Genomic DNA, 70,131 nt, shown 5'->3' on the forward strand with positions numbered 1-70,131 from the left:
ATATATATGCTTCCACTCGAAGGAAAAACAATATTGGCAAATGATGAAATGTGGGAGAAAATGAACATTCTAAATTACATACTTAATCGGAATCAGTAACATGGGCCTTGGCATGTCTGCAGGGCAAAAAATGTAATGATGGTTAACAGAACAACAGGGGTGGTTGGCTTGTAGCTGATTTGAAACCATTATGAAGATCCTCTACCAAAATCAGGCACACAGAAGATCCAGTGGCTTTGTTGGATAATGTAGAAGAGCTGTCTGATTGTTCCCCCCTGCTTGCACACAATACTCATGTTTAATTCCTTCAACATACTGGTCCATCTTTAACGGGGCCCAGCGCAAGACCACAAATCTTCAGTAGTCTTACCAAGTTCTTTATGTACCCCATGACAGCATCCCTTCATATTCTCTGACACTACCTCAATCACCATTGAGATCTTAAGGCTTTAGGGAGACGAGGAAGGTGCCACTTATTACACATTTAAAGGAACTTTAAAATGTCTTTGTTTAAGTAATGTAATTTGTCATTGGAAACGTCCCACTTCAGGCAATCAATGTCTTCACTCATGCCTTATGTCCATGTTTGTTTCTGTAGTTAAGATCAAGACAATAATAAAACATGTTTCCTCCTTACCAAAAGTGAATGTAAGCCCAAAACCCATGAGCATTTATCACATACTGTCTACCATTAATGCTGAAAAAAAAGTACTGAATTATTGTGCCAAAAATGACAATTATGAGAGAGTCATTACATGGTGGAATCTGCATTGTGCTGTACATAGAACCTTCATCTGCCCCCTGATATTTTACTTAGACTCTTGGGATTGTGTTTCTTGATCCTTCTCTTCTTTATGTTCCTCTAGAAAGAAGAAAATCATTGGGAACAAAAATTTATAATAATGTAATGCCATAGTAAAAAAAAGAGTAGGGGAATTAAAGCCCCCCCTCCCACATATGCCCCCTTCAACTTTTTTGTTGTTGTTCATGCCCTGCCCATTTTATGTCCCTCCGCAAGGCCTTATTTATATATTACATATGTATTCTATATGATGAGAGGAGTCTTTTTAATTCTGTAATGATTACTTTTGATTACTTGATTTGACTACATTATGAAACCATTACCATGCTTTTCATTGTCCAGCGGTGATTCTATTACTCTGCAAAATGAAAACAATAAATGTGTGTTAGATTTCAATTACGCCCAACATTTCAATCGTATTACTTCATAACTGCATAGCATCTGAATGATTTAAAGTCACATTTGATACGAACATTTGATTAATACATCTTTTTACTTACTGGATGTCATTTCCATCTAACAGTTGTTGGTAGGTGGCAATTTCCAGCTCCAAGTGAGTTTTTTGGTCCATAAGGCGGTGATATTCTTGGTTCTGGCTCTCCAAGTCTGATCGGATCTGGGCTAGGATCCCTTCGACATTATTTATAGATTTTTGTAACTTAGATAGGTGAAAAGCATAGCTGCTCTTTGTCTCCTCAAGGATGCCCTCCAGTGCAGATGTCTAAAACCCCAAAAGCATAAATACATAAAAAAGAAAATTACACTTTATATAGAGGACTACAGGTCCTATGATGCTTTGCTCAGCTTTGTCTACAAGTGGTAAGGAATCATGGGATGTGTAGCGCCACATCTGCAGGAAAGATACCTGCTTGCTACATCTACATTCTATGGAGTCTTGTCTGTGCGATTTATTAACATTGTTTATGCCTGCATTTTAGGCTTTTCTGGTAAAAACTGAGCAGCTAGTCTGGAAATATGTATTTTTCTAAGGATAGTTATCTGAATCAGGCACGGATTGGCCATGTGGAACACCAGGCCAAAAGGACCACATGCCTTACGATCCTGACGCTCCAACAGTAGCTTGTGTACTGCAGTGTGCGACCATTGGCAGGATACACACTGCTACACACACTGCTACACGAGAGTATAAAAATGTAACTTGAGGCCGTGTGTATCCAGCTGGTGGCTGCATGCATCATTTGGTGGCCTGGTGGTCTCAGCATACAGTATCTCTCCTTCTTCCACACTGAAATAATCCCCATTCTTCTCAATCCCCACTCCATACAGCTATGGGACAAAAATGCCGCACAGATGCATTATGGCATATGACATAAAACAAATGCAATAAATGTAAGTTAAATATACCATGTTCTGCTCACTTTGAAGCTCGATCTCCAGGGTTTGCAAAGAATGTCTCAAATCAATGATGTTTGTTTGGGCCGATTGCATCTGTTCAGAGCCAGAAGACACCTGTTGAGTAAGCTCTTGGCTCTAGAAAAGAAAATATTTGAAATGTTTTGGGGTTTCATTACTTTATTATTATTATTATTATTATCCTTTATTTATATAGCGCCAACAGTTTACGCAGCGCTTAATACAATACATAAATTCAAGGGATATGACAAGACAAGAATTGACAGACTAAGACAAACCGATACATTTGGTGGAGAGAGCCCTGCTCGCAAGCTTACAATCTAGAGGGAAATGGGGTGACAAACATAAGGCATAGAGAAAGGGTGAGAGGTATTGTGGGGGTTGTATCGATGACAAGGAAGTTCTAGCAGCTAAGATGGTATGCTTCTCTGAAGAAGTGGGTTTTTAGATGTTTCTTGAATGTTGGGAGGGAGGGAGAATGCTGAAGGTTCCTTGGGAGAAGATTCCAGAGATATGGGGCAGCTCGAGTGAAATCTTGTAGACGGGAAAAGGAAGAGGTGATGAGTGAGGAGGAGAGCCTTAGCCCATGGGAGGAACGTAGGGATCGAGTAGGAGAGTATTTGCTAATGAGGTCAGAAATGTACGGAGGAGCAGTATTATGGATGGCCTTATATGTCAGTACCAGGATCTTAAATTTAATTCTAAAGGTAATTGGGAGCCAGTGGAGGGTTTCACAGAGGGGGGAAGCAGAAGAGGAGCGACGTGCAAGGAAGATGAGCCTAGCAGCCGCATTAAGGATAGACTGTAGAGGAGAGAGTCGAGACAGTGGAGTGCCAACCAGAAGAGTGTTGCAGTAGTCAAGACGGGAAATGATAAGGGAATGAACCAGGGTTTTTGTGGATTCTTGGGTGAGGAATGGGCGGATACGAGAGATGTTTTTTAGGTGCAAGCGGCAGGATCTGGCGAGGGACTGAATGTGAGGGATGAAGGAGAGGTTTGAGTCAAGGATGACCCCAAGGCATCGGGCCTGGTTAGTAGGAGAGATAGTCGTGTTGTTAATGGTGATAGAGAATTCAGGTAGTGGAGTGGAGATGGAGGGAGGGAAGATAATGAGTTCAGTTTTAGAAAGATTAAGTTTCAGGTAGTGTTGTGACATCCATGAAGAAATAACAGACAAGCAATTGGTAATACGGGACAGGAGAGATGGAGAGAGATCAGGAGAAGACAGGTAGATTTGGGTATCATCTGCATATAGGTGATACTGGAGGCCAAATGAGTTGATTAGTTTGCCAAGAGATGAAGTATAAAGAGAGAACTTAATAATAACGTTAAGCTGAAATTAATAAAACACAAAGTTGATACCATCGGTGGAATCAATATGTAATAAGTCTAATAATTTACGACTAGCAAGGATGTGCAATAGATTTACCCTTTCCAGAAACATATTTTCTGCCTCCTTGAGGTTCCTCGCCATAAGGTTTTCATACTCTTCTCGAATGTTCATCAAGATTTGGCTCAGGTCAGTGGATGGAGCAGCTTCCACTTCCACACTTACCCGGGCACCCAGGTCAGCAGTCAGCTTGTTTATCTCCTGCAATGGTAGATGACATGTCTACATTAACCAGATACACCATTTATGGGTGAGACTAAGGTATTCTCTGTATCATGGAACTCTAACATCAACACATCCTACTAAAACCTACAACATTATAGCAAATTTAGCATTTCTTAGTCACAGTCTAAATTACCACTTCGTTATCCCTTCTCATCTGCAGAATCTCTTGCTGGAAGGTTTGAACCTGGATCTCCAGCTCACCAGCCTCTTGAACAAAGTTTTCTAAAATTCTGCCAAGTTCCTTCATGTCTGCTTCAGTATTGCGTCTCTGTTCAAGCTTCTCTTCATACCTGGGGGGAACAAACACTATTTTAATCCCTGAATATAAAAATGTATCTATCTATCTATCTATCTATCTATCTATCTATCGATTGGAGAATAGACCCTACTGTCATAAATCTTAGATTTTAATACCATCCCATGGTATTTTCCCATAGGAAATAAAACAAACTATTGAGGTAAAGAGGTTTTCCTATGAGTTGACCAGGAGAAACTTGAAAGTGGTGGCCCTTTGTATTGTAGACATTTTAGTTAAGTGAATAAAAAAGTTCTAGAATGAGCTCATTGTAACTACAGAAAAAAGCTTATCATTCAACGTGAAACGCTAAATAATTAGTAATAATAAAAAGCAAAGATTTTATGAGGATCTAATTCCATCAAAAATTAGAAATATATTCCAGACCAGAAATACAGATGAGAGGATGAGAACATGAATAATTTATTTGAGGTTTTGATATTCGTGGCTCATAAATATTTTCTGTATAATATGCTTCAGATGTAAAAGCCTTTGGAACTTTTATCCACCCTGTGATATTTAAGGGATATATTTGAAGATTTTCTCTTAGCATTTGAGAATTTTAATTCTGTTTGTTGTTAATTATTTACTGAAGACTTACTTGTTCTCAAGGTCACCAGTCTCCAGTCTCGCACTGTCCATCTGCAGTATAATCCTATATTTTTCGACAGTCACTTCAGAGATCTGTAAGAAGTATCTCCCGATAAGATATAGTCATTCCTCACCAAAACGATGTTCATTTTCTCTACTCTTATACAGTAATATTGACATATGGTTACTATAAAAGATTGACAAACACAAGTGTGGTGTATGCAGGAAAGCACAAGAGCTTTTAATACTCTTTGAGGCAAAAGAAAGAGAATTAAATAATTAATTACTATGTATGTTTGCAAGCTGGGGTAAAATGCCCTTCAAAAATGTGCTAATTAATTTAAATTCACTTTCTTTAAAAAATGTATTTATTGAAAAATATTTTATATACAGTATCCCTTTCTGTAACAAAATAATCATGGATTATTCTAGCACAATAAATAATTAACACAATTCTTTACAGTTACATTAACCTTTAGTACATTGTTACAATGCAGGTTCTAGAACAAAGATTTTCCCAGGAGCTTGATTAATACGTTGGGCTTTTCGTGCTGAGTGGTATATGTAATTAAATATTACTTTACCTGACTCTGAATCTCCTCTATCTGCTTAAAGTATTGGCTGTAGTCAGGGATGGTTTTGGGGACATTATTTTCATACCACTCACAGATCATCTTCTCCAGATGTGTGTTCTTCTGCTCCAGTACATGAACATCGTCTAAGTATGATGAAAGCCTTTCATTGAGTAGCTGTAGTGTTTCCTTCTCATTAAAAGTAAGCAAGCCATCTATTTTCTGGTCCCCACTTCCTCCATGTTTTTTTTTATGTGCTCCTTGACGAGGATTATTAGGTGTATGGCTTGAAGGAAATGGCTTGGCAAAGGATACTACTTTATATCCTAATACTCTATGATGGGCTACATCATGATGAGCCTGATGGAGCCCTCCATGTGGAGCGTTATGAGTAATGCTGTGATGAGCTTGATGTAATCCACCATGATGGGAATGTTGAACATCCCCGTGATGACCTTTTTGGAATCTTCTTTGTTCAGAGCCGCAGTGAGCTTTATGGAATGTCCCATGATATGAATATTCAGAGCATCCGTTATGTGTTTTTTGGAGTGCTCTATTATAGGAATGGTGGGTGATGCCATGCTGAGCATTGCGGACTCTTCTGAGATTTAAATACTGTTGTGAACCACCATGGTGGGATTGGCTGTAGGTCCATGTGGAATGGCCACCACTGGATTGGCTGTTCTTCTGCTTGATGTTGAGGCTCATGGTGGTAACTTCTAAAGACTAAACCCAATAGATACGCAAGTATCTGGAGCCTACTGAACTACTGAAATACAAGCATTTAGAATTTGTGGTTTTCCTTTTATACTAGGCTTAGCAAGAGTAGGTGTGGTTGGCTGCTACTTCTTATAAACATTTTAAAAGCTTTCTTAATCTCCATTTGTAAGAGTTCATGTTCTGGAACAATAACAACATTGTCTCATAATGTCTGGGTGGGGAAGATGGCTTGACCATTGCAGTATACAAAACATCCCATGTGAAAGTTCTTAATTTCATGTAAAATATATGAACTCCAAAATGCACAACAATTGGATTATTGTTCAAAAAGACATGTCTGCCTATTATTGACAATGTGAATTCACAATACCCTACATTGTCGTGCATCATCCAACAAAAATAAATGCATTGTCTGTAGTTTCTAGTAATGGGGATGATGGGGAGGCCCTGGGACTTTCTGCAGCTGAAGTGGCAGATTGGGTGAGTTTAGGGCACTATTAGCCATCAGCCAACCAGGCATTTGCCCGGTGTGGCAGATGGCCTGTCCGGGACTGGTAATGGGGTCCATTGTCATATGTTGAAATCAATATAGTGTTACCAGATATCTAGTTTAGATACCCAGTCACAAAGCAGAAATGACTTTAGTTTAACTTGTATGTTTGAGGCCTGCTAACTATTGATTTAGTTTGTCAGACCCTTTAACCCCTTAATGACAAAGCCTGTAAATGTACGGGCTCAAAATGCATTGTTTTCAATGGGTTTAGGGACCGCCCATTGTCCTTAAGGGGTTAAACTTGTCAATGTCAGTGTAGGCTGACTACCACTATAATCCTGTAAACTTTTTATTGGTAAATCAATCCCCGACTGTCATAAAAACAATTATATGCTGTATATTTTGTTGGTAAAATAGTAAAAATTATTTGTTGTGCTTAGTGTATGTTTTACACAAGTATACAACAGTGGGTGTTCCTTAATTGTGCAGTAATCTTTTAAACAGTTTAAAATAATAGAAATTTCTTCTTAAAGCTAATAAACATAGCTTAATTATACTGTTAAATCAGTAATCATATCTAATATTTATAAATCTAGGGTACTGTGTTTGCTCATTGATCTTCTACACTAAGTGTTCTACGTGGAAACCATAAAGATGTTAAGTCCTGCAGAATGTAGTTAAAGTTCCATCTTAAGGATGAAAGATACTTTATATATTGCCCGAGGGAGTTGTTTCCTCACAAGATTTAGGAACAAAAGGGGTCAAATTAGGACTATCCAACAGGTGGCATTGGTCTACCACCGGCCAACCATCATTAGATTGTGCTTCCCCAAAAGCAGAAGAGCTACTTGCTTGTCCAGTGTCTACATTGTCTATCTCTGGTAGTCAAGAGCTGTGTATGAGAAGGATTTTAGGTGTGATACATTAAAACATTATTTTGTATATGTGTGATAACACACAGTGAAACCATAGAAATGCAGCTGAGCCCAGCAAAGAGGTCTGATTTGCATGTCAATTAAGTAGACCATAAGCTTAATGTATTTAAATGGTTTTTTTATCACATCTTCATCACCCTCTCCTTTCCTCCTAGCCATACATATTGATATCCCTTTAGTCTTTTCTGAGTTTTTATCCTGCAAACCATTCACCTTCCTCTGAATGCTTTCCAATCGGTCACTCTACTCTAGGTGAAGGTGGACCAAAGATCTGGAAAGTGACAGAACCACCCAGCTTGCTTTTCTGATGGTTTATTGCATCGTCTGCTTACCCTGAAGCCCTTAGAAATAATTACTACTTAGTTGCCACTGACAAAACAGAATGGTATATTCTGCCTTTGAAATTCTACGTCCCAAGTGCATTAGTTTATATTTATCAGCATAAAACTGCATCTGCCACATTCTTCTAACTAATTTACATCACTGGCCATTTAGCTTTTTCCAACAGGAGATGTGGTCTCTTGCAGACTCCAAAAAAGACGTACCATACTATTAAGTTGTTTTGAAATATCACTAATAAAAACATTAAAAAGTATAGGTCAAAATACTGACCCCGTCACTAGTAACAAGACTCTCCCTTGAATTTACACCCTTAACTACAACCTTTTCTCCCCTGTCACTCAACCATTGCCTTATCTATTTAACTATTTTAACGTCCAAAGCCAAACACTGCATCTTCTATGATGGACAATGTCAAATGTCTTACTGCATTTGTAAACTTACACCCCTATATATTGTAAGACATTATGTTGGGGGGGGTCTCTAATTTTCTATTTGCTTATCTTAATAGTAAACTATTAAGATAATATAGTCTAATATTAAAAAAATATTATTACAAATATTTTTTAAAAATGTCATGCTTTAAATTTTTATATTAAGTATCTTTTAAATAGTTGATTTAAATATGCTGTAAAAACATCTTTCATCTGATATAAGATTTAGTTTCTGAGTTTTTATGGCTATTTCAAGCTACAATAAAGATTACTATCATTTCCTTAATTATTTATATTACTTAGAAAAGCTTATTTTAGAGTCTGTGTGTGGATTTTTCTTTTTCTTAGATCTGCCTAGCTGATTTTTGTTTACTACATACAGTATTTTCTCTGATTCATTATTTATTTAAACATCTTACTGAGCACCTTGTTGTGCTTAGTGTATGTTTTACACAAGTATACAACAGTGGGTGTTCCTTAATTGTGCAGTAATCTTTTAAACAGTTTAAAATAATAGAAATTTCTTCTTAAAGCTAATAAACATAGCTTAATTATACTGTTAAATCAGTAATCATATCTAATATTTATAAATCTAGGGTACTGTGTTTGCTCATTGATCTTCTACACTAAGTGTTCTACGTGGAAACCATAAAGATGTTAAGTCCTGCAGAATGTAGTTAAAGTTCCATCTTAAGGATGAAAGATACTTTATATATTGCCCGAGGGAGTTGTTTCCTCACAAGATTTAGGAACAAAAGGGGTCAAATTAGGACTATCCAACAGGTGGCCCCTGGGGTTTTGCAGGGCTGCCATTATAAATCTGGCACTCTATGGTCTCCTGCGGGGGGAGTGGTGTAGCGGGAGTTGTGAGGCTCCCAGCAGGATCACATATCATGGATTACAGATTCATGGTGGGGCAGAATATAGGCAGCGGTGTGGCTGGTCTGTATGAGGTGAGAGTGGGAGTAGTGTGAGTGTGTACATACTATGGTGTCAGGGTGTCAGAGACAGTATGTATGTGTGTATATGTATAGTGCTAGAGTCAATGTATGTATATGGTAGTGTCAGAGTCAGTGTGTGTGTGTGTGTATGTACAGCGGTGCAGTCAGTCTGTGAGTGTGTGTATATACATATCACTGTGTATATGTAAAGTGTTAGAGTCAGTGTGTGTAAATGTATAGTGACAAAGTCCATATGTCTACTGTGTTGTAATGCATTTCATAGCAATAGTTCTGAAAATAATAATAATTCAACACATTACAAGCTTGAATAGTACCAAGTTACAAGTGTTTATTAAATAAGAAGACATTACATTCAATAAATAAAATGACTAGATGAGAAAAAAAAGAAAAAGCTGACAACACGGTCCAAAATCCATCACTGTTTGTAAATCTCAGAGCCATTTCAGCAGCAAAAAAAGGAATATTAACTGTATGTTAACATTCTCATCACAAACATTCTTAATGGTTCCATGTAGTGGAAGTGAAGGGTTACATTGTCACATTGCAATACAGATACATACAACATGGTGCCTACTGGTTTTTAAGCAATGAATGCTGTAGATTTAACCCATGAACAATTTATTTGTCATTTCATGGAGTGAATAATGTAGATTGCGGTATCTGCCTAAAAACCAACACACCATTTTAAATGATTGTTTTTCTTATTTAATATATTAGTTAGTACGCATGTAAACATGCAACAACAGTGACCAGTTCCTTCTAAAGAGACTTCTTTGTATAAAAATATATTCCTTGTAATATATTTATAAGAGAAAGTCTCTAAAATGTTCTTCCCACAAACCATTAGATTCATCACATACCATATACCATTTCATAGTTTTTTTTTAAGAGAAAAAGATTAATAAAGCATTAAGTAAGGTTAACTGTTAATATACTAATCTAATGGGCAGCTAATGATAAGTGGACATTTTGCTTCTTTAGTTTCTTTGTGTCTAGCACAAGTTGCCCCATCTAGCACTTGGTTTCATGTTGTCCATGTTCTGGAGATCCTGGAACAGTAAAGACACCGAGTTATAATGGCTTATCTTAAAAAAATAGAAATTGATTTATTAAATACAATTATCTCAAATGATAATATTCAAATATCTTTAATTGGGTAAGACTCCAGGCACGGCAAGCCATAGACGAGCTAAGCTGGACTTACTTGCAAGAGTAGAAAATATAAGGAGCATGACTAAAAGGTGTGAAGGTGGGTAAAATAAAAATAGAAAGAGAAAAAAAAGGTAAATGATGGCAATAATGGTATGATTGTTGTCTTATATTTTGACTTACCATGGTTTCCACTTGAAGCGTGATGTCCAGAAAGTCTACAATAAACAAATGTGTGTTGAGTTCTTATTATATAACACATATATGATGCATTTACACAGCTTGTTTTATTCCTGTTATTGTTTTCTTATTATTATATATTTGGAAATATATGTAGTTTTTAATAAACCTTTAGGTTTTGACTTCTTGTCATATTGCTTGATAACTAATGGAATGGCTCACTCTTAATCACCCTACTGGACACTCTGACTAATGAAAGTCTATGGAGAAAAGGACTCCATTGGCATTGTTGTAAAGAATCAATTTAATGAGGTGTCTGAGCAGGAAAAGTCACCAGAAAAATCACATGACTGCCAAAAAAGACGACCGGCAGGTCTGCAGATAAAGGGAGTTTATTGGGGGGGGGGAATTAAAGAAAACCAGGTATTTGTCAATGGCAGTCTATATTACTATATTCAGTGCTTAAACATATTTGTGGTAGATTCCCCATCAGTATCAACGATGTAGTGATAAAACAGAAAGCAATTTTGTTCTTACTGGATGTCATGTCCATCAAGAAGACGTTTGTAGGTAGCGATTTCCATCTCCAGGTGGGTCTTCTGGTCCATGAGCACCTTATATTCATAGTTCTGTCTCTCCAGGTCAGATCGGATCTGTGCCAGCTGGGATTCCACATTGTCGATCATACCTTGTATCTGGGCGAGCTTAGAGCCGTAAGTGGATTGAGTCTCTGCCAAGGTGCTCTCCAGAGCTGAAGTCTGCAAGGGAGAAAGACGGATAGAGATCACATTACACCGGTTAATAGTAATTGTATAAAGTGGTCATGGTAAGTCATATTTGTTTAAACATACCATGCTCAGCTGGCTCTGTAGCTCGATCTCAAGGGTCTGGACAGTGCGTCTCAGTTCAATGGCCTCAGTCTGTACGGACTGCAGCTGCTGTGCACCTGACATCACCTGGCGGTTTAGTTCTTCACTCTGATCAACAGGTTTCAGACAGTTAAAGAATATTCAATGCTATATGCACTGCTATACAAGTCTAACTATATACTAATACTAATCAAAGTTTGGGAAATGCACAGTTAACATCTGTTTGCTGCCTTCTAACTTATAAACAATCAATAACTTGATATTACCTGCTAATGCCAGTAACCACTAGAGTCAATGTATGTGTACAGTAATGTCAGAGTGTATGTGTGTATTTGTATAGCGGTGGAGTCAGTGTGTATACATACAGTGGTTTGTTCTTCCATGTAATCCACTACTCTTTCCTAAATCCAGTCACTATGCAACCCTTCCCTACTAATACCATTTATAGCTCACCACTATACTTAGCATACAAAATACATTCACTTTCCAGGCTTAACTGCAAACAACACTGAAAGAGTAGTCCTCCAATATGAAATACCAGTAAACAAAGAATGGAAAGCATAGTTACCCTTTGCAGGAACATATTCTCTACTTCCCTCAGGTTCCTCTCCATCAGATTTTCATATTCGTCTCGGATCTCAGATAAAGCACTGTTGAGGTCTATGGATGGGGCAGCGTTGAGTTCCACGTTAACTCTTGCACCCAACTGTGCACGTAGACAGTTTACCTCCTTCAGAGATAAAATATAAGGAAGGTAAACATCAATGCATTTTGATATTTATAGGTCCATACATCCATAACTAGTGATTTTAACTTTTTTTTTGTTTTTGTATTCCACAAAGGCAATTTTGACAAGGAAATGTAGAGATACAGATGGCACATTTCACATTTGAATGTCTTTTCCTTGATTGTCCACAGAAATGTTTCCAGGAGGTCAAAGAAAAAAAGGAAAGATCAAGATGACCGGTCTTTCCAAAATCATACGCTCCTACCTCGTCATGGTTTCTCTTCATCTGTTGCAGCTCTTCCTCAAGGTTCTGAACCTCCCTCTCCAGCTCACATCTCTCTTGGTTCAGACCTTCAAGAACCCTGCGCAGATTATTCACATCTGCCTCAACACCATTACTCAACTGAAGTTCCATTTCATACCTGGAGGAAAAAAGAATGCATTGTAGAGGGAAAGTTGTCGCAAATACGATCTCAATGTGTAATATCGATAGAAACATCTGCTTTTATTGTATAATGATGTTGAAGATATATTACTTGTTTCTGAAGTCATCTGCGGCCAATCTGGCATTGTCTATCTGCAACATTATCCTGGCATTTTCCATGGTAGTTGCAGAGATCTGAAATATATGTTTCACAATAACGCATAACTATTATAGTGCATTTCTTTTAACAGAATTTAGATTTCAATATTTATTTAGGCCATAAGAGCATGCAATAATGTATACAATTTCTCTGAAACATTCAATATGTTTGTACTCAGCAGCTCTTTTTTTTTAACACTAAAACAGCTTTTCTCACATAAACAAGTTTTCTGTCCACAATACATAAATATTAGCCTCGTTTTTTTCAATAGATTTTTATCTACAAAGCGTGATTTCAACTGAGTGCATTAATCCAGTGATTTACCTGATTCTGGAGATCGGAAATGATCCTGAAAAACTGGCTGGAGTCAGGGAGGGTGCTAGGAGCGTTGTTTTCATACCATTCACAGATCTTTCTCTCCAGCTGGGCATTCTCTTGCTCAAGAGAGCTCACCTTTTCCAGGTAGGAAGACAATCGCTCATTTAAAACTTGCATGGTTTCTTTTTCATTGATGCTCAGCAGACCACTGTTCTTCCAGCTGCCATGGGATCCAGAGCTGCTAAAGTGAGCACTATGACCCCCATGTACACCACCGTGAGTGGTAGGAGCATGCTTAGAAAAGGAGACACTTTTACAACCTGACCCTCCATGTGTGCTGTGATAGCTTCCATAATGAGACAGATTTGATCCTCCATGGTGTATCGCACGTGAGCTTCCATGATGTGACTGTTTTGGCCTTTCATGATGGGACCGGTAGGAGCCTCCATGATGGGACAGGTGGGAACCTCCATGGTAGGACAGATGGGAGCCTCCATGGTAGGAGAGATGGGAGCCTCCATGGTGGGACAGATGGGAGCCTCCATGGTGGGACAGATGGGAGCCTCCATGGTGGGACAGATGAGCACCTTTATAGAGGGGAACAGAGGAGCATCCATGGTTGGAAAGGTGGGTGCCTCCATGATGGGATGGGTAGGAGCTTTCATGATGATTCTTGTGCGAGAAATTTGATTTAGGATGAGAAAAACTGGATCCTTTGTGATGGGATGAGGAGTAGTGATTTGCAAGTTTTGGAGAGGAATGACAACCTCCTTTCACGGATCCAAGTGAAGAGAAACTGTGCTTCATAATATGTTTCATGGTGATGGTAAAGATGAATGCCGATGGATACAGGGATCACTGACGCTTGGCATACGACCACAAGACTAATGATCCCCTGTCCATGAACGTCCTTTTTAAGGTGGACAAGGAGGCGTTGTAAAAAACTGAACAATGTTTATATGCAATTTCTAGCTCACAAGAAGCTTTAATTTATTATTTACCAGCATTTAAATGTCAGTTTAACAACTAGATGCTTTTTTCTGGCGTATACAAATTTGAAGCTTATGGGAAGGTGAAGGAATTTTTGGCTGTTTTTATTGTAATGCATTACATCAGAGAGGAGCACTTTCCACACCCTGCCAATAATATAAACTCCTAATATATTTCTAGATCAAAGAGTTATTAGTGACTAACTAGCGTTACAATATGAAGTATACATTTTTATGATCAATGGTTTGCTGGTACAAATGAATGGTTTATGTATATATTCCTTTCTGGATACCACATTATGCCATTGGCCTTGATTTTTTAGAGCAGATCTTTAAGCTTACGGTGCTTGATGTGTTGATATGACTTTACCGGGTCTGGAAATATGGGCAAACCATATTTCACTGTAAGTATACACACTGCCTACGTGCCAATCATTTGTGACTGTTGTCAAGTGGCACAAAATGCCTGGTCAAGACTATCCCATTCATTCCAGAATAAATGACAAAACTATAAAGTAGGGAACAACATTATATTACACACAGCCCACACAGGGAGGCGACAAAAAAAGGCACCATAAACTGCCCTATGCTTTTAAAATACATTTTTAATACCCACACTATAAACCCATTTCTCCCCAAGAAATACCACATTGAACTGAAGTATGAACTCCAGGAGGTATTACAAGTATGGGGTTGAGAAATGGCACTGGACTTCTAATGTTTTTCAGAATGACACAATTTCAAATCATTTAGATATGTATATATAATTTTACACAGCTAGAATTGCCTTTATTCCTGCTGATTAATACATGTAATAATATATTAATTTACCTTAATTTACCTGAATCTCTTCCATCTTCCTGAAAGCTAAAGTCAAGGAGTGTTTTGGGGGACATTATTTGCCTGCCACTTACAGATCTTCTTTTTCAGATGCTTTTTCTTCTGCTCCAGTATGCAGTATGATGAAAGCCTTTCATTAAATACCAGTAGTGCTTCCTTTTCATTCATTGTAAGCAAGTCATCCCTTTTCTGGTCCCCATTTCCTCCATGTTTTCTTGAGGTGTTCTCTGGCAATGACCATTAGGTGCATGGCTGGAAGGCAATTGCTTGGCAAAGGATATTACTTTATATACTAATACTCAGTGATGGGTTACATCATGATGGACCTGATGTAACCATCCATATGGATAATGAGATTGATGAAATCCACCATTGTAGGAGTGTTGAACATCCCTGTGATGACCTTGGTAGAATCTTCTGTGACACAGTTGTTGGCAACTGTAATGAGCTTTATGAAGTGTTCCATATATAGAGAACCCATTATGTGGTTTTTAGAATTTCCCATTATAGGAATGGTGGATGAGACCGTGATGAGCATTGTCAAACCTTCTGAGATTTAAGTAATGTTGGGAGCCACCATAGTTGCGTTGGCTGTAGGTCCATTTGGAATAAACACCACTGGATTGGCTCTTCTTCGGCTTGATGTTGAGGCTCATGGTGATAACTTCTAAATGCTACACACGATACAAGGAAACACAATGTGGAGCCTATTGAAACTACCGAAAAACAAGCATTTAGAATGTGTGGTTCCTCTTTTATACCAAATTTAGCAAGGGTAGGTGTGGTTGTCTGATACTTCTTATACGCATTTTAAAGGCTTTCTTAATCTCCACTTGTTCAGTTTCTGGAACAATATTAGTATTTCTAGTAATGGTTACAGAGAGGTGGAGGAGATGGCATGTTCATTGCAGTATAAAAACATCATTCATTTCATGCAAAAAAAACTGTTTACGTATTATTGACAAAGTGAACTCATAGTGTACCCTACGTTGTTGTACCCCATTTAACAATAATAAATATACAATCTTTAGTTCATAGTAATGGGCTCAATAATGGTATGTTGAAAGCATACATGGTCCTGATGAATACAGATATAGGTCCCAATCCTGGACTTTTCATAAAAATATTTATGCGCTGTATATTTTTTGTAATATATTTTTTACAACAATGGCTGTCCCTTCATTGTGCAGTAATCTTTTAAACAGTTTCAAAATCTAGCAAATTTCTTCTTAAAGCTAATAAACATAGTTTAATTATATTGTTAAACTCTCTAATAGGGTTTAACGTTAATAAATATAATGCCCTGTGATTGCTAATAGCTCTTCTGAATATCAGAAATGTTCTCTTCCTTGTGTGCTTTGTAAGATCTTATAACTTGGTTCCCTCTTTCTGTCTGATCTTATCGATCGGTCTATCTTTCTATCTTTTTTATAGTTACTAAACCCCTTTTGTTGTTTACTATTTTGGCCACTTCTGTGGAGTACCCAGTGATTTCTTTTTTTTTTTTTTTTACTTTTATTGATGTGCCTTCTACATTTCACCTGGACTCCATTGAATCTGCTCCAGTCTGACAATGATTCTTTTACAAAGTTGTTTTTACTAAAATTTTGGTTTTTGGTTTTTGTCTATACCAAATCTCCATATGTGAACACAAAATCTAATATGGCCTCTTTATGAGGCCTCCTCAACTAATTGTTTTAAAGAAAATCAAAAGACAATGTCAACATTTTTAAGTAGTTTGCTGATTTGAAACATACTAGAATAACAGCCTCCGTCATATCTGGTATGTTTTTTGCATTATGGCTTGTTCAAGTTACAATAAATATTAGTAGCCTTTTTACAATGTTTTATATTACTTAGAAAAGCTTCTCTAGTTCATATGTGGGAACCATCCCTCAATTTTATTTTCTCTGATTCATTTATTTATTTAACAATTTTACTTTTTGAGTTCCTTGTACATTCATTCATCCAGTTTGTTTTACTATTGCTATTTGCTGTATCAGAAGAGAAAGGTTTCATATATTGTTTATATATTTTATATATTGCGTTATATTTTGCCTTCAGGCAGCACCCTGGTTTGTCTTATTTCTGAGTGTGTATTCGGCATCACTCCCTTCTGTTCCGTTGCAGTATGCAGTTTGTGTGGCTCTACGCTCAGCATTCTGTGGCATGGTGCAGAAAGTTGTGGGTGGGTGCGCATGTTTGAGTAGACCACCCAGCATTTTTTATATCTATGCCATCAAATTATTAATTGTGTGATGTGATTGGTGTGAGTTACTTTTGAACTGCATATATCCTGAAAAAGCATATAAATTTAAAAATTTGTTTTAAAATCCCTGTAATAGCATTAGTATACACTATATGGCCAAAGGTATTGATTATTGTTTTTAATCAATAATTATTGATTTTAGTTATTTCAGACACACACACAAAGACGTGCCATCTCCATAGATAAACATTGGCAGTAGAAATACAGCCCTGACTTTAACCCGATCGATCACCATTGGGATGAATTGGAACGCTGATTGGGTGCCAGGCCTTCTCATCCAACATCAATGCATGGCCTCACAGGTGCTCTTTTGTCTGAACTGGCACTAATTCCCACAGATACACCCCAAAATCTTGTGAAAAAGCCTTCCAAGAAGAGAGGGGGGCTGTTTTTCCCATCTTTTGAAATGGGATGCCCAACAAGCTCATATAGGTGGGATGGTTAGGTGGCCACTTACTTCATATAGCATTTATTTAGATATGAATGAGCGCAATGAATGATGAATAGACCAATTCTAGATATAAGGGTTAGTTATGCAGGAACATAGACAAATAGTTCCATTTTCAAATGAGTTTTCCAATTATCTTTTTTGTATATAACCGCTTATATGGCTAGATGATTGGTTTTGTAAGTTGGCTCATCTGTTCTCTAAGAAGCTTGGTGCAGTGCTACTTTTTTTCAGATAATGTGAGTTATTGTTACCTGCGCCTGATCTTTTTTTTCCTTAGAAATTTGACTTTCGTAGCATAGTTTGGAAATTAATAATACTTCCACACATCGCAGGTTTGAGTGATAGAGGATTGAAGGTGTTTATTAAATACAAAGACATTACAGTCAATAAATAAAAAAAAGATTAGATATGAAAAAAAAGAAAAAGTTGACAACACGGTCCAAAATCCATCATTATTCACAAATCTCAATGCTGAGAATATTTGTGTTAATAACATTCCTGTCACAAACAGTCACAATGGTTTCATTTAGTGGGTTACATTGCCACATTGTCCCAATAGAGGTACACACAACAGGTATGTCTAGTGGCTTTTTTTTAAAAAATACAGTTATTTGAAATTTTCTAAATGTCATTTTATGGAGAGAACAATCCAGATTGCATCCTCTGTCTTAAAATCAACATACTGTTTTTTAATGATAGCCAGTGGCATATATTGGCCTAGGCCGACTAGGCCCAGGCCTAGGTAGGCAAGTCCAGGGGGGTAGCGGCCACTCTGGAGCATAACAGGAAGCCTGATCGTCCTATTGGGCGATCAAGCTTCCTGTAACGCCACTACTAAATGGGCCAATGAATAGGGAGATCACTGTTCACCCCACACCAGCCCATGAACGCTATGGAGGCGTATGCCGAGTCTGTACTTTCTTTAAAAGCTGGGCGCAGCAATGTGATGTCATATCCCAACGCTCAATAGAAGGGACAATAACAGGGATCAGGCCACAGGTGGCGCGCCCCTTGGGTTAGGCCCAGGGCAGCAAAGAAGTTAAATACATCATTGATAGCTTTTCTTGTTAAAAAAATTATTAGTAAGTAGTCTCTAGTGTTGAGACTTTTAAATAAAAACAAGGTATTTATAAGCTAAAGTCTCTGCGATATTGGAACAGTTGTATGGAAGAGTTGTATTTCAGTAAAGCCTATAAAATGTTGTTCCCACAAACCATTATATTCGTCACATACCATATACCATTTCATAGTTATTTTTAAAAGAAAGAGGTTGAGAAAAGAGAAGGGTTAATAATTAAATATCCTAATGGAGTTTTACTATTACTAAAACTAGTTCTAATGGCCAACTAATGATCTAGTTTTTATGAAGTTTATTTAGTCCCAGTGAGGAATTTCGGGGAGAGAATATATTAATTACTCTATTTTTTGATCAGTGGACATTTTGCTTCTTTAGTTTATTTTTGTCTGGCCCAGATTCTTCCATGTTCATCTAGCATTTGTTTTCATGTTGTTCATGCTCTGGAGCATTATGAACAATTGTGTGGTGGGGTCCTAGAAAACAAAACAAAACATTGAACTAGTGGTGTATTTTGTGAGCTACAAATTGGCTTTAAATAACATTTTTGGATGGACTTATTTGTCTTATGACTCTTTTGAATGTTGTGTCTTTAAGACTTACCATGGTTTCCACTTGAAGCGTGATGCCCAGAAAATCTATAACAAACAAATGTGTAATGAGTGCTTATTGCATAACACTTTTAAAGGGCTCAGTCTTAATCGCCCAGATGGAGACTCTGGCCAATGAAAGTCTATGGGGGAACGGACTCCATTACAATAGCAATGAAGAACAAACTCAGTGATGTCTCTAAGCAGGGAACAACACCCTAAATATCTCATAACTGACAAGAAGGGCAGCCTCTTGTTCTGCAGATAAACCAGACATATGTCTAAGCTAACCCATATTACTTCAGCTATCACTGTATTTTATGTTCAAGGAACAAATAGGACTTCTCCCTTAAAGCTGTCTCCCAATGCATTGTTATACTGCCTAAGGGTGCTTTGTGGAAGATTCCCATTAAGGTCAACAATCTACTGCTAAAAAAGTAATTCAGTTCTTACTGGATGTCATGTCCATCAAGAAGACGTTTGTAGGTGGCAATCTCCATCTCCAGATGGGTCTTCTGGTCCATGAGCACCTTATATTCATAGTTCTGTCTCTCCAGGTCAGATCGGATCTGTGCCAGCTGGGATTCCACATTGTCGATCATACCTTGTATCTGGGCGAGCTGAGAACCATAAGTGGCTTGAGTCTCTGCCAAGGTGTTCTCCAGAGCTGAAGTCTGCAAAGGAGCAGGGTGGACATAGATCAGAATACACCAAGTAATAGTAATTGTATAAAGTGTTCATGGGAAGTCATATTTGTTTAAACATACCATGCTCAGCTGGCTCTGCAACTCGATCTCGAGGGTCTGGACAGTGCGTCTCAGCTCAATGGCCTCAGTCTGTACGGATTGGAGCTGCTCTGAGCCTGATATCACCTGGCGGTTCAGTTCTTCACTCTGATTAACAGGTATCATATATGTAAAGAGTGGCAATATCTACAGTATGCACTGTTATAATCTGATACATTAAGCTTAACTATCCACTAATACTAACAAAGTTGGGGAAATGCACAATTTACTGCCTTCTATCTTATAATCAATCAATAACCTGCTATTAACTGATAATGTCAGTTATAGCCAAATAACCAATTTATCAACACTGGGAGCTTATTGAGTTTTTGGTGAAAACTCAGACACATGAACAAGGTTTTCCCCACATGAGTTTCACCTTGGGAGATGGTAATACTTTCTGTCAGTTTTCACTGATGGCCACATTTGTGTCACTGTTCTATTACTCACTTAATCAAATTCTCCATGATTCTGTAGACCACATCTCCTCAGTGACGATGCCACCCTTCCCGACAATACATGATATAGCCCAGTAGTAGTCTTAGTATCAAATATACATTCACTTTCCACACTTAACTACAACCAAAACTAAATAGTCATCCACTATGAGAAACCATTAAACAAGGAATATGAAGGATAGTTACATAGTTACCCTTTGCAGGAACATATTCTCTACTTCCCTCAGGTTCCTCTCCATCAGATTTTCATATTCGTCTCGGATCTCAGATAAAGCACTGTTGAGGTCTATGGATGGGGCAGCGTTCAGTTCCACATTAACTCTCGCACCCAGCTGTGCACGTAGACAGTTTACTTCCTTCAGAGATAAAATATAAGGAAGGAAAACATCAATGAATTTAGATTTTTACCTTACATGCATAACTAGTGGATTTAACATGTTTTAGTTTTTTATACTAAAATAACTTTATACTTTTGTTATAAAAATGATGAGAATTTAAAAATTGATATATGTTCATTATAGATCCCACCTAAATCGGTGTTAGTTTGCTGTCTTTAGTAATCTTTACAAGTGTATTTTTGTTTACTCGTATTCTGCATTTAGGCTACCCTACCTCCTCATGGTTTCTCTTCATCTGTTGCAGCTCTTCCTCAAGGTTCTGAACCTCCCTCTCCAGCTCACATCTCTCTCGGTTCAGACCTTCAAGAACCCTGCGCAGATTATTCACATCTGCCTCAACACCATTACTCAACTGAAGTTCCATTTCAAACCTGGAAGAATAAATAGTAGATGCATTGGAGGAGGAAACTTGTTGCAAATACGATCTCAATGTGTAATGTTGATGTCATCACTCTTTTTATTGTATAATGTTATTGAAGATATATTACTTGTTTCTGAAATCGTCGGCGGCCAGTCTGGCATTGTCAATCTGCAACATAATCCTGGCATTTTCAATGGTGGCTGAAGAGATCTGGAAGATATGTTTCACAAGGACTCTCAAAATGCATACAGATTTGAGATTTTAATATTTCCTTGAATTATATTTGGACTCAGCAACACAATCACAGTTAAAAAAAAAAAAAAAATGACATACATCATCAGATTTTCTGTCCAGAATACATTATTAAACATTCTATGTTATGTATGTTATACACATTAGGTTATTTTTTAAAGTTTCGTATTTAGAAAGTGTAATTTCAATTGAATGCATTAATCCAGTGATTTACCTGATTCTGGAGATCAGAAATGATCCTTAAAAACTGGCTGGAGTCTGGGATGGCGCTAGGAGCATTTTTCTCATACCATTCGCAGATCTTTCTCTCCAGCTGGGCATTCTCTTGCTCTAGAGAGCTCACCTTTTCCAGGTAAGAAGACAATCGCTCATTTAGAATTTGCATGGTTTCTTTTCCATTAATGCTTATCAGACCACTGTTCTTCCGGCTGCCATGTGATCCAGAGCTGCTAAAGTGAGAACTGTGATCTCCTTGTGAACCACTGTGAGTGGCAGGAGCATGCTTAGAAAAGGAGATTGCTTTGCAGCCTGACCCTCCATGTATACTGTGATAGCTTCCATGATGAGACATGTGGGATCCCCCATGATGGATCTTATGGGAGTTTCCATGATGGGACATGTGTGATCCTCCATGATGGATCTTATGAGTGCTTCCATAATGAGACAGATTTGATCCTCCATGGTGCATTTTAAGTGAGCTTCCGTGATGGGACAGGTTCGATTTTCCATAATGGGACAGGTAGGAGCCTCCATGATGGGATAGATGAGAACCTCCATGGTGGGACAGATGAGAGCCTCCATGGAGAGAAACAGGGGAGCATCCATGTTTGGAAATGTGGGTACCTCCATGATGGTACAGGTAGGAGCCTTCATGATGGTTCTTGTGAGAGGAATGTGATTTATGATCAGCTAAACTGGATGCTCTGTGATGGGATGAGGAGTAATGATCTGAAAATTTTGGGGAGGAATGGCAACCTCCTTTCATGGATCCAAGTGAAGAGAAACTGTGCTTCATAATATGTTTCATGGTGATGGTAAAGATGAATGCAGATGGATACACGGATCACTGATGCTTGGCATACAACCACAAGACTAATGATCCCCTGTCCATGAACGTCTTTTTATAAGGGACCAAGGAGGCGTTGTACAAAACAAAGCATTGTTTATGTGCATTCTCTAGCTCTTACAAAGCTCAATATATTATTTACCAGCATTTCAATTTCAGTTTAACAACTAGATGATTTTTCTGGCGTATACAAAATTGAAGCTTATGGGAAGGTGGACGTTTGTTTTGCTGATTTTATTGGAATGCCTTACATCAGAAAGGAACACTTTCCACACCCTGCCAGTAGTATAAACTGCTACATTATTTCTAGATCAAAGTGTTATTCATGACTAACTAGCGTTACAATCTGAGGTATACATTTATACGATCAGTGCTTTGCTGGTACGAATAAATGGTTTATGTTTATATTTCTTTCTGGATACGGCATTATGAGATCATCTTTGATTTCTAGAGCAGTTCTTTATTATTGTGGTCCTTGAACCTCTTTGTTGGTTGACCTGGTTAATTTTAGTATTTGATTAGAAACAGTTTGTAAAAAGTCTTCCTTTGCAGATGCCTTAATATAATTATATGAGAAGCTAGATTCTCTTCTGAGTAACGTTCATGTAAACCTTTTGGTATGGGGTTGATAATGGTTGTTCTTTTTCTTTATAATGATCTTATTGGCTCCATTTGTAGGTGTTTTGCCTCTAGCTTATATTCTTTTAACGTGGATATTCTATTGTATTTATTATATATTACATATTAATTGTTATAGTTAAGTATATTATATAGAAAATACACACACTGTCTGAGCCCCAGGAAATGACATCATGTTTTACAGTGCTCATGTTGGGCATGTTGAGGAAGTGTGGCCCTGTAGCACTGGCCTAGCAGTATATCCAGGGAAGAGTTGGTGGAGTTGGTGCTAGGGTCCGTTACACCAGTGTCTACCATTCATGTCTATAGCGGGCATAACTTTTTGTCAAAGTTTGTGCTAGTCATTTTTTTTGTGTTCTTTTTCACATACATTGTACTTTAGGTATGAATTTACAGCCTTTGGTATGTAATGTATGTAACTGCAAAACAACACCCCAATATTTGTTCTGCAACACCTCCCAAGTGCAGTGGTACCAACTATTCATGGGTGTGTGGGAAACATTTTGACATCTGGTCTATGTCCTATTTGGGACACAGCCACTTCAATTTACCCCATCAAACCACACATTTACCTTTAAAGTAGACCCCCTTAGGTATTTGGAATGCTAGTATTTTAACTCTTTCCATGTCAGGATTTTGTGGAAGATGCTCATAAAAATAAACGTTATTTTGTATTTTTTAAATTTATTAACTTTTTCTTTTAGATTTCAATGCAACTGGGTGGTTTCCCTGATGGTGACATCACTGTATAATTACTGGAAAGCTTGGCTACAATGACTTGCATGGTTGACTGCAGTACCTCAAAAGGCCCTCTTGGAAACGTGTTTATTTATTTAAAAGTTGTTTTTTATAGCTGTTTGCAAATACCCACCCTTTGTGTGTTTTTTGTGTGTTTTAATGGCATGATACATGGTCTAAATATCGGGATAAAGAGATAAATCTACCTATGACCCCTTGGTGTTGGATTCCTGTTCTAGCCGATTAGATAGGGTTGTAGGAAGGCCTAACGTACAATAATAAGTAAATATTAACATCTGTTGTACAAATTATTTTTTATGATTGTGACTTCACCACAGATTTGTTTGTTCATTGTTTGATTTGATCATGTGTGTTCATTCTAGAAACAACATTTAAAAAGACACACAATGTGTATACATTTTCTTAGAATTAAATGTTTATTAAAGAAATCATTGGGTTGTTACAGCAAAGATTCCTTTCAAGCAGGGCTAGAATAAGAAGGCAAGAAATAGTTTGACAACACAGTCCGAAGGCCATCATTTCTGTGATGCAGAAGTCCATAAAAAATGAACAAAGCAACAATGACCTGAGGTCACAAAAAACACGATGGTTTCATACTCTAGTGGGATACATTGACTTTCAACATCTACTGGCTTGACATATAGGTTCAGGTTGTGGAACTTAAATAATTGCACAAAAGTAGTGAATGTCTTCTCTAAAATGTAAATTATGTAAATATTAAGCCGTTTCCTTTCATAGTAAAGATGCAGGAAACAATGGGCAGATTTCATCAAATGTTCATCCCAGAAACCATTGGATTTATCACATACCAAACCATCTTTTTAATTTGTGTTTGCTAAGAGAAGCGATTATAGAATAAGATAAAGCAGGGATAATTTGGACATTCCAAATGGAGCTTTAGACAGTTATAGGAGAAATCGTATCTACGGAGATCGGCAAATAATTTATTTCTTCAATTTTCTTGGCTTGACATGTTTCTGAAAAGATTCACGTTTCCTTAGCATGAGTTTTTATGCCCATGTGCTGGGGTGTGATGCATCTTTGGGTGGTGAGATCCTTTAGAAAGAAAACTTTGAGTTACTTGAATATCGACTACATTCCAAAACTATTTATTTTCTGTAGGAATTTGTTGATCTGTTGTTTAAAACCTTACTTTTCTAATCACATGAGCCTTTTAAGCTGAGCTCATTGCAGTAATTACTACATTTTCTGAATAAATAAGTAAATAAGTACCAGAAAGTTCCACCATTAAAAAATAAACACTTGCAGCATACATTTTAGTGGGTCCAGTACATAGTATTTGTTGGAGTAAACTATGGGAAATATATCAGCAGGATGAAACTAATCTTTTTTCATGACTGACACCAGGCATGGGTCTATGATGTAATCAAAGTTTTAAACTTACCGTGTTTCCCACCAGAAGTATGGAACTCTGAAACACTAGAACAACAATAACAAATTAGATATCCATAAGGTTATAGTTATATAGAACTTTACAGCTAACACTGAATTCTCTCAGACAAACATATATAGCCATGTCAGGTTGAATGCCAGGGATAGGCAAAGTGTCTGCACAAAGACACCAGTCTAGTCTAGGTTTGTGGAGGTCTAGGAAACATCATTAAATTGTCCGCCACAGACCCCAATAAATCCCCACCATGAGAAATGTTGGTGCCTACCACAGTTGAATGCTGAATTTAGTGCCCCCTTTTTTGTAAAGCAAGTTACAGAGTGGGGCTTTACACTGCATTGGAAAAGAATATAGTCGGACTGTTCCTTTTATTTTCAAAGCTTAGGAAAGTTGAGACAAAATGTAAAAAATGATGAGTGTTATAGCCTATTCACCCACTATGCTCATACTTACTGGATGTCATGGCCATCAAGAAGACGTTTGTAAGTGGCAATCTCCATCTCCAGGTGGGTCTTCTGGTCCATGAGCATCTTGTACTCGTAGTTCTGTCTCTCCAGGTCAGATCGGATCTGGGCCAGCTGGGATTCCACATTGTCGATCATACCTTGTATCTGGGCGAGCTGAGAGCCGTAAGTGGCTTCAGTCTCTGCCAAGGTGTTCTCCAGAGCTGAAGTCTGCAAAGGAATATGGAAGATGGATATAAATCATATTAGACAAAGTACCGTAATAGTAATTGTAATTGTCTCATCGGAAGTCATATTTGTTGACACATACCATGCTCAGCTGGCTCTGCAGCTCGATCTCAAGGGTTTGGATAGTGCGTCTCAGCTCAATGACCTCAGTCTGTACGGATTGGAGCTGCTCTGCACCTGATATCACCTGGCGGTTCAGTTCTTCGCTCTGACAGGGTAACAGGCAACAGACAGGTACAGAAAATTTAAGGTTAGGGTATTTTATCTACTAGGCATATGGGAGAATTAGCACCCTAAAACCCTGGCCTAGCTTTAGTCTCTGATGGCCCAGTATTCAACACATAAGTTAAATTAAAATCCCATATAGCGTGAGATGGTACTATGCAGTATGGTTGTTCCTTATAAGTAAGGAATGGAAATTTAGGTCATGGACATGACAAGGTATCCAATGGTGGCAAATACCTTTGGTTCTAATAATCAAGCATTACACAAAATTACGTAATAACCCCATTCAAGGTTTCTTTGGCTAATGAAATGAAACATGTCAAGTTACCCTTTGCAGAAACATGTTTTCCACTTCCCGTAGGTTTCTTTCCATTAGATTTTCGTATTGGTCTCGGATTTCCGATAAAGCTTTGTTCAAGTCTATGGATGGCGCAGCATTCATTTCCACATTTACTCTGGCACCCAGCTGAGCACGCAGCCAGTTTACTTCCTTCAGGGACAGAAAGTTATAGGATGAAGAAGAAGAACCTGGTTCAACATACTTATTGAGATCAATATCTTCCAATTAATACATTATTTCCTTAAAATCACCATACACTACCTCATCATGATTCCTCCTCATTTGTTGCAGTTCTCCTTGAAGGCTCTGAACCTCCCTCTCCAACTCACACGCCTCTTGGTTCAGACCCTCCAGAACTCTACGTAGGCTATTGACATCAGCTTCAGCATCATTACTCAACTGAAGTTCCATCTCGTATCTGTAAGAAGGGATATAGATGTTGACCATGACATACAACACATTAACACATTCACTTCCATTGATTACGGATAAAGGAAACCAATATAAAGTATATGTAGTAAATATTTATGCATATACTATAGGGAAAGATATCAACTATAGGTAAGGACATCCTTGAAGAATTTATTAAAGGAGAGTATTTTTCACATTACTCCTTTTTTGTACATTTCTGTTTTTATATTATATTTTCTCAGGATCTGCAACGTTGCTGATTGCGTCAGGCAACCATTGTAAGCCTGGGTAAAGAGAATAAAGATAACTATGGGGCAAAAATAAAATTAGGTAATGCTGGAACTATCCCTCAGGCTAAAAAAGCTAAAAGCTTTGACATCCACCATTTTACTTTAACCTTCCAATTGTTCAATAATAAGGATAGAGAGACAGGAGAAGTTGTGAAAGATGTGTCCAACTTACTTGTTTTTGAAGTCATCGGTGGCCAGTCTGGCATTGTCTATCTGCAGAATAATCCTGGCATTTTCCATGGTGGCTGAAGAGATCTGGAAGACACAATTCACCGTTAAACTCATAACAACATTAGTGAGAAAGGTTTTGTATTGTTTTCTTATTTCTGTACCAAATTATATATAAATTCAGTTTGTGGTTAATTATTACTGCATTTGTGTATTCATTTCAATAAAAAATTAATACTTAGTTTAACCTGTAGTTATGTTTATTGTCCCATTTTACTCTGAAGTAATTTAATTTTTTACCTGATTCTGGAGATCGGAAATGATTCGGAAGAAGTAACTGGAGTCAGAGAAGGTGCTAGGAGCATTGTTTTCATACCATTCACAGATCTTCCTCTCCAGCTGGGCATTCTCCTGTTCTAAAGAGCTTACCCTTCCAAGGTAGGAAGACAATCGCTCATTTAGAAATTGCATGGTTTCTTTTTCATTGATGCTCAGCAGACCACTGTTCTTCCAGCTGCCATGGGATCCAGAGCTGCTAAAGTGAGCACTATGACCCCCATGTACACCTCCGTGAGTGGTAGGAGCATGCTTAGAAAAGGAGACACCTTTACAACCTGACCCTCCATGTGTGCTGTGATAGCTTCCATGATGGGACATGTTTGATCCTCCATGATGGATCTTGTGAGAGCTTCCATGATGAGATATGTGGGATCCTCCATGATGAATCTTATGAGAGCTTCCATGATAAGAAAGGTTGGAACCCCCGTGATGGCTTTTGTGGGAGAAATGGGAAGCCCCTGTAAGGGCTTTGTGGAATCCTCCATGATGGGAGAAGCTGGATGCTCCATGGTGAGATGAAGAATAATGACTTGAACTCTTTGGAGAATGGGTATCTTTATGGCAACCTCCCTTGAGGGACCCAGCGGAGGAAAAGCTGTGCTTGATGATAGGTTTCATGGTGATGAATGTAGTTAGATATGCAGATCACAAAAGCTTGAGCTAGAACTGAGCCACAAATATTTTCTTCTTCATGGACATCCTTTTATACCATGAGCATGAGGCGTTGCATGAAAGAGAAATATTTATGTGCATTTTTTCTTGCTTCCCTCACATACTAACATATTATTTATTAGCATTATTAAAATTATTGATGCCTTTCTGCCTTTCTTGCCCACATCTCATAGAAAGGTGGAAAAGTCATTGCAGATTTATTGCGGCATACTACATCAGAAGAGAGCATTTTCCACACCCTGCCATTAGCGCTGAAAGTGCGTAACTTTTGGGATGAAAGAGTTATTAGAGATTGACTAGTTATAGAATAGAACAGAAACACAATAAAATATTTAATCAATGATAAACTAGGAAGACAGAAATTCGGTTTGCATTTATGGATCCAAGGTAAGACTCCTAAAAATGGTTAAGTAAGATGACATTTGTTCATGCAGTTTCAGGGAACCGCTACATGCAGTATTATGGGGTTTATGAAAACTTTCTGTCTTTGGAAATGTGTGTATTATGAGGTTTCTTTTTCACTTTGTGTTGACTTATAACCTACATATCTTTTATTATATGATAACGTTTCTAGATTCAACACCTGCAGAGTCCTATGTTACCTTTAGTAGTGTTCTGATCATAAATGCACATTGTAGGACATCGTTCTGACAAGTTCTGTACATTGTCCACCACTGCTGTAAAATAGTGTTTTATCTTCAGCAAAGATATTGGCGGTGAGCAGATACAAAGAGGCTTGGCAGTTCCTTATGCCTTAAATATGTTCTTGGTAGGAGAGGAGGTAAAGCTGTCCCTCTTGTGGCATAATACAATGTGTGTTCTTCCATTGACATCCCATCTAGGCTTCTGTTGTACACTACTAATTTTAAGCCACTGTAAAGAGCAAAAAAAAATGTATCCAGTCAAGGAAAAGGGAATCTTTAGTTGAGGTTTTTAGGAGATCATTCCAGCTCACCTATTACGCTGAATTCGCTACATTTTATTGGGCATACATAGACAAAAACGTAAAGTTACAAAAACGTTCAGGTCCTCAGAAGTATATTCTCTTAAGAACACACAACATAAGGAGGAAGGGAGAGTGGTGTTGGGGATTAAGAGTGGACCAATAACACAGATGGGGATGTGAGATTAGGGAAGCCAGAAAATATGCAAAGTGATAAAGGATATAAACAAAATGGGATTAGAAATTCATAATGACATCAAACCATAATCTTTATTTCATTCACCGCTCCATGGGTTGAAGCTGCTGTTCTTAAGTATTAATACAGTCTGATATAATGTGTCCAGATGTTGAGAAATGTTGGGTGGGATATGGAATATGTATTGGGGCGAAATTATTTTGTGCGTGGAACAAATCTGCAGCAACTGCGTGATGCCATCATGTCCACATGGACCATAATCTCTGAGGAATGTTTCCAGCACCTTGTAGAAAGTATGCAACGAAGAATGAAGGCAGTTCTGAAGGCAAAAGGGGGTCCAACCCGGGACAAACAAGGTGTACCTAATAAAGTGAGTGGTCAGTGAGTTATATTTGAAAATCCCAAAAGCTTGACTCCTGTTTCTAATATTTTGGAGTTGGGTTAATAATGTTTGGTTTGGATACATTCTCTACTAGGGCCATATTCCTTCTATAAACTCATGTGCCAGGGCTACTAAGCTCTCCAGCAAGAGATATTGCACCATCCCGGCACCATTTTTATGGAATTATAACTTTATGATTTTATTATAGAACGACAAATAACAATCTTGAGGACGCGAAGACACCCTTGGATATATTGGATACAAACGTCAGCCACAAGGGCAAACTCAATGACAAATGTAAGTAATGAGTAGTACATTCAAGACAATTTAAATGACGTTGTACCTAAAGCTTAGAATTTGGTGAATAAGGTACTTGGCGATACCAAACAAGTTCAAACAGATAAACAATTCAATGTCAATGATATTTAGGTTATGTATATTTCCCTAAATCTGTTCAGGTTTATTTTACTGTTTGGTGCAGAAGTATTTGTTTAACATATTCATCAGAAAACATTTTCTAGGTCACCATAGACAGCTGTCCCTGAGTGGCAATTTAAGTAGAAGAAACCTACTAGTTTTTTCTGTGAGATGCAGAAACATTTGCAAACCATGATCATAGTAAAGAGGCAGAGAGGACAACTTTTTGAATTATCTCAAGAGTTTAGGAAATGATGTAACCAGGCACAGTGTTCTTTTGTTTGTTTTTTGTTTCGTTCTTCTGTCAGTCCTGTCTAGCATTAATAAAATGAATACTCCTCAAGACCATAGCTAGGTGTTGAATTCATAAACACAACCAATGGAGTCTCTATAAATCATACATGGGGGGGACACAGGGTCCCACAGGCAAGACTATGGGTGCCACCTATAATAAGTTATATCCATGAAGTAGGCACTACTACTCCACTGTATATGGTGGGCTGGGTACTGTGCAAGACATTGCTGTCACAAGATCCAACATTTGTATTCCATTCAATGCAGTTGCCCTGTGACAGCTCCATGGCTTTCTCGATTGCTAACCAGATCGTGTAGTTGGCTCATCTGTGCTAATAACACAGCTGCCCCCACTAGCAACACCACTGAACGTAATAGGACCCAAAGGTTTGACCCTTCTCCTACTACTGAGTACGGACCCATAGGCATAATGAATAACTAAATCAGATTACCTGTGCATTGTTAGATGTACATGTGAAAAATCAAGAACAATCAGGTGAAACAGAATTCCAAGCCGTGTTTATTGGCAATCTACTGCAAAGTATCTTCGGCCATTTCAGCTATGATTTCCTCAAAGTAAATACATGCAATAAATGCAAAACACGGGTTTTTATGAAATCTAATTCTTTATTAAATACAAACCAAGACATACAATGATAACAAAGACTTAGTAAAGAAACAGAACCATCGTGTTTAGAAAACAATCTGAAACAAAAAACCAACATCGACAAATATTTGAAATATATCACTATACACGTGCCAAGTATATTTAATATTAAAAAGGTAATTATGTATTTATTATTCCCAAGACTAATTGATCAAATAGTCTTAATATCCGATATTTCTACAGATTAAAATTTTCTTCCATGCCTTTCTTAGTAATTTACTCTTGGTGGACCTTGCTTTGTGCATCACTATATGGAGAAAATTATTGGGACGCACCTCTTAATTATTGAAATCAGGGCTTGGACCTCTTACTTCCAGTGAAGGAAAATCTTAATTCTTCAGCATTCCAAGATATTCTGGACAATGTGATGCTTCCAACATTGTGGGAACGGCTTGAGGAGGACCCTTTTCTATTCCAGCATGATTATGTCCCACTGCACAAAGCAAGGTCCATAAAGACTTGGTTGACCAGCTGCCCTGACCTCAACCCAATTGAACACCTTTGGGATGAACTGGAACGGCGATTGCGAGTGTATAACTTATTTTACATATACACATACAAAATGAGCCATTTGCTTATAATGTTTGAGGATTTTCAACCATTCTTGAAATGTTGTAGAAAAGAGCCATAAAAACACTTATATAATATATATATAATACCAACACAGTATATGGCTAATTCCAGATAAATTCATCCGTCTCCAGATTTTGCTAATGATACATCAGGTATTGTTGCATGCTTCTGGAATTCTCATTATGTACTAGCATTTGGAAAGGTGGTTTTCTAGGAGAAAAAGAGACATAGAGCAATAATTGTGGAAAAATCAAATTGTGCATTCCGTAGTCATGTATGATGGTCATTTAGGGCTCTATGAGATGAATTCTCAAACATAGCTATGAATATAACCAGTGATGTATCCAGGCCCAAGCCAACTAGACCTAGTTCAGCAGGCCTAGGGGAGCGGCACATTGGTTGATCTCCCAGCTAGCCTACTTACACAGGCTCAGCACAGCCTTTATAGATATTGTACTTTTACGTTGTTCATGGTGTTGAACTTCAATCCTAGGACCTCAAATGCTTCTTAGGAGGGGTGAATGGAATCTTTTTCCATTGGCGCATGCTGGCAGGGGACCATTCTGATTCACACTATTATTTGGAATGGGATACACATTCACCATCTGTGTTTTCTGATACTAGAAGATCTGGAATACTGTGGACAGAACAATAAATGAGTAGGATTAGTAACCTTGTAAGGTGTAAATTACAGCTAAGGTCTAAATACCTATGATACCAAGTATATTCTTAAATGTTAAACTCTGTGGAAGTGGCTATTTACTTTTCTTTACATATTCTTCCTTAATTTGTTTGGTTTTCAACTTCCAACACTCATATGCCTTAAAACTCTTCTATGTGTGGTCATCTGGTGACCTCAGATTTGCCTACCTGAAATAGGTGTAACTTTGTCTACTAACTAAATCATAAATCATTCCTCCATGGCCCACTGGAATACCTTTATTTCTTAGAAATTATAATGAGAAGAATAGTAATCCTGTCTTGACGACAAGCATAAACGTGTCTGCATTCATTATTGTTTAATTAGAAGTTATCTATCAGTACTATCAAAACCCATTTTACTACTGGAAAGCTCTTCAGATGACCAGTTTAACAAAAATCATCTACATTATGTTAGGAAAAATTTTTTTGTGTGATTTTTTGTTACTTACTGTGAATCAATGTCATCTAGAAGCTGTTTGTATGTAGCAATCTCCTTCTCTAGATGGGTTTTCTGATCCATGAGGATGCGATACTCATTATTGAGTTGTTCGAGGGCAGGTCTGTACTGCCCCAACTGTGACTCAACTTTATCAATCAGACTTTGCAGGTGAGAAAGCTGGGAACCAAACGAGGCTTCTGTCTCAGCCAATGTTTCCTCCAATGCTGATTTCTACCATAAAAAAACACAAAAGCATTAACGTATTAAATACATGATTTACTCATATAGTGTATAATCCAACATATTGTACTTAGCATTGATTTGTATTTAAGTGACGTAAAACAATAAAGAGGTGAGTGTCGTCGTATTATAGGTTTTAAAAGATAAATTCAATTATAAACCATACCATATTTTTCTGACTTTGAAACTCAATCTCCAGTGTCTCTACTGAGAGTCTCAGATCTATGACATCATTGTTGACTGACACCAGCTGGTCAGCTCCAGAAGACTCCCCAATGTCCAGTTCTGCAGTCTAGAAGAGACAGAAAACGAAGAGCTTAGCAGCGCTGGTACTATAAAATAATGTGAACTGACGATACAGAAACATTAAAGGTGTTGGATTACCCTCTGGTGGAAAATGGCTGCAACCTCCTTTAGATTCTTCTCCATCACGTTTTCATATTCTTGTCTGACTTCAGACAGGACTTTGTTGAGGTCTATGGATGGAGCAGCTTCCATCTCTACAGTGATTCTGGCTCCAAGCTGACCACGCAGAGTGGTCACCTCCTTTTTAAGGCAAAACACAGTTCATCCTTAGTTTCAGAAGTGACCCAGATGTACATTGTAAGTAGACCTTTCCATGCCAGTTATATGGTGCTATAGAAAAAATGTCTATAGGTGTATAAATTCTATTTTGAGAAGATATGTTCTATTTACAGTACCTGTTCATGGTTGTTATTTATTTGGAGAAGTTCTTCCTGGATGTATTTTACTTGAATCTCTAGGTCTTGCTTCTGAGAATTAAGCTGTTCTAGGCCTCTACGAAGGGCAACCAAGTCTGCGTCAGCACTGTTCCTCAAGCTCATCTCCATCTCATACCTGAAATGTGTGCATTGTATTAAAGGGGACCATTAATCTCAACTTAGTGGCACGATTTGGCAAAAATACCACAACAATTCTTTGCCTGGGACAGCCCCAAAGGTGAATAAATCACTAGTCATCGCTAGTCTGGCCCTGGCCATTGTTGCATCTAGTAGTGAATGGAAGATGTTCCATTTCAGACTAGACACTAGATAAGCATACCTATCTGAAAATGGGAATACTAAAAATATAGTAATAAATTAAAACAAAGTAGTATTAAAATATGTAAAGTTTACATACAGCATTTACATTATGTATTTTGGTAACATTCACGGATTCCAAATAGATGCCCCCAGGAGTAAAGCACCTACTTGCATTTCAAGTCTTCTGCGGCAAGTTGTGCATTATCAATCTGCAGTAAAATTCTTGCATTATCCATCCTGGTGACAGAGACCTGCAGATATACAAAAAAATCCCCTTTAATAGTGATGTTTTTTAATAAATTATTCTGCATTTGGTGATGGTATGATATACTCTATGGTAAGTTGTCTAACACTGCTATTTACCTGGTTTTGGAGTTCCTGAATAGTTCTTAAATAGTGGCTGGAGTCAGGGAGAGATCGAGGAGCATTGTTTGAATACCACTCAGAGATATTCTCTTCTAGCTCACCGTTCTTCTGTTCAAGGGAACGTACTTTTCCCAGGTACGCAGCAAGACGCTCATTCAGATACTGCATGGTTTCCTTCTCGTTGATACCAATCAAGGTTTGATTATTCCAACCATGGTGGCCTCCAGAAGTTGTTTGATTGTTTCTGTGACCCTCATGTAGACTCCCGGTTCCATGACTGACAGTCCCAGAATATCGACTGGCAAAGGAGACTCTTTTGCCTTGTCTACGGACACCAGGGGATTTGTAGTTCCCATCATGTTGTGGAATGCATGAACCTTTACCAGGGAACCTACGATAATTCCTAATATCTACTAGAGACATGTGGCCGGAAGCCCGAGGATAAAGAATTCCAGTATAGCTTACTCCTATGAGCGATCCAGATGATGAATGGCTGGTTCGGTGGTTCATGTCGATCTTTTAGCTCTGATACCAGTGGAATAAAAAACTGCTGTTCGGCAAGCAAAACACAAATGTTGTGTATGCTCTGGCCTTTTATAAAGAGCAAAGCCGATAAAATGAAGTCACTTTTATGGATAATTTATAAGCGTCAACCTCATGTATCGAATTCTGCCTTAAAACAAGTGTCAGACGTGTAATTAATGAGCAAGTTCATTGGACGTTGAGGATGGTCATCTCAAGTTATTCATGATACATCAACGTGATCAAAGTGTATTCACACCCTGCAATTACAGTGTTTTAAAAATCTCTTCTTATGGCCGGCATAGCTACGTGTAACTGCTTTCAGTACTAATATGTTTCGGAAGTTCAGTAAACTTTCAGAAACGTTGAGGTATAAGTAAGAAATCAAATCTCACTGCATTAACTAAGCATTTTGTAGAGACAGCTTGAGTCTTCACCAGGTTTGGATCTTTCTAAGACATAATAAGTTGCTTCCACTCCATTTACATTGTTCAGTGAATTAAACAAAGAATAAATCAATGGTCTTGCATAACTTTAAGCCACCGCGAGACACTTTGGTGGAATTTTGGTATCCGCCATTTTGGTGGAAGTTTGCCAGTGTCACGTTCTGCCCAGGCTGCGGAGCTGCATATCTGTCTTGCTTCAGTTTCCCTGTTTTGCTTCGATCCATTCCTAGATTTCCTTTTGCTCTGTTCTGATCTTCCATGCTTCTGCTTCAGCTCTGTTTCCTTTATAAGGTGCGCCCCACCTATGTGTTCTGTTTGTCTCAGTCTTCAGTCTAAGGTACGTCTCAGTGCTATGTGTTTGGATTTCATGTTTGGTTTGTTTCGTACCTCTGTCAGCAGGGCTTAGCGTTAGGACCCACCGTCATTGGAGTACTTTGGCGTAGTGGTGGGCTAAGCATACTATGGCCATAAGATGTGACGGAATCTCCAATAGTTATCAAACAGTCCTAGGCTAGTTCCTGTATTTATGTGTGTCCTGTCCTGTATCCCCGGCAGCGGGGTGTCCTGTCCTGTATCCCCGGCAGCGGGGTGTCCTGTCCTGTATCCCCGGCAGCGGGGTGTCCTGTCCTGTATCCCCGGCAGCGGGGTGTCCTGTCTTGTATCCCCGGCAGCGGGGTGTCGTGTCTTGTTCACTGTTGTGCCCTGTAACATGTATATCTTGTCTGGTTATGTTTCGTGCCTGGTCTCCCTGTCCCTTGCTTGTTATGTTTCTGCTATATCCTTTGCTTAGCTTCCATACTCCCAGCCTGCAGCATCCTGCACGTGATTCTAGTGATATGTTTCATGCCTTTGTTCTGGATTTCATCCGCTGTTATATCAGGGCGCTGGTGTTTGGTTGCACAACCCTAGGTGCTCAACACCTGGGTGAGTGTGGTCGCCCTGCAACCAGGCCCTGTCTAACTCCACTACTGCACCGTAACTCCTGCATACAATCTTTGGGCGCGCTGGGTCCTATCCGTCATCTGTTTGGACCCAGTCCGTGACAGCCAGGAGGGTTTGGCCTGCAGAGAAGCGGATAAAGAAAAAAGAAGATAGAAGAGAGGAGAACAAGAAGATGCAGAGCAAGAAGATGCCAGACACGGAAGCGGAGCTGCGAATGCGGAAGTAGTCGGCAGACAAGGTAGGGAGGCACTCAGAGAGCATGAGAGACTGAAGGAAAACCCGAGAGTGGGAATAAATGTGGTCATCAGCCAACGAATTTTGTTACCATTTTACAAAATAAAAATAAGCCCCAATGCCATCTTGACCCAAAAAATGGCGTAATAAACTATATATTTGTGTTTTGTAAATCAGCGTGTGCAGTGTTTTCCTTTATACAAAACCACAACTTGACTCTTGGGAATGTTGTCTGGGTTTACTTAGGACATTCTCACAATTGTGACCTCAGAGTTATGGCACTGATAGTATCATAACTATTAGACATACTGAAAATACACAGAAGCTTTGTGAATAAGCAGGTAAATGAGCTCTTCCGGTGCTCATGGGACAGTTGGTGTGTTATAATAAATGCGTAAAATCAGTGCTAGTGAGGAAATATAAACATTCACAGGATAGATATATGGCTCCTGGATCTAAGACACAACCAACAACTTCAGGAAAAATGGGCAGACTACATATCATCATCAAATTTTATTTTTCTTATTTACTGACACCAGCTATGGGGGGGGGGAGGTAGAAAGCAAACCCAACAAAACTGTTATAACTCATTTTATTTATGTTTTTTTTTTAAATTTATTTTATATTTTGTTGCTTTTAGCATTGCAAAAACAAACAAACAAAAAATGATTCCATTGTTTATTTTTTTTTTTAAACATACTACCCATTCCTATTAATAACATTATCATTTTATTTGCCTAACCCCAGGTACAACTCATGTCTGCTAAGTAGACCTTTATTTAAGGTGTGCCAGATGGCCAGTCTGGGACTGTTAGATGGGGCAGCCAGGACTCCATACTCTATCCTGCATGGACTACAAAGGGTTATATTAGACCCAAAGTCAACTATGGGTCAATCAAATCTTTCACATGAATTTTGAATAGGTAAATAAAGGCTCCGGGCACTCAAGGGTTCCAGCATTGGGCAGATTTTATTGAAGACGAAGAAGAAGACCTCACAATGAGGTCTTTTTCAAGTTAACCACACATTCAAAAGTAAGAGCTTAAGTAGCACAGATCAATATGCGGACAGCCAATCAAAAGACCAATCCAATCTGGCAACACATGTAGCATAATTAATGAGCATGCATTTTGTGTTAACCCCTTAAGGACAATGGCCGGTCCCTAAACCCACTGAAAACAATGCATTTTGAGCCTGTACATATACGGGCTTTGTCATTAAGGGGTTAAAAGAAACCAGTAACAAATATAAAGAAATAGATTAAGATCCATATGCATTAAATAGCCAAAAAGGGAATATATATTGATAAAATACCAATAGAGTATGTGCAATCAGTATATGTCATAGGCACTTACAGAGATTTAACCAGCGCAGTTCCATATAAAAACAGTCAGTGTTAATACTACAAAAAAAATAGTGTGAATTAGGTAAAACCAAACAACCAGATCGGCAAAAAAAAAAAGATAAAGTAGTGTGAGTGTAATCAAAAGATGCGCTAACATTGCCAAGTGCGTATATCATCAGATCACCATCTGTTATCTTTTTTTTTAATCTGTGCAGACTCCCAAACATCAAGTTTCTCTGCAGGCACTAAATCCTGCGCCGTTAGTGAAGGCTGGGTTGGGAACCACTATTTAAATGAGCTAATATTTACTAATATTTCCTTATTTTAGTCATCAAAAATATGGCTTATGATATACACATCTGTAAAAAAAAGAAATCCTTGATAGTGTTGTTTTTTTGGCGCATGTGTCTGAAATATGAGATTCTCATAATAAGAAAATACATAGCAGAGAAAGCATAAAATCGGGGGCAGCAGAATTCCCCAGGGTTGGCTGCAGGCCCGGACTGACCGCCTGGCACGCCAGGCAAATGACCAGCGGGCCCTGGCTGACAATGCCCCATATTCACATGTATACGTGCCCATACGCTGTGCAAATATAAAATGTGGTCTTAAAGTGCAAGGACTGTCCAGAGTTTGGCCTTGGTTGGTTGACATTAGGGGCGGGGCTATCCTGTAAGGGTTGGGAGGTGGGTATAGTCTGGGTGGAGAGTGGGCGTGGCCAAATGCTCCCCCCAGTGCCCAGAGGTTGAATATGCTAGCCCAGCACCCCAGGGAGGGAACGATTATTCTGATACTCCCTTTGGAGTAAAATACCGCACATCACTCTATAACCGTTCCTTCCCAATTATTATTCCCTGGTGAATTTCTCTAAAATATGCAAACACAACATTCTTTTGCATTAGACAGAGTAAAAGTTTATTTTTCCCAAAAAAATAAGACAACGGAAGAAAACAAAGACAAAGAGAGAGCAGAATTTGACAATACAGTCCATAGAGGTCACAGTCAAAATGGCGCCTATCATGTACTTAATCAGCGCTGTCTAATGTGGATGGTCATGTACTCATCAGATGCTCTTAATGCTATAATGAAATACAAATCCTTCCTTCCATGGGATTTTCAAGCAGTATAGGGTCAAACAAAATGACATAACACAATGATAGGAGCAACTGGTATTGTAGTTGGTCGCTGGTACTAATGATATCGCATTCTCGTTTATCACTTGCCATAATCCATCTTAGTTAAGGAAAGAAGGCGATACAAAACTTTAGACGGGAAAAGAAAGACACTACAAACACAATACAGGACACACAACTTGTGTTCCAGAGTTGTTCACTGCATGAAGTTACTTCTGATGGCCCATTGAGTGGACGAGAACCTCAACAATTCTGGAACCAGCAGTGGATTCCTTAACAGGTCTTGTGATGAGACACTAGAAAAAAGGAGATGTAGATACAATGAGAATCACAAAATACATGTAGGGACATCTATAGTGTTCATCTACGGTACTGGAATGTTCTTACTCTATTTTGGGTTCATAGGATAAGCTTTAAAATGGAACTTTTACGGAAAGCCTAAATCTTTTTCTGAGGGACATGAATCATAACGCCATGCGTACCGTATACAATGGCTCCTTCTTAATGAACTTAATAAAAAGGCTGTAAAGATGGGGGTCCTAGTTTGGATTCTTTTTGGGGTATCCTTATGGTGCTTTGGTATTTATTCTGTGTCAGGGAACTAGATGGATTGAGAAGCATTATAGACACTCGTTTACCTTCTGAAGCGTTGTGTCCTGAAAAACTGTAGAAAAACAGAAAGGAGTATAATAATTATGTTAATTTATCACATCAGATCCCTGTGTGCAAATCTTCAGCATCCCCTAAGCCTATGTCAGGGCTAAAAAATGATGCCCCATTGAGCAGCAACACTATAATGAGCCTAATTGCCCAATTAGCTCCATGTTACGCAGCAGAGGGCAAGAATATGCCAATGGGAACTACATTACAGGCCTTAGTAGTATATTTATTTATATATATTTAATGCAATATAGTGGCAAAATACCATGATTGGTGATCTGTAGCCTCCATATTCTGATAGGGGGGACACGAATCATTGCGACCTTAAAGTCTCACCTATATGCTCTGAATGCTAAAGACCAAGAAGACCCATCTCCCATTTGTATACTTTGATTGTATTCTTTTATATTTGTTTTCATGGGACAACTGGCAACAGTTAATTGGGTAACAAAATAATAAAGCCGGAAATGTCACCCAAAGGAAGGATAGGTGAAGGGTTGAACTTGATGGACTTACGTCTTTCTTCAATCTAAATTACTATGTTACTATATATATATATATATATATATATATATATATATCAAAAAGTTATCTAAATATTCTCCACACCGGGGTGATTAGCTTGTTCTTACAGTTAAAAGTAGATCTTGTTAACATGACCGGGGGGAAAAAAAATGATCTGTCATAATTTGTTCTACGTACTGGATGTTATGCCCATCTATGAGACGTCTGTAGGTGGCAATTTCTTTCTCTAGATGAGTCTTCTGGTCCATGAGAAGCTGGTATTTGTAGTTCTGTCGTTCCAGGTCAGATCTGATCTGTGCCAGCTGAGCTTCAACGTTATCGATCAAGCCTTGTAACTGGGAGAGCTGGGACCCAAAGGTGGCTTCCTTCTCTGCTAAGGTGCCTTCAAGAGCTGATTTCTATGATGAGATGAAAATAGGGTTAAGCAAACTGGTAAGATAGTTCATGACTTTTATGAGCTTTGGTTCTTTATAATTTATTCTAATACGTGTGGAGTGGTGGGTATATTTTATTTGTTATCTTAGAGAGCCTTTGGTTTGTAGTCTGGTCATTCTAACGTCATGAATATGCCTCCTCTATTGAGTTGGTGGACCAAAGGTATATTCATGAACAGGACTGGCCCTAAGGTTTCAAGTGTTCTAGGCAAACTAGGATAGGATAGGATGGGAACCCAAGTAGCTCATTGCCCAAGGCGTTGGCTTAGCTCATCTGGTAGGGCCTTGCTTTGTAAATACAAAAGAAGATTATAAAGAAGGTATAAAAATAGATAAAATAATTGCTTGTCTAATTTTAATTGCATAAAATGTATCTGAATAAATAAATCCTGCCAAAGCCGACGTACCAGACTTAGCTGACTCTGCAGTTCTATCTCCAAGGTCTGTGCTGAACGTTTCAGATCAATGAGCTCATTGTTGACCGACTGCAGTTGTTCGGCTCCAGAAGATACTTCAAGATCTAATTCGGCGGTCTGCAAGGAAAAGCCAAGGAATATTTTTCATATTTTTTTATGGAAAAACATGGCATTATTGCTCTATTTAAATATGAGAAAACTGAATAGCTATATGATGAATTCTTAAGCTAAAGCAATTCATTTGAAAAACATAATTTTGTGTAAAATGTATATGCACTTAGTAATGTTATACAGTTCAGGTTTATAACAAAAAAATTATAAAAATATTTTTTTGGTTTTACAAGTTAAGAACTGAGTAATAGTCTAGAAAACCATCAGAAAGATGTTGGGTTACCCTTTGCCTGACAATGTTCTCGACCTCCCTCAGGTTCCTCTCCATCAGGTTCTCATACTCTTCTCTGACTTCAGACAAGACTCTGTTCAGATCAACGGATGGAGCGGCATTCATTTCCACGTTGACTCTGGCGCCCAACTGGGCTTGCAGAGCGTTCACCTCCTTCATGGTGATAAAAGAGAGATATAATCTCCATAAAATCTAGCTTTAATACATTTTTCACTCCCTCCATTGTCTTAAAACGTCATTAAACCAAGATGAAAAATGAAAGCCATATCCCTATGTTACCTCCTGATGGTTATTCTTCAGTTGTTGGATTTCCTGTTGGAGACATTGAACTTCCGCTGCTAAGGCCTGCAACTCTCCATTAAGCTGTTCAAGGGCTCTGCGTAAGCCAAAGATATCGGACTCCACACTGGTCCTCAAGCTGACTTCCATCTCATACCTGGGTAGACAATGATATGGGATGACTAACCAGAAACCATTGCTCTTAAATGTGACAACCTTGGCAATGTTGAAGGCCATTTTCAACCACAGACTGCTAGGTAGTAGATGTCCAATAAATGTAGATTGCAATGCAACAAAACCTGCTGGTTTATAAATGGGTTGAGTTCTATATAAAAAAAACTCTTACAGCTGCTTGTAATCTTGTGGCCATCGAGTGGACCTATGATCAAGGTAAGGCACAAATATATTTCTACTTTCTCTGGAATTAAGTATATTGGGTAAAATGGCATTTTCCTGGGATGATGTTACTGCAGTTAAGCAATTTTGTTTTGTGGTGTCAAACCCGTGTTTTTTTTTACCCGTGGTTTTTTTAACCGTGGTTTTTTACCCGTGTCATACCCGTGTTTTTTTACCCGTGTTTTTTTTACCCGTGTGTTTTACCAGTGTTTTTTTTTACCCGTGGTTTTTTTACCCGTGGTTTTTTACCCGTGTCATACACGTGTTTTTTTTTACCCGTGTTTTTTTACCCGTGTTTTTTTACCCGTGGTTTTTTTACCCGTGTTTGTTTTACCCGTGGTTTTTTTTTACCCGTGGTTTTTTTACCCGTGGTTTTTTACCCGTGCCATACACGTGGTTTTTTTTACCCGTGGTTTTTTTACCCGTGTTTTTTTTCCCGTGTTTTTTTACCCGTGTTTTTTTTTACCCGTGTCATACCCATGGGTTTTTTTTCCTGTGGTTTTTACCCGTGGTTTTTTAACCCGTGGTTTTTTATACCCGTGTTTTTTTAACCCATGGTTTTTTAACCCATGGTTTTTTTACCCGTGTTTTTTTTTACCCGTGGTTTTTTACCCGTGTTTTTTTTACCCGTGCCATACCCGTGTTTTTTTTACCAGTGGTTTTTTTAACCCGTGGGTTTTTTTACCTCTGTTTTTGTACCCGTGTTTTTTTTACCCGTGCCAGACCCCTCGTACACTCTGTGTTCTTTACTTATTCATACATATGCAGGGAGATAGGATAGATTGGGAGGGAGAGGGGGTAGATAGGATAGATTGGGAGGGAGAGGGGGTAGATAGGATAGATTGGGAGGGAGAGGGGGTAGATAGGATAGATTGGGAGGGAGAGGGGGTAAATAGGATAGATTAGGAGGGAGAGGTGTTTATGAGTTGATGGTTTTTTACCCGTGTTTTTTTTTACCCGTGTCATACCCGTGGGTTTTTTTACCCGTGGTTTTTTACCCGTGGTTTTTTTACCCGTGTCCTACACGTGGTTTTTTTTACCCGTGGTTTTTTTGCCCGTGGTTTTTTACCCGTGGTTTTTTACCCGTGGTTTTTTACCCATGGTTTTTTTACCCGTGTTTTTTTTACCCATGTTTTTTTTACCTGCGTTTTTTTACCCGTGTTTTTTTTACCCGTGTTTTTTTACCCGTGGTGTTTTTACCCGTGGTTTTTTACCCGTGGTTTTTTACCCATGGTTTTTTTACCCGTGTCATACCCGTGGTTTTTTTTACCCGTGGTTTTTTGAACCCGTGGGTTTTTTTTACCTGTGTTTTTGTACCCCTGTTTTTTTTACCCGTGTTTTTTTACCCGTGGTTTTTTTACCCGTGGTTTTTTACCCGTGGTTTTTACCCGTGGTTTTTTCCCGTGGTTTTTTACCCATGGTTTTTTTTACCCGTGGTTTTTTTACCCGTGGTTTTTTTATCCGTGTCATACCCGTGGTTTTTTTTACCCGTGGTTTTTTGAACCCGTGGTTTTTTTTACCTGTGTTTTTGTACCCGTGTTTTTTTTACCCGTGTTTTTTTACCCGTTTTTTTTACCCGTGTTTTTTTACCCGTGTTTTTTTTACCCGTGTTTTTTTCCTGTGGTTTTTTACCCATGGGTTTTTTTACCCGTGGTTTTTTTTTACCCGTGGTTTTTTACCCGTGGTTTTTTACCCGTGGTTTTTTTACCCGTGTCATACCCGTGGTTTTTTTTACCCGTGGTTTTTTTAACCCGTGGTTTTTTTTACCTGTGTTTTTGTACCCGTGTTTTTTTTACCCGTGTTCTTTACTTATTCATACATATGCAGGGAGATAGGATAGATTGGGAGGGAGAGGGGGTAGATAGGATAGATTGGGAGGGAGAGGGGGTAGATAGGATAGATTGGGAGGGAGAGGGGGTAGATAGGATAGATTAGGAGGGAGAGGTGTTTATGGGACAAACATGGCGTACGTTCAGCTGTTTGGGGACAAAGTTGACACAATGTGTAATTTGGGTGCTGGTCAGGTTCTATGTGGGCAGTGTGGACACCAGGGTTGTCTTTGGGGTGTGTGACCAGTGATCTATTCCTGTAATTTAGGGGGTTTTATCTATACCTTTAATGCAGAGTTTATATGTAATTTCCAATTGATTTATACCTGCAAAGCTGGGTTTTGTGTTATTCTGTTGATCTGTATCTGCTATGTTTCCATACATTATTTATGTTTACCTGCAAATATAGTATTTGCATGTCTTATTCAGTTGATCAATACCTGCAGTGCTGTTTCCATGTGTTGATTATTTGATCTAAACCTTCAGTGCTGAGTGTATATGTACCGTTTTTTTATTTGCCCCCCTACTTTGGTCCCTGGCCCCCCATGTGACCCCCCTAAATATGAAAGCTGGAGACGCCACTGCACAGATGGTATATATGTATATAGTCAGCAAGGAGTCCGCAGTTTTAACTACATGGATTCCTTAAGATGTTTAAAGTCACCCTAAGAACGTATTGAAAAAACATTCTCCTGGTCTTGTTTTACCCGTGGTTTGTTTTACCCGTGGTTTTTTTTACCCGTGGTTTTTTTACCCATGGTTTTTTACCCCAGTTTTTTTTACCCGTGTCAAACCCGTGGTTTTTTTTACCCGTGGTTTTTTTGCCCGTGGTTTTTTACCCGTGTCAAACCCGTGTTTTTTTACCCGTATTATACTAGTGTTTTTTTCACCCGTGTTTTTTTTACCCGTTTTTTTACCCGTTTTTTTAACCTGTTTTTTTACCCGTTTTTTTACCCGTTTTTTTACCCGTTTTTTTAACCTGTTTTTTTACCCGTGGTTTTTTTACCCGTGTCATACCCGTGGTTTTTTTTACCCGAGGTTTTTTTACCCGGTTTTTTTACCCGTGGTTTTTACCCGTGTTTTTTTACCCGTGGATTTTTACCCGTGGTTCTTTACCCGTGGTTTTTTTTACCCGTGTCATACCCGTGGTTTTTTTACCCGTGGTTTTTTTACCCGTGGTTTTTTACCCGTGTTTTTTTACCCGTGTTTTTTTACCCGTGTTTTTTTTACCCGTGGTCTTTTTACCCGTGTTTTTTACCCGTGGTTTTTTCCCGTGGTTTTTTACCCATGGTTTTTTTTACCCGTTGTTTTTTTTTTACCCGTGGTTTTTTACCCGTGGTCTTTTTACCCGTGGTTTTTACCCGTGGTTTTTTCCCGTGGTTTTTTACCCATGGTTTTTTTTACCCGTTGTTTTTTTTTTACCCGTGGTTTTTTACCCGTGGTTTTTTTACCCGTGTCATACCCGTGGTTTTTTTTACCCGTGGTTTTTTTAACCCATGGGTTTTTTTACCTGTGTTTTTGTACCCGTGTTTTTTTTACCCGTGTTCTTTACTTATTCATACATATGCAGGGAGATAGGATAGATTGGGAGGGAGAGGGGGTAGATAGGATAGATTGGGAGGGAGAGGGGGTAGATAGGATAGATTAGGAGGGAGAGGTGTTTATGGGACAAACATGGCGTACGTTCAGCTGTTTGGGGACAAAGTTGACACAATGTGTAATTTGGGCGCTGGTCAGGTTCTATGTGGGCAGTGTGGACACCAGGGTTGTCTTTGGGGCGTGTGACCAGTGATCTATTCCTGTAATTTAGGGGGTTTTATCTATACCTTTAATGCAGAGTTTATATGTAATTTCCAGTTGATATATACCTGCAATGCTGGGTTTGTGTGTTCTGTTGGTTTATACCTGCAATGCTATGTTTCCATACATTATTTATGTATACCTGCAAATACAAGGTTTTTTTTAATCTCATTCAGTTGCATGTGCTGTTTCCATGTGTTGTTTATTTGATCTATACCTGAACTACAGGGTGTAAGTAAAAGAGCGGTATGGTTTAGTGAATGAGGGGACAAAGGGACTCTGGGGATGATTACTCGCGGTCTTCCCCTGATCTGCAGTCAGTGTGGGAAATATTTTTTTTTTTGTATGGTAGCGGAGGGAGTGATTGCATGCAAGGAAGCGTTGAGCGGGGCCCAAGGAAATGCTTGGGTAGGGTCCAATTTTTTCACTATAAAATATATTGGCAGCAGGGTCTAATATTTATATATATATTGGCAGCAGGGGCAAATATTTATATGTTTTGGCAGCAGGGGCTAATATTTATTTATATACTGGCAACAGGGTCTAATATTAATATATATTGGCTGCAGGGGCTAATATTAATATATATATAGGAAGCAGGGACTAATACTATATATATCGGCAGCAGGGTCCAATATTAATATATATCAGCAGCAGGGGCTAATATTAATATATATCGACAGCAGGGGCTAATATATATTGGCAGCAGGAGCTAATATTAACATATATTGGCAGCAGGGGCTAATATTAATATTTATTGGCAGCAGGGTCTAGTATTTATATTCATATTGGCAGCAGGGTCTAGTATTTATATATATATCGGCAGCAGGGGCTAATATTAATATATATTGGCTGCAGTGGCTAATTTTATATATATTGGCTGCAGGGACTAATAATATATATTGGCAGTAGGGGCTAATATTAATATATAATGGTAGCAGGGTCAAATATTAATATATATCGGCAGCAGGGTATAATTTTTATGTATGTCAGCAGCAGGGTATAATATAAGTATATATCCGCAGCAGGGGCTAATATCAATATATATCCGCAGCAGGGGTTAATATTAATATATATCAGAAGCAGGGTGTAATATTTCTATATATCGGCAGCAGGTTCTAATATTTATATATATTGTCAGCAGGGACTAATATTAAAGAATGAGAAATAACTGCCAGTTTAGCTGTTATTTTGAAATCATATTCCAATCACGGTCTTTACTTCAAAGAGATAAGTGCATATTATGTAGTTAAAAATGCACGTCTAACGTGTGTGTATATATACATAGTGTATATGTACCGTTTTTTAATTTGCCCCCCTACTTTGGTCCCTGGCCCCCCATGTGACCCCCCTAAATATGAAAGCTGGAGACGCCACTGCACAGATGGTATATATGTATATAGTCAGCAAGGAGTCCGCAGTTTTAACTACATGGATTCCTTAAGATGTTTAAAGTCACCCTAAGAACATATTGAAAAAACATTCTCCTGGTCTTGTTTTACCCGTGGTTTGTTTTACCCGTGGTTTTTTTAACCCGTGGTTTTTTAACCCGTGGTTTTTTGTACCCGTGATTTTTTTACCCGTGTTTTTTTTACCCGTAGTTTTTTTGCCCGTGGTTTTTTACCCGTGTCAAACCCGTGTTTTTTTTAACCCGTGGTTTTTTTTACCTGTGGTTTTTTACCCGTATTATACTAGTGTTTTTTTTACCCGTGTTTTTTTTACCCTTTTTTTTTTACCTGTGTTTTTTTACCCGTGGTTTTTTTACCCGAGGTTTTTTTACCCGGTTTTTTTACCCGTGTTTTTTTTACCCGTTTTTTTTTACCTGTTTTTTTTACCCGTGGTTTTTTTTACCCGAGGTTTTTTTACCCGTTTTTTTTACCCGTGGTTTTTACCCGTGTTTTTTTACCCGTGGATTTTTACCCGTGGTTCTTTACCCGTGGTTTTTTTTACCCGTGTCATACCCGTGGTTTTTTACCCGTGTTTTTTTACCCGTGGTTTTTTTACCCGTGGTTTTTTACCCGTGGTTTTTACCCGTGGTTTTTTCCCGTGGTTTTTTACCCATGGTTTTTTTTACCCGTGGTTTTTTTACCCGTGGTTTTTTTATCCGTGTCATACCCGTGGTTTTTTTTACCCGTGGTTTTTTTTACCCGTGGTTTTTTGAACCCGTGGTTTTTTTTACCTGTGTTTTTGTACCCGTGTTTTTTTTACCCGTGTTTTTTTACCCGTGTTTTTTTACCCGTGTTTTTTTTACCCGTGGTTTTTTTACCCGTGTTTTTTTACCCGTGTTTTTTTTACCCGTGTTTTTTTTACCCGTGGTTTTTTACCCGTGGTTTTTTACCCGTGGTTTTTTTACCCGTGTCATACCCGTGGTTTTTTTTACTCGTGGTTTTTTTAACCCGTGGTTTTTTTTACCTGTGTTTTTGTACCCGTGTTTTTTTTACCCGTGTTCTTTACTTATTCATACATATGCAGGGAGATAGGATAGATTGGGAGGGAGAGGGGGTAGATAGGATAGATTGGGAGGGAGAGGGGGTAGATAGGATAGATTGGGAGGGAGAGGGGGTAGATAGGATAGATTAGGAGGGAGAGGTGTTTATGGGACAAACATGGCGTACGTTCAGCTGTTTGGGGACAAAGTTGACACAATGTGTAATTTGGGTGCTGGTCAGGTTCTATTTGGGCAGTGTGGACACCAGGGTTGTCTTTGGGGTTTGTGACCAGTGATCTATTCCTGTAATTTAGGGGGTTTTATCTATACCTTTAATGCAGAGTTTATATGTAATTTCCAGTTGATATATACCTGCAATGCTGGGTTTGTGTGTTCTGTTGGTTTATACCTGCAATGCTATGTTTCCATACATTATTTATGTATACCTGCAAATACAAGGTTTTTTTTAATCTCATTCAGTTGCATGTGCTGTTTCCATGTGTTGTTTATTTGATCTATACCTGAACTACAGGGTGTAAGTAAAAGAGCGGTATGGTTTAGTGAATGAGGGGACAAAGGGACTCTGGGGATGATTACAGGGGCGAGGACCTCTCAATGTAACGGTGCAGGACTGACTCTCGCGGTCTTCCCCTGATCTGCAGTCAGTGTGGGAAATATTTATTTTTTTGTATGGTAGCGGTGGGAGTGATTGCATGCAAGGAAGCGTTGAGCGGGGCCCAAGGAAATGCTTGGGTAGGGTCCAATTTTTTCACTATAAAATATATTGGCAGCAGGGTCTAATATTTATATATATTGTCAGCAGGGGCTAATATTAAAGAATGAGAAATAACTGCCAGTTTAGCTGTTATTTTGAAATCATATTTCAATCACGGTCTTTACTTCAAAGAGATAAGTGCATATTAAGTAGTTAAAAATGCACGTCTAACGTGTGTGTATATATACATAGTGTATATGTACCGTTTTTTAATTTGCCCCCCTACTTTGGTCCCTGGCCCCCCATGTGACCCCCCTAAATATGAAAGCTGGAGACGCCACTGCACAGATGGTATATATGTATATAGTCAGCAAGGAGTCCGCAGTTTTAACTACATGGATTCCTTAAGATGTTTAAAGTCACCCTAAGAACATATTGAAAAAATATTCTCCTGGTCTTGTTTTACCCGTGGTTTGTTTTACCCGTGGTTTTTTTAACCCGTGGTTTTTTAACCCGTGGTTTTTTGTACCCGTGATTTTTTTACCCGTGTGTTTTTTTTACCCGTGGTTTTTTTACCAATGGTTTTTTACCCGTGTTTTTTTTACCCGTGTCAAACCCGTGTTTTTTTTTACCCGTGGTTTTTTAACCCGTGTTTTACCCGTGGTTTTTTTTTACCCGTGGTTTTTTTACCCGTGGTTTTTTACCCATCATACACGTGGTTTTTTTACCCGTGTTTTTTACCCGTGGTTTTTTTACCCGTGGTTTTTTACCCGTGTCATACCCGTGGTTTTTTACCCGGGTTTTTTTTACCCGTGGTTTTACTTTTGCTCTGATACCAGTGCCGTAAAAAACTGCTGTTCGGCAAGCGAAACACAAATGTTGTACCCGTGTTTTTTTTACCCGTGTTTTTTTTACCCGTGTTTTTTTACCCGTGTCATACACGTGGGTTTTTTTACCCGTGTTTTTTTACCCGTGGTTTTTTTACCCGTGGTTTTTTTTTACCCGTGGATTTTTACCCGTGCCATACACGTGGTTTTTTTTACCCGTGTTTTTTTTACCCATGGTTTTTTTTACCCGTTTGTTTTACCCGTGGTTTTTTTTACCCGTAGTTTTTTTTACCCGTGGATTTTTACCCGTGCTATACACGTGGTTTTTTTAACCCGTGGTTTTTTTACCCGTGGTTTCTTTACCCGTGTTTTTTTACCCGTGGTTTTTTACCCGTGGTTTTTTTACCCGTGGTTTTTACCCGTGGTTTTACTTTTGCTCTGATACCAGTGGCGTAAAAAACTGCTGTTCGGCAAGCGAAACACAAATGTTGTGTAGGATCTGGCCTTTTATAAAGAGCAAAGCCGATAAAATGAAGTCACTTTTATGGATAATTTATAAGCGTCAACCTCATGTATCGAATTCTGCCTTAAAACAAGTGTCAGACGTGTAATTAATGAGCAAGTTCATTGGACGTTGAGGATGGTCATCTCAAGTTATTCATGATACATCAACGTGATCAAAGTGTATTCACACCCTGCAATTACAGTGTTTTAAAAATCTCTTCTTATGGCCGGCATAGCTACGTGTAACTGCTTTCAGTACTAATATGTTTCGAAAGTTCAGTAAACTTTCAGAAACATTAAGGTATAAGTAAGAAATCAAATCTCACTGCATTAACTAAGCATTTTGTAGAGACAGCTTGAGTCTTCACCAGGTTTGGGTCTTTCTAAGACATAATAAGTTGCTTCCACTCCATTTATGTTGTTCAGTAAATTAAACAAAGAATAAATCAATGGTCTTGCATAACTTTAAGCCACCGCGAGACACTTTGGTGGAATTTTGGTATCCGCCATTTTGGTGGAAGTTTGCCAGTGTCACGTTCTGCCCAGGCTGCGGAGCTGCATATCTGTCTTGCTTCAGTTTCCCTGTTTTGCTTCGATCCATTCCTAGATTTCCTTTTGCTCTGTTCAGCTCTTCCATTCCTTCTGTGAGGTACGTCTTACCAGGAGGAATCTGAAATGCAGGACTGGAACACACTTGCTCAGAAACAGAACACACACAAGGGGCCTGGTGAGGTTAACAGGGCACTTGGCAGTGAACTGTAAGCACGAGTGGTCAGAGAGAAGCCGTTTAGCAGACCAGGGTCGGGACGTCAGAGATACACAGGAACCGTTTAGATAGCCAGGGTCAGGAAGCCAGAGGTACACGTAGTCGGTATGGATAGCCAGGGTCAGGATGCCAGAGGTACACAACGTTGCAGGGAGAGCCAGAGTCAGGAAGCCAGAGATAACACGAGAGCCATTTAGCAGACCAGGGTCGGATACCGGGATAACGAGAGAAGTAAATATACACGCTGGGGAGCTCACAATATACAGAAGGGATCAATATAACTGAGCACTGGACACACTGAGAGAGAAGTTTAAATAGCCCGGGGGGGCGTTCCCCGACGTCTGGGACGTGATCGCGTCCTGCGTCGCCATAGCGACGCAGCGGAATCCAGTCGGCGGTCAGCCTCATAAATATGCATGAAGCGGCTGCTTCATACTCCAGCGAACGGTGCCGGCGTTTCAACCGGGAGGGAGAAGAGGACGTCCGGGAGCCACTTAAGGTAGGTGCCTTACACCTTGCTTCTGCTTCAGCTCTGTTTCCTTTATAAGGTGCGCCCCACCTGTGTGTTCTGTTTGTCTCAGTCTGCAGTCTAAGGTACGTCTCAGTGCTATGTGTTTGGATTTCATGTTTGGTTTGTTTCGTACCACTGTCACCAGGGCTTAGCGTTAGGACCCACCGTCATTGGAGTACTTTGGCGTAGTGGTGGGCTAAGCATACTATGGCCATAAGATGTGACGGAATCTCCAATAGTTATCAAACAGTCCTAGGCTAGTTCCTGTATTTATGTGTGTCCTGTCCTGTATCTCCGGCAGCGGGGTGTCCTGTCCTGTCCTGTATCCCCAGCAGCGGGGTGTCCTGTCCTGTATCCCCGGCAGCGGGGTGTCCTGTCCTGTATCCCCGGCAGCGGGGTGTCCTGTCTTGTTCACTGTTGTGCCCTGTAACATGTATATCTTGTCTGGTTATGTTTCGTGCCTGGTCTCCCTGTCCCTTGCTTGTTATGTTTCTGCTATATCCTTTGCTTAGCTTCCATACTCCCAGGCTGCAGCATCCTGCACGTGATTCTAGTGATATGTTTCATGCCTGTTCCAGGGTGCCTGCAGGATTTGACTTTGTTCTGGACTTCATCCGCTGCTATATCAGGGCGCTGGTGTTTGGTTGCACAACCCTAGGTGCTCAACACCTGGGTGAGTGTGGTCGCCCTGCAACCAGGCCCTGTCTAACTCCACTACTGCACCGTAACTCCTGCATACAATCTTTGGGCGCGCTGGGTCCTATCCGTCATCTGTTTGGAACCAGTCCGTGACAGCCAGGAGGTTTTGGCCTGCAGAGAAGCGGATGAAGAAAAAAGAAGAAAGAAGAGAGATAAAAGAAGATAGAAGAGAGGAGAACAAGAAGATGCAGAGCAAGAAGATGCCAGACACGGAAGCGGAGCTGCGAATGCGGAAGTAGTCGGCAGACAAGGTAGGGAGGCACTCAGAGAGCATGAGAGACTGAAGGAAAACCCGAGAGTGGGAATAAATGTGGTCATCAGCCAACGAATTTTGTTACCATTTTACAAAATAAAAATAAGCCCCAATGCCATCTTGACCCAAAAAATGGCGTAATAAACTATATATTTGTTTTTTGTAAATCAGCGTGCGCAGTGTTTTCCTTTATACAAAACCACAACTTGACTCTTGGGAATGTTGTCTGGGTTTACTTAGGACATTCTCACAATTGTGACCTCAGAGTTATGGCACTGATAGTATCATAACTATTAGACATACTGAAAATACACAGAAGCTTTGTGAATAAGCAGGTAAATGAGCTCTTCCGGTGCTCATGGGACAGTTGGCGTGTTATAATAAATGCGTAAAATCAGTGCTAGTGAGGAAATATAAACATTCACAGGACAGATATATGGCTCCTGGATCTAAGACAAAACCAACAACTTCAGGAAAAATGGGCAGACTACATATCATCATCAAATTTTATGTTTCTTATTTACTGACACCAGCTATGGGGGAGGTAAAAAGCAAACCCAACAAAACTGTTATAACTCATTTTATTTATGTTTTTTTTTATACTTTATTTTATATTTTGTTGCTTTTTTAGCATTGCAAAAACAAACAAAAAAAAATGATTCTATTGTTTATTTTTTTCCTATCAATAACATTATCATTTTATTTGCCTAACCCCAGGTACAACTAATGTCTGCTAAGTAGACCTTTATTTAAGGTGTGCCAGATGGCCAGTCTGGGACTGTTAGATGGGGCAGCCAGGACTCCATACTCTATCCTGCATGGACTACAAAGGGTTATATTAGACCCAAAGTCAACTATGGGTCAATCAAATCTTTCACATGAATTTTGAATAGGTAAATAAAGGCTCCGGGCACTCAAGGGTTCCAGCATTGGGCAGATTTTATTGAAGAAGAAGAAGAAGACCTCACAATGAGGTCTTTTTCAAGTTAACCACACATTCAAAAGTAAGAGCTTAAGTAGCACAGATCAATATGCGGACAGCCAATCAAAAGACCAATCCAATCTGGCAACACATGTAGCATAATTAATGAGCATGCATTTTGTGTTAACCCCTTAAGGACAATGGCCGGTCCCTAAACCCACTGAAAACAATGCATTTTGAGCCTGTACATATACGGGCTTTGTCATTAAGGGGTTAAAAGAAACCAGTAACAAATATAAAGACATATATTAAGATCCATATGCATTAAATGCCCAAAACGGAATATATATTGATAAAACACCAATAGAGTATGTGCACTCAGTGTATGTAATAGGCACTTACAGAGATTTAACCAGTCCAGTTCCATATAAAAACCATTTATTTTTCAGTGTTAATACTCAAAAAAATAAATAGTGTGAATTAGGTAAAACTAAACAACCAGATCGGCAAAAATAAAATGATAAAGTAGTGCGAGTGTAATAAAAAGATGCGCTAACATTGCCAAGTGCGTATATCATCAGATCACCATCTGTTATCTTTTTTTTTAATCTGTGCAGACCCCCAAATATCAGCGAGTTATCAGTTTCTCTGCAGGCGCTAAATCCTGCGCTGTTAGTGAAGACTGGGTTGGGAACCACTATTTAAATGAGCTAATATTTACTAATATTTCCTTATTTTATTCATCAAAAATATGGCTTATGATATACACATCTGTAAAAAAAAAAAAATCATTGATAGTGGGTTTTTTTGCGCATGTGTCTGAAATATGAGATTCTCATAATAAGAAAATACATAGCAGAGAAAGCATAAAATCGGGGGCAGCAGAATTCCCCAGGGTTGGCTGCAGGCCCGGACTGACCGCCTGGCACACCAGACAAATGCCCAGCGGGCCCCTGGCTGACAATGCCCCATATGCACATGTATATGTGCCCATACGCTGTGCAAATATAAAATGTGGTCTTAAAGTGCAAGGACTGTCCAGAGTTTGGCCTTGGTTGGTTGACATTAGGGGCGGGGCTATCCTGTAAGGGTTGGGAGGTGGGTATAATCTGGGTGGAGAGTGGGCGTGGCCAAATGCTGCCCCCAGTGCCCAGAGGTTAAATATGCTAGCCCAGCGCCCCAGGGAGGGAGCGATTAATCTGATGCTCCCTTTGGAGTAAAATACCGCACATCACTATATAACCATTCCTTCCCAATTATTATTCCCTGGTGAATTTCTCTAAAATACGCAAACACAACATTCTTTTGCATTAGACAGAGTAAAAGTTTATTTTTCAAAAAAAATAAGACAATGGAAGAAAACAAAGACAAAGAGAGAGCAGAATTTGACAATACAGTCCATACAGGTCACAGTCAAAATGGCGCCTATCATGTCTAATGTGGATGGGCATGTACTCATCAGATGCTCTTAATGCTATAATGAAATAAAATTCCTTCGTTCCATGGGATTTTCAAGCAGTATAAGGTCAAACAAAAACATAACACAATGATAGAAGCAACTGGTATTGTAGTTGGTCGCTGGTACTTGCAAACTAATGATATCGCATTCTCGTTTATCACTTGCCATAATCCATCTTAGTTAAGGAAAGAAGGAGATACAAAACTTTAGACAGGAAAAGAAAGACACTACAAACACAATACAGGACACACAACTTGTGTTCCAGAGTTGTTCACTGCATGAAGTTACTTCTGATGGCCCATTGAGTGGATGAGAACCTCAACAATTCTGGAACCAGCAGTGGATTCCTTAACAGGTCTTGTGATGAGACACTAGAAAAAAGGAGATGTAGATACAATGAGAATCACAAAATACATGTAGGGACATCTATAGTTTTCATCTACGGTACTGGAATGTTCTTACTCTATTTTGGGTTCATAGGATAAGCTTTAAAATGGAACGGAAAGCCTAAATCTTTTTCCGAGGGACATGAATCATAACGCCATGCGTACCGTATACAATGGCTCCTTCTTAATGAACTTAATAAAAAGGCTGTAAAGATGGGGGTCCTAGTTTGGAATCTTTTTGGGGTATCCTTATGGTGCTTTGGTATTTATTCTGTGTCAGGGAACTAGATGGATTGAGAAGCATTATAGACACTCGCTTACCTTCTGAAGCATTGTGTCCTGAAAAACTGTAGAAAAACAGAAAGGAGTATAATAATTATGTTAATTTATCACATCAGATCCCTGTGTGCAAATCTTCAGCATCCCCTAAGCCTATGTCAGGGCTAAAAAGTGATGCCCCATTGAGCAGCAACACTATAATGAGCCTAATTGCCCAATTAGCTCCATGTTACGCAGCAGAGGGCAAGAATATGCCAATGGGAACTACATTACAGGCCTTAGTAGTATATTTATTTATATATATTTAATGCAATATAGTGGCAAAATACCATGATTGGTGATCTGTAGCCTCCATATTCTGATAGGGGGGACACGAATCATTGCGACCTTAAAGTCTCACCTATATGCTCTGAATGCTAAAGACCAAGAAGACCCATCTCCCATTTGTATACTTTGATTTTATTCTTTTATATTTGTTTTCATGGGACAACTGGCAACAGTTAATTGGGTAACAAAATAATAAAGCCAGAAATGTCACCCAAAGGAAGGATAGGTGAAGGGTTGAACTTGATGGACTTAGGTCTTTCTTCAATCTAAATTACTATGTTACTATATATATATCTCAAAAAGTTATCTAAATATTCTCCACACCGGGGTGATTAGCTTGTTCTTACAGTTAAAAGTAGATCTTGTTAACATGACCGGGGGGGGGGGGGGATGATCTGTCATAATTTGTTCTACGTACTGGATGTTATGCCCATCTATGAGACGTCTGTAGGTGGCAATTTCTTTCTCTAGATGAGTCTTCTGGTCCATGAGAAGCTGGTATTCGTAGTTCTGTTGTTCCAGGTCAGATCTGATCTGTGCCAGCTGAGCTTCAACGTTATCAATCAAGCCTTGTAACTGGGAGAGCTGGGACCCAAAGGTGGCTTCCGTCTCTGCTAAGGTGCCTTCAAGAGCTGATTTCTATGATGAGATCAAAATAGGGTTAAGCAAACTGGTAAAATAGTTCATGACTTTTATGAGTTTTCGTTCTTTATAATTTATTCTAATACGTGTGGAGTGGTGGGTATATTTTATTTGTTATCTTAGAGAGCCTTTGGTTTGTATTCTGGTCATTCTAACCTCATGAATATGCCTCCTCTACTGAGTTGGTGGACCAAAGGTATATTCATGAACAGGACTGGCCCTAAGGTTTCAAGTGTTCGAGGCAAACTACGTATACTATTCTTTTTTTAGGATAGGAGGCGAACCCAAGTAGCTCATTGCCCAAGGCGTTGGCTTAGCTCATCTGGTAGGGCCTTGCTTTGTAAATACAAAAGAAGATTATAAAGAAGGTATAAAAATAGATAAAATAATTGCTTGTCTAATTTTAATTACATAAAATGTGTCGACATAAATAAATCCTGCCAAAGCCGACGTACCAGACTTAGCTGACTCTGCAGTTCTATCTCCAAGGTCTGTGCTGAACGTTTCAGATCAATGAGCTCATTGTTGACCGACTGCAGTTGTTCGGCTCCAGAAGATACTTCAAGATCTAATTCGGCGGTCTGCAAGGAAAAGCCAAGGAATATTTTTCATATTTTTTATGGAAAAACATGGCATTATTGCTCTATTTAAATATGAGAAAACTGAATAGCTATATGACGAATTCTTAAGCTAAATCAATTCATTTGAAAAACATAATTTTGTGTAAAATGTATATGCACTTAGTAATGTTATACAGTTCAGGAAAAGGTTTATAACAAAAAAATTATAAAAATATTTTTTTGGTTTTACAAGTTAGGAACTGAGTAAGAGTCTAGAAAACCATCAGAAAGATGTTGGGTTACCCTTTGCCTGAAAATGTTCTCGACCTCCCTCAGGTTCCTCTCCATCAGGTTCTCATACTCTTCTCTGACTTCAGACAAGACTCTGTTCAGATCAACGGATGGAGCGGCATTCATTTCCACGTTGACTCTGGCGCCCAACTGGGATTGCAGAGCGTTCACCTCCTTCATAGTGATAAAAGAAAGATATAATCTCCATAAAATCTAGCTTTAATACATTTTTCACTCCCTCCATTGTCTTAAAACGTCATTAAACCAAGATGAAAAATGAAAGCCATATCCCTATGTTACCTCCTGATGGTTATTCTTCAGTTGTTGGATTTCCTGTTGGAGACATTGAACTTCCGCTGCTAAGGCCTGCAACTCTCCGTTAAGCTGTTCAAGGGCCCTGCGTAAGCCACAGATATCGGACTCCACACTGGTCCTCAAGCTGACTTCATTCTCATACCTGGGAAGACAATGATATGGGATGACTAACCAGAAACCATTGCTCTTAAATGTGACGTGACAACCTCGGCAATGTTGAAGGCCATTTTCAACCACAGACTGCTAGGGAGTAGAACACCAATAAATTTATATTGCAATGCAACAGAACCTGCTGGTTTACAGTTGGGTTGAGCCGTCTCTTACGGCTGCTTGTAATCTTGTGGCCATCGAGTGGACAAAAAGAATATAGAACTCTATATTGAAGTTCTATGGTATAACTAACACGTTGGTGGTTCTAAATGGTCATCTGCTAGATCTTTTAACATGATCATCAAAACTAAAAATATATTTTTGACCTATTTCTTAATTTTCCTGGGATGATGTTACTGCAGTTAAGCAATGCTGTTTATTTTAGAAAAAATATATATGTTTGTACACTTACTTGCTTCTTAAGTCATCTGCAGCCAGCTTAGCATTGTCTATTTGTAGAACAATCCTTGCGTTGTCCACAGTGGCCGAAGCAACCTGCCGAGCCAAGGAAAATATTTCAATTAATGCAATAAAAATAACAGTTATGAAAAGTGGAAGATAAGCCTTATCCGGCCTATGGACACTAAACTTAATAAATCTATTTAGATAAAATGATGTCTCCAAAATTATTTTTTTCTTCCTGTGGGACATTCGGTCATCTGGCTTCCTTTAGATGTTAAATAAAGAAGACTCGGTTATTTTGTAGCCAGTTACATACTGAAATATGGGTGCATTCATTGTTAATTTAAAAGATTTTTAAACATTTTAGAAAGCCCTAACACATAAAGTATCATTGACCGCTAACACTACTTTCTGTAACATGGCTTTAATGGAAAACTTTTATGTGTCTTAGTGGTGACCCAGCATAAAGAAAAAAATCAACAAAAATAAGTATGAAGTTTCAAAACTTGCCAGACTGAATGGGGATTTTGTGTCATAATTCAAAACAATCATTTTCCAAAGAAATATCTTAAAGTATTGTGTATGTTGACATTCTGGTAGGGTTCCATTAACATAACTGTTTTCTTACCTGGCCCTGGAGCTCCTGGATTGTCCTGAAGTACTGGCTGGAGTCAGGGAGGGAGTTAGGGGCATTGTTTGCATACCATTCACAAATCTTCCTCTCTAGCTCTGTATTCTCTTGTTCCAGTGAATGGACCTTCTCCAGGTAAGAAGCCAGCCTCCCATTCAGAAACTGCATGGTTTCCTTCTCGTTGATATTGAGCAGACCATGATGGTTTCCGGAATGTTGGCTGCCTAAGCTCTTGTGACTTCCATGACCGCCATGCGCACCTCTGACTCCATGTCCATGGCTAGAAGTAGAATGTCTGGAAAAGGACATTTTTTGGCTTCCTCCATGAAGGCTGGCAGCTTTGTAGTGGCCGCTGTGATGTGGAGCACAGCTATTCTTTTGGTGGCTTTTGTGAGAACTTCCATAATGTTCTGGAGCGATGTAGCTGGAAGCCTTGGAGTGATGGCTACCATAATGGTGGCCTCCCATGAGAGATCCAGAAGTTGAGTGGCTCATGTTGGTCAGATCTTTCCTTAGTTGTAGATTAAAAATGAAGCAGTTGCTTCTTGTTGAACAAGAGAAGTATGAGTGCTTCTTTGGCTCTGGCAGCTTTTTATACGGAACAACTGTCATGGAATGATGTCACTTTATGGGTTATTTATATGCATCATAGTCCTTTTCAGGTTGTTTTATGCCTTAAAATGAGCTTCAGATATAAAACAGAATTAATGGGTGAATGAGAAAGCTTTCATTACCGCAACTTATGTGTGCTTTCAAATATCAGAAGACACGTCCACACCCTGTGAATTACTAGCGTGGCTGTTAAGTATAACAGCCTCCCATGAAGAATGGGTAGAAATTAATACAGTAAGGCAATTTAAAGACGTATGAGATATATGGCAATCCTGTATCTCTCACAAGACTGACAAACTGACGTTTCGGAGAAAAGGAGTGTAAGAGACAAAGAAGAGAAATGAAAGAGAGAAAAGAAAGAGAGATGGAGAGAAATGGAAAGCGAGAGAAAAGGAAGAGAGAGACAAAGAAAAACAAGAGGAAGGAAGGAAAGGGAGAGGGAACGAGTGTATACTTTTTTTAACGATAACTACTATTTAGAACTAGTAGTTGTGTAAACATCAACTTGCTGTGGTGGGAGGTCTTTTTAGTTTTTATCCCCCCCATACAAAAGTATACTCGGTAGATGAGATCCTGAGATGTATCAATACATGGCCAGGAGGTATAAGCATGGCTGAGGAATCGTCTATTTTGGGCTTCATAACATCATATACGCAAGGAACCCAAAAAGGATATCTATTGGCACCTAGGTGTTACGTAGGATACTGAATGTGTTGATTTTTGTTACATTGTGAGAATAATTAATTAACGCATATATTACTTTTAATGTGGTCAGACGCTTCTTTCTATTATTGTCTTCTATTGATAATTAATATAGCAATGGGTCATGATTAACTCAGATCATAAAGATGTTTGATGTGCACATTATATATTTTAGGGCATGATTAACTCTGGTCGTAAAGATGCTTGACGTAGACTCTATAGTTTGCTGGATATACAGTATGTCTCCTTTAGTCACTTAAGCGGGCTGTCTGAGACAAATCAGTAACAAATGAGTAACAAAACGCATCATTAACATGATCGCGTATAAATGCTAGATCTCCCATACTCCTCTGCCAGCCATTGAGCTGAAAGAGCATTATGGGAGATGTAGTCCTGCAGCAGCTGGAGGGCCGAGGTTGGACACCCCTGTAGTAAGCACTATGTGCATGTAACAAATACATTAGCGACCTGAGCATGAACTAGCCGCCATAGTAAATATATTAAATATCGGTTTATTCACCAATGGATGGATTGCGTTTCTGTTTGTCTGCTCTTCATTATTGATATAACTAAGCATAATGATGTTGATACATTTTGATTGATTTTTGACATTTGATTGACATTTAGTGAGTGTTTATAGTAACTCCTGCCATTAAATTGTCACACAGACGTCTTGTATTACCATTCGAACATTAATCATGTAACATGACAGCTCTGTTAACCAATGGACCTGTTTCTTGTTAAAGCTGGCGCTAATGGTCTCCCATTTCTTCTCAGTATCGACAAAGCGCCGGCTACACGAAGGGAGAGAGAATCTAGCAGATACTTAGACTTAATCTCACCTATGGTTGCAGATAGATTTGTTAAGAAATTGAGTGGAGTAGAATGCCAACCATCTGATACTAAGTTCAGGATATCCTTTTAGGATGGACCAGAATCTCTTTCTTTGGGGAATTGATTCTTTTCCACGAGTGTGGCTATTCGGTTGATACATTTGTAACTACATATCATGTGCCAACTGACATATGAGAAGCTACATGTTTTGTATTCATCCTTCCACAGTGCATGGCCATGTATATCCAACTGGTGGCCACACATTCCAGTGCCCAATCTGCTGCTGGAGAGCAAGTATTTGGACCGGAAAGTGCTCGGGATGCCAGAAAGCCTGTCCGGGACTGTGAGTGCTAGCTTCAAAGAGATCAGTCCTGAGAAAGGAAGACTTGGGCCACCCTAAGACCCCATCCCCTATTCTACATGGGCTGTGAGAGACTACATTAGCCCCAACTTGTGTATGTGCATATATCTGCCAGTCAACTATGTGATAATTGAATATTTCAAATGAACTGTGAATTTTCAACATGGCTTGACAGAAGATAATCAATACTCTAGAGCAATGACACACCAATGGCTCAGGTTTTTTTGGAATCTACCTATATCTTCCTAATAGAATGTGGCAATAACTAAATCCTGTGCAGTTAAGGTGTCTTGAAGACTGAGTTGGGATCAACTCAATAGGATATTTGGGTAATAATATCGTCACCTGACTATAACCCTTTCCCTATTTCTTTCGGGAAAAATAAGTATTCTATAAGGACGAAAAAAAGGCTTATGATTGGCACGGCTATAATAAATGAATGATTGATGTTATTGTTCTATTGTGTATGGGAAGCATAAAATCAGTCATGCCTGAGAATTTCCCAGAGCTCTCCCTCTTCAGGCAGGGCTACTCTCAGTCATCCTTTAAAGGTTGGTGAGTGGGCGGGAAGTAGGCAGAACCTGGGTGGAGAGTGGGCGTGACCAAATGCCGCTCCCAATGGCCAGTGGTTAGATATGCTAGCCCAGAGCCCTAGCGACTCCAGTGGTACGTGCATTATGCTTAGCAAAAAGGGAAATATATCTCTGTATAACCATTCCTTCTCAATTCTGTAACTTGGTTTATTTCTCTAAAATATATTGTTTACTCCAAAATATATGAACACAAAATCATTTTGCATTAGACAAAGTCAAAGTTTATTTTGAAAGAAGTTCAATGAAAAAACAAAAGAAAAAGAGCCAGAATTTGACAATACGGTCCATTTCCTTTCTGTCATGTTAATTAGACACGGTAGATATGAACAGGCCGCAGCTGAAATGGTGCCTATCAGGTACTTCAGATGCAATTATTTCTATAATAAAATACAAATCATTCCAGGGGCTTTTCAGGCATAATGGGCCCAAACCAAATGTCATGACAGCCTAATCCAGGTTGGAACCTAAAACTCAGGTTCCAACAGACCAACTCTGTCATCCTACAAAGATGGGAACTACTTTAATTGATCACTGGTACTTGTAAATTAATATTTTTGCATTCAGATTTATCACTTGCCATAATCCATCTTAGTTAATGGAAAAAGGAGATACAAAGCCTCAGACAGAAAAGAAACACACTAAAAAACGCAATACAGGACACACAACTTGTGTTCCAGAGTTGTTCACTGCATGAAGTTACTTCTGATGGCCCATTGAGTGGACGAGAACCTCAACAATTCTGGAACCAGCTGTGGATTCCTTAACAGGTCTTGTGATGAGACACTAGAAAAAAGGAGATGTAGATACAATGAGAATCACAAAATACATGTAGGGACATCTATAGTGTACATCTACGGTACTCACTATTGGAATGCTCTTACTCTGTTAGGCTAAAAGGCTAAGCTTTAAAATTGGACTTTTAGAGTAAGAATTACATTTTCCAAGGATCTCTTGGGCCATGTGTCAGGTTTAGGTGATCTCATTATGGAAACTACTCAACGCTTCATGACATTTACATCTACAAATACTTTCATGACTGCATCTCTGTCACTTAAACAAAACACATTTCTACTCAAATTTTCATCTCTTTTGTAGCTATTGACCTTTTCAGTTACTTAAGAAACAATCTTTTACCTTCTGAAACAGGGTGTGCTGAAAAACTGCGGAAGAAAAAAAGAAAATAATTACATTAATTCATTAGATCAGATCAGATGTACAGCTGGTTACCTTTTGTCAACGGAAACTAGACGGAACCTCATTACAGGCTTTGAGAACAACATCTCACGGTGTGGTACAATATACAGTAATTCTTATTATGCCTCATCTATACACAAATTGGGGTGAGGGGACATGAATTAGGGGAACCCTAATCAGCTTCTGCTTCTCCTTTCGCCATTCTTAATTGCATGATTCTTTATTTTTTATGGGGGGGGGGTTGACAACATTTGACAATGTCACATTGAATAATAATGTAATATTCAAGAAACATGTATATTCAAGGCCATAGTATATTTAAGGCCATAGTTGTGCCCAGGATGTATGGCATAATTTGTTCTACGTACTGGATGTTATGCCCATCTATGAGACGTCTGTAGGTGGCGATTTCCATCTCTAGATGAGTCTTCTGGTCCATGAGAAGCTGGTATTCGTAGTTCTGTCGTTCCAGGTCAGATCTAATCTGTGCCAGCTGAGCTTCAACGTTATCAATCAAGCTTTGTAACTGGGAGAGCTGGGACCCAAAGGTGGCTTCCGTCTCTGCTAAGGTGCCTTCAAGAGCGGATTTCTGTCATGAGATTAAAATAGCTTTTATTGTATTTTTATTGTATTTTTTTTTAAGAGAGTGTATATATTTATCTTCATGTGCATTTTTGTATCTAAATAAAGGTTCTAAAGCTTAGGGAATGGTTTAGTACAGCTAAGGAACCCATGGTTTTAATATGGTCAATCCACTAGGCGAGAACTTCTTGAATAGGCCCATTGACTTATTAAACCAAAGGCATATTTGTGAACAGTGTTGGCCCTGGGGTTTTAAGCGCCCTAGGCAAACTATGCATGTAAAGGTGGATAAAATGTACAGATCATCATATTTTAATTGTATGATTATATAAGTCGAACAATGTTCAATATGAATATATTGTGAAAGCCGACATACCAGACTTAGCTGACTCTGAAGCTCAATCTCCAAGGTCTGTACTGAACGTTTCAGATCAATGAGCTCATTGTTAACCGACTGCATTTGTTCTGCTCCAGAAGATACTTCACGATCCAGTTCCGCGGTCTGCAAGGAAGTGTTTTTTTTTACTTTAGGGATCAATAAACAATTGACATTATCTATCTTATGTTAGAAAACTGAATACCAATGAGATTAATTCTTAAATTAAAGTACTTAATTAAAAAATAAATATGTAAAATTTATATACACCAACAATAATGATATATGGTTCAAGGAAAAGGAATGGACTGAGTAGGGGTATAGAAAATTGTTAGAAAAATGTTAGATTACCCTTTGCCTGAAAATGTTCTCGACCTCCCTCAGGTTCCTCTCCATCAGGTTCTCATACTCTTCTCTGACTTCAGACAAGACTCTGTTCAGATCAACGGATGGAGCGGCATTCATTTCCACGTTGACTCTGGCGCCCAACTGGGCTTGCAGAGCGTTCACCTCCTTCATGGTGATAAAAGAAAGATATAATCTCCATAAAATCTAGCTTTAATACATTTTTCACTCCCTCCATTGTCTTAAAATGTCATGAAACCAATATGAAAAATGAAAGCCATATCCCTATGTTACCTCCTGATGGTTATTCTTCAGTTGTTGGATTTCCTGTTGGAGGCATTGAACTTCCGCTGCTAAGGCCTGCAACTCTCCGTTAAGCTGTTCAAGGGCTCTGCGTAAGCCACAGATATCGGACTCCACACTGGTCCTCAAGCTGACTTCCATCTCATACCTGGGAAGACAATGACATTGGATGGACCAACCAGACAAAAATAATATATGTATGATATAACTAAGATATCAGCGGTTCTTGACAATGTTACTGCATTAAAGCGATTCTGTTTATTTATACATTATATAATATTACACCTACTTGCTTCTCAAGTCGTCGGCAGCTAGCTTGGCATTGTCTATTTGAAGAACAATCCTTGCGTTATCCACAGTGGCGGAAGCAACCTGCCAAGCCAAGGAAATGCCAAGGAAGTTAACAATAATGCAACGTGGAGGACATGCCTTATCGGGTATATGGACATCAAACTTTAACATAAGTAAGATCATTTATTTCCCTGGTCATCCATGATCCGTATATGTACTAAAATATGGGTGTGTTCATTATAAATTAAAAAGACTACGAAAAACTTATTTTCGTTAATGCCCAAATTTAACAAAATGTCTTTCATACGCCTGTTTAATGTGAAACTTTTGTTTGTTTCGGTGGCAATGCAGCAAATAAAAAAAGCAATAAATATTAGTATACGTTTTTAAAATCTGGCCGGTCAAATAGGATAGTTGGTTCTTATTACCTTAAATAATGTTAATATAATGTAATATTAATTTAATCTATGTTAAGCAGTATTGTCCTCCAAACACATTTCATCTTCTTGTGCTATTCCAAATAAATATATTAATGTATTTTGTATATTGCATATCTGGTAGGGTCCCATTAACATAAATGTTTTCTTACCTGGCCCTGGAGCTCCTGGATTGTCCTGAAGTACTGGCTGGAGTCAGGGAGGGAGTTAGGGGCATTGTTTGCATACCATTCACAAATCTTCCTCTCTAGCTCTGTATTCTCTTGTTCCAGTGAATGGACCTTCTCCAGGTAAGAAGCCAGCCTCCCATTCAGAAACTGCATTGTTTCCTTCTCGTTGATATTGAGCAGACCATGATGGTTCCCGGCATGTTGGCTCCCTGAGCTCTTGTGATTATTTCCATGACCACTATGCACACTTACGACTCCATGGCCACGGTCATGGCCGATAGTAGAATGTCTGGAAAAGGACACTTTTTTGCTTCCTCCATGAAGGCTGGCAGCTTTGTAGTGGCCGCTGTGATGTGGATCACAGTAACTCTTTTGGTGGCTTTTGTGGGAACTTGCATAATGTACTGGAGCGATGTAGCTGGAAGCCTTGGAGTGATGGCTACCATAATGGTGGCCTCCCATGAGAGATCCAGAAGTTGAGTGGCTCATCTTGGTCTCAGATCTTTCTACAGAAGGAAATGTCTGCTTCTTGTTCAGCAAGTGTGTGTGTGCTTCTTTTGCTCTGGCAGCCTTTTATAAGACTTCCATGGAATGATGTCACTTTTATGGGTGATTTATAGGCATCATCGTCACATTCAGGTTGTTTTGTGCCTTATAACTAATTAATAGGTGAATGAGGAAGCTTTCAAAAAGAGCGTCTCATTATTGCGACTTATGTGTAGTGTTAAACATCAGAAGACATGTCCACACCCTGTAAATGCTACATTCCTTTAATCATTATTTGTCACAAAAATAGTCACCTTAAATATTTGATGCGCTGAATATTTGAAGAATGTTTAATTGAATAGTGATGCATCGAATTTGATTGCTCACTTCATCTGGAAGACATACCTGAAATGTATTACATTGACCAACATCTTAAACGTTTTTAGAGACAAGCACATAAATTCGCAAGTTAATAATGAACATGTAAAGGTTAAGCGAAGGGGGGGGGGGTATTTAGTACAACTGTTCAACTCTATATGAAATGTAATGTTGGATTTTTTTATTTTTTTGGTTTGTGAAGAAAGAGCTGTTGTTGCATGCGTTGTGACATCAATGCAAATTTGTAATTATAAATATTGTGGTCTTCAGTTTATTTATAATTATTATAATAAATGATTTTGTTTGGGGTAGATATTTTAGTTGTTTATTCATGTATTTATTGTATTGAGTGGTTATCCATCACAAGTTTATGCACTGATGTGAAATATTACTTTTCAACACAAACGCTAGTTTTCTTAAGATAAATATAACATTTTATTTGCATTTTACAGAAAAGCTAAAACAGGAGAGGGGACAGAGATAATTATGACCACACAGTCCAAACCATCCATGTCTAATATCATCAGTCCTTTAAAATGCAACGCTGTTAACATTATCTAGCATCTGATACATAGATACAGCCTGTAGAAGAGGAAAAATCCTTAATATACAAGTAGAATGATAACCTGGTTTAAATTGACTTTCTTCCAGAGGAAAAAAATCCTGGGAAATGTTTAATTTGTTTATCCTATTATAAAATTCATATTTCTCATATACATAATAGGAAGCAGAGGGTCTCCACTCAAAGTGCTCTAGTCCTATTAAACTGATGTTCAGTGTTATAGCTACATTTCAATACCAGGTGCACATATGAATGCCAATGTATGTCATGAATGCCGCACCATCCTAATTTCAGCCTAACGTTCCATCCATGCCATACTCACTGCTCAAGAGGCCATATTATGACATCATTGTTTCTGCTCTCCCTCGGGTTATGTCCTTCAAAGCATAGCGTCAAGCATCTTTTAGCCAGGACTAAATAGAGTAAGGTGTGTATCGGAGACCTCTGTGACAACTGCCTTCAATAGTCTAGGGACTGCCTGTATATTTGGTAATTTCATTTAATATCTATATTTTATTGAGTTATTCCATATATATATTTGTTTCCTTTTTGTGCTACATTGCCTACTTGATTATGGTCTAATGTTGTTTAGACGTCAGACCCGGTCAAACTCATTAAGTCCTTGATGCTGGTGTCGGAGGGACAATAAAGGAAATGTATTCTTTAAATATCAGCCTGTGCTTTCAGTTAAATAGTAAACATATATATTGTTTTAAATGTATATTTGTAATATTAAAAAAAAAAATTGGGTATCCCCATAAAGTTAGATTGGGGACAAATGGTGAAATGAATAAAACTAAAATGCAGTGATTGGTGGACATATGAACATATTACAACATTCAATGCATACTTGACATCACTTTATCAGCAATGGGGATGTATTTTATTATTATTATTATTATTATCATTGTTATTATTAGTTATTATATTATTATTTATAATAATAATATTATTATCCCAATAGGTGTTACTTTATCCAACATCATTATAGGTTCCTACCCTTCCTTGGCTGAATATGACATGATTTCTAGTATGAGGCTTGTAAGATTTAGGCAGGGGAATTGAACTCCCCCTGGACAATTGGGGCTACTAAAGTCTCCCCCTACCTCTGTATATGGCCAGCAAACATGGAACGTCGGAGCCTTGAGTTTGTAAGTTTGAAGGCCAAGGGGTTTGGGGCACTTTGTATGCACTTTTTGATGATCAGGTTACTAAACACTGCATATTATGACTTGTTTTGTTTTATCGAAATGTGATGGCAGAAAGAGTAGATATCATTAAGTGTGGGTAGCTTTCCTCTGTGCCTTGCCCTTATGATAAATGCCCTTTCATGGAGGGTGGGCATGATATACGTGTTATAGCCTTTGGGAGGGTTCAACTAACTTTGTCACTTTAGTCATTAAAATACTAAAAGCCAAACCAGACCATTGTACTGAAGTTTAATATACAAGAAGAAGAATATCAGACACAAATTACAAGCATTTATAGTCATAGTAAGACAGGTGTCACCAGCTAAATCCAAGAGAGTCCAGAGGTTAATCCAGGGCAGGAGTGTTTTATACAATTTACAAACATTTACATTTTCTACATTTACAATATTTTATCATACAGAAAAAGAATTTAAAGGTACATCAACATTATTTACAACAAAATACAATTATTCCTATGTGCCTGATAGGGTCTCCAAATAATCCATAGACTTAGAAAGAACTCAGCAGGACAATTCTTAGAAAATATGGTAACAATTCTTTGTGCCATCAAGCACAGGTTGGCACTACTTCTGCTCTGATGCTGCAGCTTCTTTTCCTGCAATTACATACACGTCGGCCAGTGGCCCACCGGGTATTTGTCCAGTGCGCAAGATGGCCAATTGATTAATCATAAAGTTAGACCATCAGGATATTGTTTTAGTATGAGGACACCATATGTCTTAAAGAAGTCCCTCATCTGCATTATGCCCTCCACATGTTTCTCGTGATAAAAGCTTCCTACACAACCATTTTAAGAATGAATAACCAAATTCTATGTACAATTTAAATTATACAAATGTTGGCTTGATACAGAACATTTAGATGGGAACAAAATGTTATCATTTAGAAAAAAAGTCACAACAATTAAAATGATGTTTGTATACCTCTAGTTCATAAGTATTGTTATTATCATTAGTATTAAATATGAGAGCGGATTAAATAACAGAAAATAAGCTTACTAAAATGTGTAGAAATAAAATTATATGTAGAACAGAAAAGAAAAAATTGTTGCCAACACAGTTCACAATCACAATTATCGATACATTTCTTTTTTACTAATGAAAGCATTTCTTAGTCTCCTAAAGACAGTATTCCGTTGAGGATGTCACCATAACCACTCGCTACATAAGCATGGCTTAATGGCCCATGTAGGGGAAGATGTGACCAACAGAATGTTGATAAAACCAATTTTCAGTATAAAAATGGTAATGATGAGAAGGCATGCATAGTGCTAGTTGGTTCATTGTAATATCATGCAGTGGAACTGTAGCCGTAAACATGCCAGTCAATAGTCAAATGTTTCAAAGGTCACCACCTTTCCCTGTTCCAAACATTCTGAACCATCTACTGAAACACTACATAAGGGGGCCATTTGTCCTTACTGGGAGGCCAGGTCTTGTTTAGTATTGAGTATAGAGAAGTGTTTTCTCTCTCTACCTCAAATTCAGTGTCCCAGTGGACACTAAGGTCCAAGACATGATTCAAGTGAAAAGTGTTGAGAAGAGCCAAAAAAAGGATGATCT

At 38.7% G+C, this 70,131-nt stretch overlaps 8 protein-coding genes across 8 annotated transcripts in view; all 8 read right to left on the reverse strand.

Moving 5' to 3' along the window:
* Positions 1-809: 809 nt before the first annotated feature.
* On the reverse strand, positions 810-5,957 carry LOC149274365 (keratin, type I cytoskeletal 19-like). Its single transcript, XM_089505602.1, has 8 exons — positions 5,262-5,957; positions 4,688-4,770; positions 3,925-4,081; positions 3,606-3,767; positions 2,168-2,293; positions 1,303-1,523; positions 1,126-1,160; positions 810-862 (listed from the first exon to the last, which is right to left on the reverse strand). The coding sequence occupies exons 1-8, from the start codon at positions 5,955-5,957 to the stop codon at positions 810-812; spliced, it is 1,533 nt and encodes a 510-aa protein (XP_089361728.1).
* A 5,037-nt stretch (positions 5,958-10,994) lies between these two features.
* Positions 10,995-15,269, reverse strand: LOC149274366 (keratin, type I cuticular Ha6-like). The gene is made up of 7 exons (XM_089505603.1): positions 15,103-15,269; positions 12,966-13,179; positions 12,594-12,676; positions 12,323-12,479; positions 11,899-12,060; positions 11,313-11,438; positions 10,995-11,219 (listed from the first exon to the last, which is right to left on the reverse strand). Exons 1-7 carry the CDS (start codon positions 15,267-15,269, stop codon positions 10,995-10,997), a joined length of 1,134 nt encoding a protein of 377 aa, XP_089361729.1.
* Positions 15,270-19,622: 4,353 nt separating this feature from the next.
* Positions 19,623-21,998, reverse strand: LOC149274367 (keratin, type I cuticular Ha6-like). Its single transcript, XM_089505604.1, has 6 exons — positions 21,642-21,998; positions 21,303-21,385; positions 21,029-21,185; positions 20,611-20,772; positions 19,941-20,066; positions 19,623-19,847 (listed from the first exon to the last, which is right to left on the reverse strand). The coding sequence occupies exons 1-6, from the start codon at positions 21,996-21,998 to the stop codon at positions 19,623-19,625; spliced, it is 1,110 nt and encodes a 369-aa protein (XP_089361730.1).
* Positions 21,999-25,751: 3,753 nt separating this feature from the next.
* On the reverse strand, positions 25,752-28,085 carry LOC149274368 (keratin, type I cytoskeletal 42-like). Its single transcript, XM_089505605.1, has 6 exons — positions 27,729-28,085; positions 27,433-27,515; positions 26,821-26,977; positions 26,548-26,709; positions 26,077-26,202; positions 25,752-25,976 (listed from the first exon to the last, which is right to left on the reverse strand). The coding sequence occupies exons 1-6, from the start codon at positions 28,083-28,085 to the stop codon at positions 25,752-25,754; spliced, it is 1,110 nt and encodes a 369-aa protein (XP_089361731.1).
* Positions 28,086-33,058: 4,973 nt separating this feature from the next.
* Positions 33,059-35,211, reverse strand: LOC149274369 (keratin, type I cytoskeletal 19-like). Its single transcript, XM_089505606.1, has 6 exons — positions 34,699-35,211; positions 34,504-34,586; positions 33,994-34,150; positions 33,677-33,838; positions 33,459-33,584; positions 33,059-33,283 (listed from the first exon to the last, which is right to left on the reverse strand). Exons 1-6 carry the CDS (start codon positions 35,209-35,211, stop codon positions 33,059-33,061), a joined length of 1,266 nt encoding a protein of 421 aa, XP_089361732.1.
* A 4,385-nt stretch (positions 35,212-39,596) lies between these two features.
* On the reverse strand, positions 39,597-43,906 carry LOC149274370 (keratin, type I cytoskeletal 42-like). The gene is made up of 7 exons (XM_089505607.1): positions 43,812-43,906; positions 42,041-42,197; positions 41,753-41,914; positions 41,350-41,475; positions 40,686-40,906; positions 39,962-39,987; positions 39,597-39,619 (listed from the first exon to the last, which is right to left on the reverse strand). Exons 1-7 carry the CDS (start codon positions 43,904-43,906, stop codon positions 39,597-39,599), a joined length of 810 nt encoding a protein of 269 aa, XP_089361733.1.
* Positions 43,907-55,497: 11,591 nt separating this feature from the next.
* Positions 55,498-59,627, reverse strand: LOC149274371 (keratin, type I cytoskeletal 19-like). The gene is made up of 8 exons (XM_089505609.1): positions 59,130-59,627; positions 58,512-58,594; positions 57,935-58,091; positions 57,647-57,808; positions 57,239-57,364; positions 56,560-56,780; positions 55,857-55,882; positions 55,498-55,520 (listed from the first exon to the last, which is right to left on the reverse strand). Exons 1-8 carry the CDS (start codon positions 59,625-59,627, stop codon positions 55,498-55,500), a joined length of 1,296 nt encoding a protein of 431 aa, XP_089361735.1.
* Positions 59,628-62,917: 3,290 nt separating this feature from the next.
* LOC149274372 (keratin, type I cytoskeletal 19-like) overlaps positions 62,918-70,131 on the reverse strand; it is an 11,339-nt gene continuing 4,125 nt past the window's right edge. The window contains exons 2-7 of the mRNA XM_089505610.1: positions 65,324-65,406; positions 65,026-65,182; positions 64,738-64,899; positions 64,387-64,512; positions 63,797-64,017; positions 62,918-63,017 (exon numbers count right to left, since the gene is read on the reverse strand). Coding sequence (XP_089361736.1) covers positions 62,918-63,017; positions 63,797-64,017; positions 64,387-64,512; positions 64,738-64,899; positions 65,026-65,182; positions 65,324-65,406 — 849 coding nt within the window. The remainder of the gene's footprint in view (positions 63,018-63,796; positions 64,018-64,386; positions 64,513-64,737; positions 64,900-65,025; positions 65,183-65,323; positions 65,407-70,131) is intronic.

The sequence above is a fragment of the Sceloporus occidentalis genome, unplaced genomic scaffold (genome assembly GCF_023333645.1).
Source record: "Sceloporus occidentalis isolate IW3139 unplaced genomic scaffold, rSceOcc1.0.p SCAF_335, whole genome shotgun sequence".
Classification (NCBI taxonomy): Eukaryota; Metazoa; Chordata; class Lepidosauria; order Squamata; family Phrynosomatidae; genus Sceloporus; species Sceloporus occidentalis.

Excerpts from the sequence above, each read along its gene's own strand:
- LOC149274365 (XM_089505602.1), bottom strand. The coding sequence starts at position 5,957 with ATGAGCCTCAACATCAAGCAGAAGAACAGCCAATCCAGTGGTGGCCAT. Across the intron at positions 4,082-4,687 it reads ACTGGTGACCTTGAGAACAA|GTATGAAGAGAAGCTTGAAC; the intron begins GTAAGTCTTCAG and ends TGTTCCCCCCAG. Across the intron at positions 3,768-3,924 it reads TGAGAAGGGATAACGAAGTG|GAGATAAACAAGCTGACTGC; the intron begins GTAATTTAGACT and ends CTACCATTGCAG.
- LOC149274366 (XM_089505603.1), bottom strand. The coding sequence starts at position 15,269 with ATGGGTTCTCTATATATGGAACACTTCATAAAGCTCATTACAGTTGCC. Across the intron at positions 13,180-15,102 it reads TACATCAGGTCCATCATGAT|CTGGAAGAACAGTGGTCTGC; the intron begins GTAACCCATCAC and ends ATCCCATGGCAG. Across the intron at positions 12,677-12,965 it reads TTTCCGATCTCCAGAATCAG|ATCTCTGCAACTACCATGGA; the intron begins GTAAATCACTGG and ends CATATATTTCAG.
- LOC149274367 (XM_089505604.1), bottom strand. The coding sequence starts at position 21,998 with ATGTCTCATCATGGAAGCTATCACAGTATACATGGAGGGTCAGGCTGC. Across the intron at positions 21,186-21,302 it reads GCCGACGATTTCAGAAACAA|GTTTGAAATGGAACTTCAGT; the intron begins GTAATATATCTT and ends TTATTCTTCCAG. Across the intron at positions 19,848-19,940 it reads TGCAGAGCCAGCTGAGCATG|ACTTCAGCTCTGGAGAACAC; the intron begins GTATGTTTAAAC and ends GCTCCTTTGCAG.
- LOC149274368 (XM_089505605.1), bottom strand. The coding sequence starts at position 28,085 with ATGTCCCATCATGGAAGCTATCACAGCACACATGGAGGGTCAGGTTGT. Across the intron at positions 26,978-27,432 it reads ACCGATGACTTCAAAAACAA|ATACGAGATGGAACTTCAGT; the intron begins GTAAGTTGGACA and ends CCCTTCTTACAG. Across the intron at positions 26,710-26,820 it reads TGAGGAGGAATCATGATGAG|GAAGTAAACTGGCTGCGTGC; the intron begins GTAGTGTATGGT and ends CTGTCCCTGAAG.
- LOC149274369 (XM_089505606.1), bottom strand. The coding sequence starts at position 35,211 with ATGAACCACCGAACCAGCCATTCATCATCTGGATCGCTCATAGGAGTA. Across the intron at positions 34,587-34,698 it reads TTCAGGAACTCCAAAACCAG|GTCTCTGTCACCAGGATGGA; the intron begins GTAAATAGCAGT and ends GTATATCTGCAG. Across the intron at positions 33,839-33,993 it reads TAAATAACAACCATGAACAG|GAGGTGACCACTCTGCGTGG; the intron begins GTACTGTAAATA and ends TGCCTTAAAAAG.
- LOC149274370 (XM_089505607.1), bottom strand. The coding sequence starts at position 43,906 with ATGACACGGATAAAAAAACCACGGGTAAAAAAACCACGGGTAAAAAAA. Across the intron at positions 41,915-42,040 it reads TGAAGAATAACCATCAGGAG|GAGGTGAACGCTCTGCAAGC; the intron begins GTAACATAGGGA and ends ATCACCATGAAG. Across the intron at positions 41,476-41,752 it reads AGAACATTGTCAGGCAAAGG|ACCGCCGAATTAGATCTTGA; the intron begins GTAACCCAACAT and ends TTTTCCTTGCAG.
- LOC149274371 (XM_089505609.1), bottom strand. The coding sequence starts at position 59,627 with ATGAGCCACTCAACTTCTGGATCTCTCATGGGAGGCCACCATTATGGT. Across the intron at positions 58,092-58,511 it reads GCAGATGACTTAAGAAGCAA|GTATGAGAATGAAGTCAGCT; the intron begins GTAAGTGTACAA and ends TTGTCTTCCCAG. Across the intron at positions 55,521-55,856 it reads AGGACACAATGCTTCAGAAG|TGTCTCATCACAAGACCTGT; the intron begins GTAAGCGAGTGT and ends CCTTTTTTCTAG.